This window comes from Aquarana catesbeiana, linkage group LG02 (assembly GCF_042186555.1).
Source record: "Aquarana catesbeiana isolate 2022-GZ linkage group LG02, ASM4218655v1, whole genome shotgun sequence".
NCBI lineage: Eukaryota > Metazoa > Chordata > Amphibia > Anura > Ranidae > Aquarana > Aquarana catesbeiana.
The window spans coordinates 37,098,154-37,159,101 of record NC_133325.1 but is presented as its reverse complement, the minus strand read 5'-3'; the positions used below and the strand labels follow the sequence as shown (position 1 = coordinate 37,159,101).

The window sequence follows — 60,948 nt, the reverse complement described above, 5'->3', positions numbered from 1 at the left end:
TAGCAGTGTACAGTGCTGGGGGTTTTTTGGTGTAAAAAAAAAATGAAAAGTTTTCTCCAATATGCCCTAATCTCTTAACCCTCCTCACTAAACCTTAAAACCTAACCCCTAGATCAGGGGTCTCCAAACTGTGGGCCGGGGGCCGGATGCGGCCCTTTGCTTGCCCTTCTCCAGCCCTTGGGGCACTTTTCCTTCTACTGATACAAGACACTATTCCTTCCACTGACACCAACAAGGGGACACTATTCCTCAAACTGACACTAATAATGGGGCACTATTATTCCCACTGACACCAACGATGGGGCATTATACATCCCACTGACACCAATGATGGGACACTCTTCCTCCCACTGACACCAATGATGAGGCACTATTCCTCTCACTGACACCAATGATGGGGCACTATTCCTCCTACTGACACCAATGATGGGACACTATTCCTCCCACTGACACCAATGATGGGACACTATTCCTCCCACTGACACCAATGATGGGACACTATTCCTCCCACTGATGCATAGTCTGAGGGTCTGGATGTGTAGTGATGTAGACAAAGCATGCGGGTCTGGTGAGTAGTGATATAGGCAGAGTTAGAGAGTCTGGGTGAATAGTGATGTTGCTGCTGGAGATTGAGGGTCTGGGCGAATAGTGATGTAGACTGAGTTTGAGGGTCTGGATGAGTAGTTATGGAGGCAGAGCTTGGGGGTCTGGGTGAGTAGTTATGGAGGTAGAGCTTGGGGGTCTGGATGAGTAGTTATGGAGGCAGAGCTTGAGGGTCTGGATGAGTAGTTATGGAGTTAGAGCTTGGGGGTCTGGATGAGAAGTTATGGAGGCAGAGCTTGGGGGTCTGGATGAGTAGTTATGGAGGCAGAGCTTGGGAGTCTGGATGAGTAGTTATGGAGGCAGAGCTTGGGGGTCTGGATGAGAAGTTATGGAGGCAGAGCTTTGGGGGCTGGATGAGTAGTTATGGAGGTAGAGCTTGGGGGTCTCGATGAGTAGTTATGGAGGCAGAGCTTGGGGGTCTGGATGAGTAGCTATCGAGGCAGAGCTTGGGGGTCTGGGTGAGTAGTTATGGAGGCAGAGCTTGGGGGTCTGAAAGAGTAGTTATGGAGCCACAGCTTGAGGGTCTGCATGAGTAGTGATGTAGACAGAGCTTGAATGTTTTGGTAAGTAGTGACAGAAGCAAAGTCTGAGGGTCTGGTGATTAGTGATATAGACAAAGTTTGGGGTCTGGATAAATACTGTCATACACAGAGTCTGAGTGTTTGGATAAATAGTGATGGAGGCAGAAGAGAGTCTGGAAGAGTAGCGATAGAGGCAAAGTTTGGGGGCCTGGATGAGTAGTGATGGTGGCAAAGATTGGGGGTCTGGATGATTAGTGATATTGACAGAGTTTGAGGGTCTGGGTGAACGGTGATGTTGCTGGAGATTGAGGGTCTGGATAATTAGTGATGGAGGCAGAGCTTGAAGGTCTTGAAGGTCTGGATAAGTAGCAATGGAGGAAAAGCTTGGGGGTCCAGTAGTTATGGAGGCGGCGCTTCAGAGTCTGGGTGAGTGGTGATGTAGATAAAGCTTGAGTGTCTGGATGAGTATTTGATGAAGGCAGAGTTTGAAGGTCTGGATGATTAGTGATATAGACAGAGTTTGAGGGTCTAGGTCAGGGATGTGCAATTAGCGGACCTCCAGCTGTTGCAAAACTGCAACTCTCATCATGCCTCTGCCTCGGTGTCATGCTTGTGGCTGTCAGAGTCTTGCTATGCCTCATCGGACTTGTAGTTCTGTAACAGCTGGAGGTCCGCTAATTGCATATCCCTGGTCTAGGTGAATAATGATGTAGGCAGAACTTGGGGGTCTGGATGAGTAGTAATGGAGGCAGAGCTTGAGGGTCTGGATGAGCTGCAATGAAGACAAAGCTTGGGGGTCTGGATGAGTAGTGATGTAGGCAGAGTATGAGGGTTTGAATGGGTAGTAATGTAAACAGAGCTTGAGGGTCTGGATGAGTAGTGAAGGATGCAGAGCAGCAATAGTGGCAAAGCTTGGGTCTGGATGAGTAGTAATGGAGGCAGATCTTGAGTGTCTTGGTAAGTAGTGATGTAGATGAAGCTTGGGGGACTGGATGAGTAGTTATGTAGGCAGAGCTTGAGGGTCTTGGTATGTAGTGAAGTAGATGAAGCTTGGGGGACTGGATGAGTAGTAATGGAGGCAGAACTTCAGGGTCTTGGTAAATAGTGATGTAGATGAAGCTTGGGGGACTGGATGAGTAGTTATATAGGCAGAGCATGAGGGTCAGGATTAATGGTGATGTAGACAGAGCTTGAGGGTCTTGGTATGTAGTGATGTAGATGAAGCTTGAGGGTATGTATGAATAGTGATGTAGACAGGGCTTGAGGGTCTAGAGTAGTAGTGACATAAGCAGAGTCTTAGTGTCTGGATGAGTAGAGATGGTGGAAGAGCTTAAAGGGTCTTGGTGCAGCAATCACAGTTATGAATAGTGGGACTTATGTGGGGCGTAATCCAACACTGTTCAGAAGTTGGGGGTAGAGTCAACCATAAGAGGCTCTCCTCAATCACACCTTTTTTTATAACACAGCCTTAACTCAAGCAAGATTTTTGTGGTTCTTGCGGTGTTTCACCAAGTGCGTATTTTGGGAAAAGCTTTTCCCACACTCAGAACAGACGAAGGGTCTCTCTCCTGTATGAATTCGCTGATGCCTGGTGAATGCGGACCTATACATAAAACATTTCCCACAATCTAAGCAAACAAACGGTTTCTGCTTGCCGCTAAAGTCCATGCTCACAAAAGACGCTGAATGGTAGAAGGGCGGGAACAAGGACTCAGGCTTGTGCAGCGCCTGGTGTGTAATAAAATCCTCTGCGTTGTCTAAACACTCTTGGCACTGGGAACATTGGTAGGCAGTCTGAGCACCATCTTCCAGGTTCATGATGAGATCCAGATCTTTGGTAAGTTCTGTTTTCCAGGTGATTGCAAGGGGAGGGCTTTTCGCCTCTTTCCTGAGTGGGACCGGATTGCCCTTCCGACGTTTGCTGGGAGGAATATAGGAGTACTGAGCCCTTAGTCGTTCCGTCACCGACTCTGCCACTGTTGGTTGTCTTTCAGAAGACCGCTGTTCATCCTGGACAGCCACAGATCTTGTACTCACAAGGGAGGAGTTTGGACTGGGTGGTCTGTCTGCAGAATAGCATTCAAATTTGGTGGAGGATGCGGTACAGTCAGAAGGAGACGCAGGAGATGAATTTGGGGTGTTTTCGTCACAGCTTACAGACAAAACTAAAAGAAAAAAGGATTTTTGTATTTGCTCATTTATAGTTATCTATCAAAGCAGGACAATGGCTAAAAGACCAAAACTTATAACTAAAGGCTTCTCAGGGCAACGTTGCATTGATTTGAATAGCAGAGGTACTGCGGTGTCACTCTATAAAAAAGGCAACCTTTTAATTGTTAGTTTTGGGTAGAGTAGGGAAAGGTTAGAACCTGTCAGATTTTTACAGCAAAATTAAAAGAAATAGCTAGCACTCCTTCAGAGAGTTGGTAACATTAATATTTAGGGGCGCTGGTGACAGTCACAGCCAAAGTCCTAAACATTCAACTTCCTGTCCAGCATTATTACCCATAACCAGTATAGCAGGGTACATGGCCAATGGTAGCACCAAATGAAAGAAATAGCCGGCACTCCTTAAAGTAAGTTCTAAATGGTTTATTTTTATTTTTAAACAAAACACGTTATGCTTACCCACTCTGCAAAATAGTTTTGCACAGAGCAGCCCTGATCCTCCTATTCTAGGGTCAGTCCGCCAGAGATCCTAGCTACTCCCCCCCCCCCCCACTGCCCCCATAGCAAGCCCCTTGGGGCACTCGTGCGTGCTCATTCTCAAGCTCAGCTCTGTGTGTCCATAAGACACACAGGGCATGCCTCGCCCCCGCCCCCCTGCTCCCTCCCCACTGGCTGCGATTGACAGTAGCGGGAACAATTCACTCCAAGCTAATGAGGAATAAGAAAGCCGAGAGAGCCTCTGTTCATTGCTGGATGAAGATCGTGCTCAGGTGAGTATTAGAGGGCTGGGGGGAGCATGAAAGTAAAAATCCTTCTTCCTTTACAACCACTTGCTGCCCGCCCACCATCAAATGACGGAAGGACGGTGCGGCTCTCATTCTGGGTGGACGTCATATGACGGCGCCCCAGGACGGCTGCTGTTGCGTGCCCACGAGGCGCGCAGCGTTGTGATCGTGGCCGAGCTGTATACTAGTAACACAGCACGTTCTGGGGCGTGGCTCTTTAAATATGTGATCGGCTGTGTCCAATCATAGCCGGTCACATGTAAATACAGACGTGCCATGAATCACACCGAGAGAATGTGTGGTGAGGAGTGCCAATCATTCCAGTGATGGGCGCATGGTGTTTTTCAGAGAAGGCCACCTGATGGTGACAACAGTGGACCATGCGGGATGTGTGTTAAAAAAGACCACTTGTAGAGACCACTTGTAGGCTCCATCAGAATGGCAATGCAAAAACATTAAAATGGAATTATAGCAGTAATCAAAGTACACCCCAATGTTCTTCTCCCATGGATCACACATAGCCATTTGGTCTCTTTCAGCTGGTTGCCTCCTCCAGGTTCAACAGCTGGCTGAGGTGACATTGAAACCATAAAGCAAACAGAGGGCGCACTTCCCTAGTGCATTATCCTTAAAACACATTTTATACTCACAAAGTGAGTAACGCGTTTCGAGGACTTGCCTCTTCCTCAGGCCCTTCTAAAGGAAGAGGCAAGTGCTCGAAACACGCTGTCCTGTTGGATGTCCACGTGTCCGGTCATATGAAATTATGTATTGCGGACTGAATGTTGCTGTATTTGTATGATGGGCCTTTGATGCATTTGTCACTTTGTGAGTATAATACTTTTATAAAAAAAAACTACGTTTTAAGGATAATGCACTAGGCCAGTGCTCCCTCTGTTTGCTTTATGGTTTCAATGTATCCACACTTCCCCAGCCTAGGAGTCTATCCAGACTTCCCCAGTCTAGGAGTCTATCCAGACTTCCCCAGTCTAGGAGTCTATCCAGACTTCCCCAGTCTAGGAGTCTATCCAGACTTCCCCAGTCTAGGAGTCTATCCAGACTTCCCCAGTCTAGGAGTCTATCCAGACTTCCTACAGTTACAACATTTTGTACCACTTTCCCCACCCTATTCGATTGTAAGCTCCTATGAGCAAGGCCCTTTTAACCCTCTTGAACTTTATTGTATTGTAACTGTACCGTGTCCCTTTATTATTGTAAAGCGCTGCATAAACTGTTGCCATTATATAAATCCTGTATCATAATAATAATAATAACAATAATAATAAAAAAATAATGGGGGCAGCAAGGCGAGTCTTATCCAAAAAAGCCAGGATGTGGATGTAACCAACTGTGTTCCCTGGGCCCACTTTCAAACACAGGAGATTTTGTGTTTGGTATCTACTTGGAAGCTAAGGTGACATGCCAGACCCCCAGACCTGCCCTCCAACCCGCCCTTTGGCCTGCCCTGCAGCTGTTCTATGTGCCGATCCTGCAGCCTCCTAAAAGATGTGATGCAAGTATCTCAGGAGGCAGGCAGGACCAGATATACATCACTCTGGCCTAGGCCGAAATGGTGGCGGGGCAGGGCTATAAATAAAAAAAAAAAAAAAAAAAAAAATTTTGGGGAGGGAGAGGGGGAGTGTTAAAACGAAACTAACTCCCTTTTGGGAGTTAAATTCTGCTTTAATATGTTAACTCTAATAATGAATTCTAAGTACTGGATTTAAATACACTTTAAATGTCACACTACTGGTTGTAGGTTATAGAAAAAAAAAAAAAACAATTTAAAAAATGACCACTTCTCAATCACCTGCACTGATGAGATCTAATTCAGGTTCCTCCTCCCTATGTTGCAGTGTCCCATCTTCATCTTCCACCTGTCAGAAAAGAACACGTTACGCTAATCACACAACTTACACACAGACCGTGGAATGACACGGGTACAGGTTGCATGGATCCAGTGGCGTGACATGGCTGTTTTGGGGTCTGCGGGTGGAGTGGAGCTGTTCAGGCAATTTACACATAGAAAACTTGTGTGCATGTAATGAAAACACATATCCAGTGTGCTCTAGTCCTAAAGCCCCACAGGTCATGGCTTGATAGACCAGCTGAGCAAAAGGAAATGCTTTGTTAAAGCAGAGTTCCGCCCCCCCTGCACAAAAAAAACTAAAAGTCAGCAGCTACCCGAGCCACGCCACAGCTACGTGTATCCATTCAGACACGGAGCTGCAGTTCTGCCCCGCCCCCTCTCTCTCCTGATTGGCTAACTGACTTTGACAGCAGTGGGAGTCAATGGCACTCTGTACACAAGGCGCAACTGTGAGCTCTGCGCTCCATACACAGAGCACACCTGAACCCTGCGCTCCGTACACAGAGCACACCTGAACCCTGCGCTCCGTACACAGAGCACACCTGAACCCTGCGCTCCGTACACAGAGCACACCTGAACCCTGCGCTCCGTACACAGAGCACACCTGAACCCTGCGCTCCGTACACAGAGCACACCTGAACCCTGCGCTCCGTACACAGAGCACACCTGAACCCTGCGCTCCGTACACAGAGCACACCTGAACCCTGCGCTCCGTACACAGAGCACACCTGAACCCTGCGCTCCGTACACATAGCACACCTCTACCCTGCGCTCCGTACACAGAGCACACCTGAACCCTGCGCTCCGTACACAGAGCACACCTGAACCCTGCGCTCCGTACACAGAGCACACCTGAACCCTGCGCTCCGTACACAGAGCACACCTGAACTCTGCGCTCCGTACACAGAGCACACCTGAACTCTGCGCTCCGTACACAGAGCACACCTGAACTCTGCGCTCCGTACACAGAGCACACCTGAACTCTGCGCTCCGTACACAGAGCACACCTGAACTCTGCGCTCCGTACACAGAGCACAACTGAACCCTGCGCTCCGTACACAGAGCACACCTGAACCCTGCGCTCCGTACACAGAGCACACCTGAACTCTGCGCTCCGTACACAGAGCACACCTGAACTCTGCGCTCCGTACACAGAGCACACCTGAATTCTGCGCTCCGTACACACAGCACACCTGAATTCTGCACTCCTGGTATTTATTGCCCCTTTAAGATCCTCCCATGGTGCATATTGGCCACACCCACCATCTTATGGGGTTCGTTGGGGGAGGGGGGGTGTGGTTGAGTTCCTGCACCTATTCTCTGAGAAAAAAAAGCCTCACATAAATAAGTCTTACAGATACAACCGGCCCTTTGATGACGACCATAATGCTGATGTGGCCCACAATGAAATTGAGTTTGACACCCCCGGTTTAGGGGGTCCATGTTTTTAATGTTATTTGGGTTATATTTGTGGGATGTTGAACAACTGTATGGTGTTTTGTGACTTATAATAAAGTTGTTTCAGTTTCTACATCTTTCTTTTCTGGTGTGGATATTTGTTTTGTCTCTGGTGTGTTTTACGATCATCTTTCCAAACCCCTCAACCGACATGGTCATTGAATAGTGCCCCACAATTCCCGATTCCACTCACCTCTCCAGACAGCAGCTCAATGATCTTGTTGGTGATTTGTAAAATCTTCTTGTCATTTTTATTGTGTGACAGAGAGACAGGCAGAGGATCAGGGGTTGGAGAATGCAGGGGTTCGCCTCTGGAGTCATTATCATCAGTCTTCTTCACCACAATGTAATCCTACAGAGACAGCGGAGATAAGTGGTTCAGCTGGATCATCAGATTATGTACAAATAAAAATACTTTAAAGCTGGACTCCGGGCAAACTGCTAAACCATACAGATGAAATGCATATATGGAGATTTTTTCCTTTCTTTATTTTGACAAACATGGGTATGGAACACAGTCACACTAATGTCCACACAATCATATCAATGTACCCAGTAGTATGAAATGTCTTATACATATCAATCAAAACAGCGATGGATAGATAAGAGCCGTGGTTCACAATCACCTGACTGTGGCCTTCCTCCTCTTGGGCCTCCAGCCAGCTGCAGATCCCTAAACCTACTACAGCGCCTCCCAATTCCCATAGAGCCTCCAAGCTTCTATAATTGCTCGACGTGCCTCTTAAACCCACCACAGTGCCCCTAGGCCCCCTGAGAGCCTTTAACCACCTTAACCACTTGCCGACCGTATAAACTTACATATATATACGGTGGCAAGGTGGCACTGCTGTGGGACACTTCCGGGTAGAGGGCACGCATGCGCGCTGTCGGCGGCACGCTCCCGCTTGCGATTGTATACAGCGGGAGCTGATCTGCGGGTAACGCAAACTCGATGTCCGCCGGCACCCGCCGATCAGCGTTTGCCAACTGTCAGTATTTTTACTGGCAGCAAGTAAAAAAATGGGCACTTTTCTCCTGCCAGTAAGAGGAAAAGGTTGCCAGTAAAAAATACGGCTGTGACATGTGGCTCGGAACTGCGCATGCGCAACTTGGGTCCGGAGCCGGCCGAGACCATCTAAGTGCCTGCTACAGTGTGATCGGGTGGTACTGGGGGTGGGGGGGGGTCTGGCAGAGGCATGCCGTGTGATGTCATGGTGCAAGGGAGCCGAGCAGAGGGGCCAGAGCCTCATGTGCGGGTCTGCGGGACGGGGGCAAGGCAAGCCGGGAGCGGGACTGTCAGTTCTGTTTGGACTGGAGGGGACTGAAGGGACCACCCGATATGGAGAGAGACTGTCACTGTGACTCAGGAAGGGACGTGTCTGTGCTGCTGCACACTGCTGTCAGTGTCACTGTGAGAGCCAATTTCATGTGTGTGTGTGCCGCCCATTCTAATTTCCTGGCCCCTTAGTCCTGTCCCTGAGCCTCTAACTTACTAAATTGAAAATAAAATAAGAAATATGTTTTTTGCTTTAATACCTACCTAAAATCCCATCGCTAATTGCATATTGTACTTATTTGTAGCCTAAATACTGAAATTTGCACTTAAAGGGGTTGTAAACCTTTGTGTTTTTTCCCCTAATGCATCCTATGCATTAAGGTGAAAAAAACACCTTGCAGTCACCGGCCCCCTAGCCCCCCCCCCCCCCCCCGTTTTACTTACCTGAGCCCCGAATTTCCGTCGGCACGTCACCGCCTTCCCTCTCTCCATGGGTTCCCGACTCTTGATTGAATAGATGGATAGCAGCGCAGCCATTGGCTCCCGCTGCTGTCAATCAAATCATATGACGCAGGCGCTGGAGGGCGGGGCCGAGTCCTGCATTCGGCCTCTATGGATCCCGAATGCTGGACTCGGGAGAGCGCACGCAAGCATTACATAACCCCCTCGGAAGAGAGCTTCTCCAAGGGGGTTATCTAATGCGGGGAGGAGCCGCAAGAGCCGCCGAGGGACCCCAGAAATGGATGTTCGGGGGCCACTCTGTGCAAAACGAGCTGCACAGTGGAGGTAAGTGTGACATGTTTGTTATTTAAAAAAAAATAAAAAACGATCCTTTAGTATCACTTTAAAACTGTAATTTTGTAACTTTTGGAAATGCCAGTAAAAACGTGGCTGTGCCAGTAAATTTTGGGTGTCGTGTTAGTATATTTCAATCTGGTAGGTTGGCAACACAGCCGCCGATCATCCAGCACAGAGGCAGATCGGCAGTCTCCCTATGTAAACAAGGCAGATCGCTGTTCTGACAGGGGGGGGGGGGGGGGGGGGCGTGGATCCCGTGTCTCTGCAAAGCAGGGAATAAGTTTGATTTCTTCCCCTAGTAAAAGCACCACCCACACTGTCATAAAACACTGGCTAGACACACAATTAACCCTTTGATCGCTCCTAGATGTTTAACTCCTTCCTAGGCAGTGTCATTAGTACAGTGACGGTGCATATTTTTTAGCACTGATCGCTGTATGGGTGTCGCTGGTCCCCAAAAGGTGTCAGGTAGGTGTCCGACTGTCCGCCGCAATATCGCAGTCCTGCTATAAGTCGCCGATCGCCGCCATTACTAGTAAAAAAATTAAAAGTAAAAAAAAAAAAAAAAAAATGAATAAAAATATCCCATAGGTTTGCAGGCGCTATAAGTTTTGCCAAAAATCAATCTACGGTTATTGGGATTTTCTTGTACCAAAAATATGTAGCAGAATACATATTGGGCTAAATTGATGAAGAAATTTGATTTTTATTTTATTTATTAGATGTGTTTTAAAGCAGAAAGTAGAAAATATGTATTTTTTTTTTTCAAAATTGTTGGTAACTTTTTTTTTTTTGTTTATAGCACAAAAAAAAAAAAAAAAACGCAGAGGTGATCAAATACCACCAAAAGAAAGCTCTATTTGTGGAAAAACATCGATTTTATTGGGGTACAGCGTCGCATGACCGTGCAATTGTCAGTTAAAGTAGCATAGTGCCGTATCGCAAAAAATGGCCTGGTCAGGAAGGGGGAGGGGGTTTAAATCTCCCGAAGGCCTAGTGGTTAACAGCGTGCCCCCCAACCTCCCACAGTGCCACTCAACCTGTTGCAGAGCCACCAGCCCCCCCCATATTGTCCCCAACCTCCAACAACGTCCCACAGTGTCTCCTAGCCCCCCCCCCCCCCCCCCCCCCCCGGCAGTGCACTGGGAAGCTCAGTGTGCTGCTACTTCTCTTCCCCCAGCTCTCATGCAGCTGAGAACAGAGGGAATGTGATCACTTTTAAAAAAAGGGAAAACGGGTATTTAGGTATATGTTTTTTTTTATATCTCTACACAAATGTTTTGCCTTGCATTTCAATTTTAAACGAAATGGGTTGTTTTACAAGGTGATCATTCACAATCACTTTAACCATTTGCCGACCTGCGGTGGAATGGCTCGGCTGCGCGAATCGCCGTCATGTTACGTTGCTTCTTACTGTGGCCACTAGGGGAGCATGCGCTGCTCGCCCCCCCAGAGCCTCTGCGAGTGCCCGGCAGTCGCAATGACCGCCGGGATCCCGTGTTTGCTCGTGACAGGCCGAGAACCGGGATCTGTGTGTGTAAACAAATTTGTCAAAACTGTTGCTCTTCTTTTGTTTATAGCACAAAAAATAAAAACCCCAGAGATAGTCAAATACAACCAAAAGAAAGCTCTATTTGTGGGGATGTCAATTTTGTTTGGGTACAGAGTCGCACGACCGCGCAATTGTCAGTTAAAGCGTCGCAGTGCCGAATCCCAAAAAATGGCCTGGTCATCCAGCAGCCAAATCTTCCGGGGCTGAAGTGGTTATGGAAAGAGGGGGAGGTAGGGGTAGGAGGTGGGAAAGGGCAAGTTATGTGGTGGGCAGAAAGGAGGGAGGTGGTCAGTGGAGTTCCGATGTGGTGTTCAGACCTCTTAGGGTGACAGTTGTGTTGTCTGCTGAAAGGCGTTAGTCTCAGTGTGATCGGTATTATCATGTATGCTGTATACAGAGCTGCTATCACTGCCAAAGGATTTCTATTTCTGCCCACCCAGTCCTGAGATTTACACAGCTCCGCCACACAGCACACCCCAGTCTGGTAGGAAAGGAGACCTGATTTTTCTGCAGTTACAATACTTAAAAGGAGAAGTACAGCCAAAGCTTGTTTGGATCTCCTGTGGATCACTGGAGTGCAGTTCATTCTGCACGCTAGTTACCTGTTTTCATCATACAGCAGGCTGAAGCCTGCTGTCAGCTGACGTCACAGAGCCGGTCCAAGCTCGGGAAAGATCACAACCATGTGGTTGGGATCCGCCCACATGACTGGACCGGCACCCGTCTTAGCCTCTCAGCGAGCTGCTGAGAGCCTGAGCCTGCCGCTCCATAGCCCAGCACTCCAGTGAGCACGCGGGGGGGGGGGGGGGCTAGAGCAGAGAGTGGTGACTGACAGCGAGCAGCTCTCTGCTCAGGGAGCTCTGAGAGCCGAGAGATCGGCAGTGTTCGATAGCTCGGTTCTCAGCCTTAGAGCCGGCGTGGGACAGCTGCAGAATCGGACCGATGCTGCATGCACACAAGATCCCATACTTATCTTTTAATCACTTGCCGCCCGCCGTCAAATGACGGAGGAGCGGTGCAGCTCTCGTTCTGGGAAAGACGTCATATGACGTCACCCCAGAGCGAGGGCGCGCAGCGCGGTGATTGCGCCATTTACCTTTGGACACGGCGTGACCCCAATCTCTGTAATGAGCCGATGACGCAGCTCTTTAACCATGTGATTGGCTGTGTCCAATCATATTGACAGTGTGTATGGCGAGGAGAGCCAATCAGCGGCATCTCCTCACAAGGGACACCCGGACAGGTAATCAGGGCACTGATCATCAGTGCCCTGATTACAATAAAGCCCCCCAGTGCCCATCAGTGACACCAATCAGTGCCCATCAGTGACACCAATCAGTGTTGCCTTTCAGTGCCTGCTCATCAGTGCCGCCTATCCGTGCCCACCAGTGTGGCATATTAGTGCCTCCTCATCAGTGCAACCTATCAGTGCACATCAATGAAGGAGAAAAATTTAGAGCCCTTTCACATTGAGCCGTGTTAGCGGTAAAGCGCTGCTAGTTTTAGCGACACTTTACCGTCGTTTTAGCAGCGCTATTCGGCTACTAGCAGGGCGCTTTTAACCCCCGCTAGCTGCTAAAGAAAGGGTTAAATGCGCCCGAAAAGGGCCGCTGCTGAAGCGCTTTGGCAGCGGTGCTCATTCATTTCCTTAGGACGGGGTGGTGGAGGAGAGCCCCAAAGACGCTGCTTGCAGGAGACGTTTTTCAGGCGCCATTTTTAGCTCTATAGCACCTGAAAAATGCCACCAGTGTGAAAGGGGTCTTAATGACAGAAACTAAAAACTTTTTTGTAAAAAAAAAAAAAAAAACCAGCAGTGATTAAATACCACCAAAAGAAAGCTCTATTTGTGTCAAGAAAATGATTAAAAATTTATCTGGGTACAATGTTGTACGACCGCGCAATTGTCATTCAAAGTGTGACAGCGCTGAAAGCTGAAAAAATGGCCTGGGCAGGGGGTGAAAGTGCCCGGTATTGAAGTGGTTAAGGGTCTTGTTCCTCCCCCAGCCTGGGACTGGACAGCAAAGGAGAAGCAGAGGACTGATTTAGATTTTGAAGGACAATTTTTGCTGAAATGGGGGATTTCTAAAACTTGAATTAATAATACAATAAATGAATTTGCCATGTGCATGGCCAGCTTAATGTGCTGGAATCTTAGTGCTGCAGTACCTTTCAGGCTCTCGCCAATGTTCCCGGGTGTTGTAGCGGGAGCAGAAAGCTTTAGCAAAGAGAAGAAAAGGCGCTGCTCACCAATTTCGTGCATTAATATGTAGATGAATGTGGCCTCAGCGAGCGTCGCTCCAGCCACGCCCCCCTCCTCCCCCGACATGTTTCGTCCCCGCTCACCAGGGCTTAGTCACAGAGGTGGCAGTTCCCGGGTGTTGTAGCGGGAGCAGAAAGCTTTTTCAAAGAGAAGAAAAGGCGCCGCTCACCAACTCAGTGCAGTGCATTAATATGTAGATGAATGTGGTCTAGGTGAGCTTCGCTCCAGCCACACACCCCCCCCTTCGCCCGACATGTTTCGCCCCCGCTCACCAGGGCTTGGTCACAGGAGGTGGCAGTTCCCGGATGTTGTAGTGGGAGCAGAAAGCTTTATCAAAGAGAAGAAAAGGCGCCACTCATCAACTCAGTGCATTAGTATGTAGATGAATGTGACCTCAGCCAGCTCCTCTAAAAGCCATTCCCACCTGACATGTTTCGTCCCCACTCACTGGGGCTTGCTCACAGAGGTGGCAGTTCCCCCAGGTGTTGGAGCGGGAGCAGAAAGCTGCAGTAGGACGTACCTCTGGGTAAAGCTTATGGACTGCTGTCCTTGCTGACAGGTAGACGGGAGGACAGCTCATACAAGAGGCAGTTTATGAGGATGTTGGCTTTTACTAACCTCTCCGGTCAGCAGGTAGAGGATTTCCAGGGTGAGATTTAGAATTTTCTCCGTCATCACCCCCATGTCTGGTCCCTCATGAATGACGCTGGGTGAGGACACAAGTTGGTTCCACCTTCAGAGTCCCCGTCTGGAAAGAAAGTGAGAGCTCCGCTGTGTGTAAAACATAAACATAGACATGAAATCAGCATTCCCTCTGGATATGTGGAAACAAATTTCCTCCCACACCTTCCTTGATGTGATCAAATCTTTAATTCCCAATTTTTAGACCGTAGCCCAAATCCTGACTGTTACTGGAAAAGTCAGAAGCGGGGAGTATGAGCTTCACCTATTGGAGAGCCTCATCTCAGACATGGCAGGTGGCGTTAGGTAACCTCTGAAGAGGGACCTCTGCTTCCATATACAGCAAGAGTTCCTCTCAGCTGTGGCTCCTTTTTTTCCCCTTAGGCCAAAAATAAAAGAAAAAATGTTCTGGGACTCAAAAAGTTTATTGGAAGCAAAAGGCGATAAAGAGATTCTTTCAGGACAGAGACATAAACATTGATATTGCTGACCTCTGAAAATACCCGTATGTGTCATGTTGATCCTCTTTTCCTCATGGAGGTGATTTCTGACCTTCCTGAATTACATTCTAGTTCAGTGACTGATTGCACATGTATGCCAGAGAGTGAGAAGAACAGCTGAGCTCCTAGCATTTTCAAAAGGGGTAGCAATGGCAATCTGCTCAGAGCCGTGCTGTGGGTGACAACGCTAAGAGACGTGACGTGGGTGACGACGCTCAGAGCCGTGACGTGGGTGACGACGCTCAGAGCCGTGACGTGGGTGACGACGCTCAGAGCCGTGACGTGGGTGACGACGCTCAGAGCCGTGACGTGGGTGACGACGCTCAGAGCCGTGACGTGGGTGACGACGCTCAGACCCGTGACGTGGGTGACGACGCTCAGAGCCGTGACGTGGGTGACGACGCTCAGAGCCGCGCTGTGGGTGACGACGCTCAGAGCCGCGCTGTGGGTGACGACGCTCAGAGCCGTGAGGTGGGTGACAACGCTCAGAGCCGGGCTGTGGGTGACAACGCTCAGAGCCGGGCTGTGGGTGACAACGCTCAGAGCCGGGCTGTGGGTGACAACGCTCAGAGCCGGGCTGTGGGTGACAACGCTCAGAGCCGGGCTGTGGGTGACAACGCTCAGAGCCGGGCTGTGGGTGACAACGCTCACAGCCAAGAGGTGGGTGACAACGCTCACAGCCAAGAGGTGGGTGACAACGCTCAGAGCCAAGAGGTGGGTGACAACGCTCAGAGCCAAGAGGTGGGTGACAACGCTCAGAGCCATGAGGTGGGTGACAACGCTCAGAGCCATGAGGTGGGTGACAACGCTCAGAGCCATGATGTGGGTGATGTAAGGAAAATGGCTGCACTTTGGTTCACTATATACTTTAGATAAGGGGCTTGAACTTTTGAACTTTTGATACAAGTTATATGAAATGCTTTTGCAAGAATTTTATAACGTCAAAATGACAATTTACTAGCAAGGAAAATAGGGAAGTTAGGAAAGCTCGCTAGCTCACCGCACATTTGGATTAAAGCCAATGGTACATGACTGTCTCAAAAGGTTATTCCCATATTTCAAAATTATTCATTTTCTCGGTATTCAAGCCAGGTACTTTTTTAAGCGCGTCATTGAGCTTGACATATAAAATGTAACTCGTGATAACTTGTGATACCTGTACTCTTGTGATTGGATAAACTAAGGGACCGCCCCTTGGTTTGCCCCTCCTGATAAACGATTTGTTACCCTATATAAACATGTGAAATGATAAAATTCATTTGTATTTCTGGATATCCAACTGCGTGTGGTGTCCTGATTTACCCAATCGATTGAAAGATCGTTTTGATGTCCAAGTTCAGCTCGAGCAAGGAAAAGGTTTGAGGGCGCACTTGACCAGTTAACCCTTACAGGAGACAACGCTCAGAGCCGTGAGGTGGGTGACAACGCTCAGAGCAGTGAGGTGGGTGACAACGCTCAGAGCAGTGAGGTGGGTGACAACGCTCAGAGCAGTGAGGTGGGTGACAACGCTCAGAGCAGTGACTTGGGTGACAACGCTCAGAGCAGTGACGTGGGTGACAACGCTCAGAGCAGTGACGTGGGTGACAACGCTCAGAGCAGTGACATGGGTGACAACGCTCAGAGACGTGAGGTGGGTGACAACGCTCAGAGACGTGAGGTGGGTGACAACGCTCAGAGACGTGAGGTGGGTGACAACGCTCAGAGACGTGAGGTGGGTGACAACGCTCAGAGACGTGAGGTGGGTGACAACGCTCAGAGACGTGAGGTGGGTGACAACGCTCAGAGACGTGAGGTGGGTGACAACGCTCAGAGCCGTGAGGTGGGTGACAACGCTCAGAGCCGTGAGGTGGGTGACAACGCTCAGAGCCGTGACGTGGGTGACAACGCTCAGAGCAGTGAGGTGGGTGACAACGCTCAGAGCAGTGAGGTGGGTGACAACGCTCAGAGCAGTGAGGTGGGTGACAACGCTCAGAGCAGTGAGGTGGGTGACAACGCTCAGAGCAGTGAGGTGGGTGACAACGCTCAGAGACGTGCTGTGGGTGACAACGCTCAGAGACGTGCTGTGGGTGACAACGCTCAGAGCTGTGAGGTGGGTGACAACGCTCAGAGCAGTGAGGTGGGTGACAACGCTCAGAGCAGTGACATGGGTGACAACGCTCAGAGACGTGAGGTGGGTGACAACGCTCAGAGACGTGAGGTGGGTGACAACGCTCAGAGACGTGAGGTGGGTGACAACGCTCAGAGCCGTGAGGTGGGTGACAACGCTCAGAGCCGTGAGGTGGGTGACAACGCTCAGAGCCGTGAGGTGGGTGACAACGCTCAGAGCCGTGACGTGGGTGACAACGCTCAGAGCAGTGAGGTGGGTGACAACGCTCAGAGCAGTGAGGTGGGTGACAACGCTCAGAGACGTGAGGTGGGTGACAACGCTCAGAGACGTGAGGTGGGTGACAACGCTCAGAGCAGTGAGGTGGGTGACAACGCTCAGAGACGTGAGGTGGGTGACAACGCTCAGAGCAGTGAGGTGGGTGACAACGCTCAGAGCAGTGAGGTGGGTGACAACGCTCAGAGACGTGCTGTGGGTGACAACGCTCAGAGACGTGCTGTGGGTGACAACGCTCAGAGCCGTGAGGTGGGTGACAACGCTCAGAGCAGTGAGGTGGGTGACAACGCTCAGAGCAGTGACATGGGTGACAACGCTCAGAGCAGTGAGGTGGGTGACAACGCTCAGAGACGTGAGGTGGGTGACAACGCTCAGAGCAGTGAGGTGGGTGACAACGCTCAGAGCCGTGAGGTGGGTGACAACGCTCAGAGCCGTGAGGTGGGTGACAACGCTCAGAGCCGTGAGGTGGGTGACAACGCTCAGAGCCGTGAGGTGGGTGACAACGCTCAGAGCCGTGAGGTGGGTGACAACGCTCAGAGCCGTGAGGTGGGTGACAACGCTCAGAGCAGTGACGTGGGTGACAACGCTCAGAGCAGTGAGGTGGGTGACAACGCTCAGAGCAGTGACGTGGGTGACAACGCTCAGAGCAGTGAGGTGGGTGACAACGCTCAGAGCAGTGAGGTGGGTGACAACGCTCAGAGACGTGAGGTGGGTGACAACGCTCAGAGACGTGAGGTGGGTGACAACGCTCAGAGACGTGAGGTGGGTGACAACGCTCAGAGACGTGAGGTGGGTGACAACGCTCAGAGACGTGAGGTGGGTGACAACGCTCAGAGACGTGAGGTGGGTGACAACGCTCAGAGACGTGAGGTGGGTGACAACGCTCAGAGACGTGAGGTGGGTGACAACGCTCAGAGACGTGAGGTGGGTGACAACGCTCAGAGACGTGAGGTGGGTGACAACGCTCAGAGACGTGAGGTGGGTGACAACGCTCAGAGACGTGAGGTGGGTGACAACGCTCAGAGACGTGAGGTGGGTGACAACGCTCAGAGACGTGAGGTGGGTGACAACGCTCAGAGACGTGAGGTGGGTGACAACGCTCAGAGACGTGAGGTGGGTGACAACGCTCAGAGACGTGAGGTGGGTGACAACGCTCAGAGACGTGAGGTGGGTGACAACGCTCAGAGACGTGAGGTGGGTGACAACGCTCAGAGACGTGAGGTGGGTGACAACGCTCAGAGACGTGAGGTGGGTGACAACGCTCAGAGACGTGAGGTGGGTGACAACGCTCAGAGACGTGAGGTGGGTGACAACGCTCAGAGCAGTGAGGTGGGTGACAACGCTCAGAGCAGTGAGGTGGGTGACAACGCTCAGAGACGTGCTGTGGGTGACAACGCTCAGAGCCGTGAGGTGGGTGACAACGCTCAGAGCCGTGAGGTGGGTGACAACGCTCAGAGCCGTGAGGTGGGTGACAACGCTCAGAGCCGTGAGGTGGGTGACAACGCTCAGAGACGTGAGGTGGGTGACAACGCTCAGAGACGTGAGGTGGGTGACAACGCTCAGAGCAGTGAGGTGGGTGACAACGCTCAGAGCAGTGAGGTGGGTGACAACGCTCAGAGACGTGCTGTGGGTGACAACGCTCAGAGCCGTGAGGTGGGTGACAACGCTCAGAGCCGTGAGGTGGGTGACAACGCTCAGAGCCGTGAGGTGGGTGACAACGCTCAGAGCCGTGAGGTGGGTGACAACGCTCAGAGCCGTGAGGTGGGTGACAACGCTCAGAGCCGTGAGGTGGGTGACAACGCTCAGAGACGTGAGGTGGGTGACAACGCTCAGAGACGTGAGGTGGGTGACAACGCTCAGAGCAGTGAGGTGGGTGACAACGCTCAGAGACGTGCTGTGGGTGACAACGCTCAGAGCCGTGAGGTGGGTGACAACGCTCAGAGACGTGAGGTGGGTGACAACGCTCAGAGACGTGAGGTGGGTGACAACGCTCAGAGCAGTGAGGTGGGTGACAACGCTCAGAGACGTGCTGTGGGTGACAACGCTCAGAGACGTGAGGTGGGTGACAACGCTCAGAGACGTGAGGTGGGTGACAACGCTCAGAGACGTGAGGTGGGTGACAACGCTCAGAGACGTGAGGTGGGTGACAACGCTCAGAGACGTGAGGTGGGTGACAACGCTCAGAGACGTGAGGTGGGTGACAACGCTCAGAGACGTGAGGTGGGTGACAACGCTCAGAGACGTGAGGTGGGTGACAACGCTCAGAGACGTGAGGTGGGTGACAACGCTCAGAGACGTGAGGTGGGTGACAACGCTCAGAGACGTGAGGTGGGTGACAACGCTCAGAGCCGTGAGGTGGGTGACAACGCTCAGAGCCGTGAGGTGGGTGACAACGCTCAGAGCCGTGAGGTGGGTGACAACGCTCAGAGCCGTGAGGTGGGTGACAACGCTCAGAGCCGTGAGGTGGGTGACAACGCTCAGAGACGTGAGGTGGGTGACAACGCTCAGAGACGTGAGGTGGGTGACAACGCTCAGAGACGTGAGGTGGGTGACAACGCTCAGAGACGTGAGGTGGGTGACAACGCTCAGAGACGTGAGGTGGGTGACAACGCTCAGAGACGTGAGGTGGGTGACAACGCTCAGAGACGTGAGGTGGGTGACAACGCTCAGAGACGTGAGGTGGGTGACAACGCTCAGAGACGTGAGGTGGGTGACAACGCTCAGAGACGTGAGGTGGGTGACAACGCTCAGAGACGTGAGGTGGGTGACAACGCTCAGAGACGTGAGGTGGGTGACAACGCTCAGAGACGTGAGGTGGGTGACAACGCTCAGAGACGTGAGGTGGGTGACAACGCTCAGAGCAGTGACGTGGGTGACAACGCTCAGAGCAGTGAGGTGGGTGACAACGCTCAGAGCAGTGAGGTGGGTGACAACGCTCAGAGCAGTGAGGTGGGTGACAACGCTCAGAGACGTGCTGTGGGTGACAACGCTCAGAGCCGTGAGGTGGGTGACAACGCTCAGAGCAGTGAGGTGGGTGACAACGCTCAGAGACGTGAGGTGGGTGACAACGCTCAGAGCAGTGAGGTGGGTGACAACGCTCAGAGACGTGCTGTGGGTGACAACGCTCAGAGACGTGAGGTGGGTGACAACGCTCAGAGACGTGAGGTGGGTGACAACGCTCAGAGACGTGAGGTGGGTGACAACGCTCAGAGACGTGAGGTGGGTGACAACGCTCAGAGACGTGAGGTGGGTGACAACGCTCAGAGACGTGAGGTGGGTGACAACGCTCAGAGACGTGAGGTGGGTGACAACGCTCAGAGACGTGAGGTGGGTGACAACGCTCAGAGACGTGAGGTGGGTGACAACGCTCAGAGACGTGAGGTGGGTGACAACGCTCAGAGACGTGAGGTGGGTGACAACGCTCAGAGACGTGAGGTGGGTGACAACGCTCAGAGCCGTGAGGTGGGTGACAACGCTCAGAGCAGTGACGTGGGTGACAACGCTCAGAGCAGTGAGGTGGGTGACAACGCTCAGAGACGTGAGGTGGGTGACAACGCTCAGAGCCGTGAGGTGGGTGACAACGGTCAGAGACGTGAGGTGGGTGACAACGGTCAGAGACGTGAGGTGGGTGACAACGCTCAGAGCAGTGACGTGGGTGACAACGCTCAGAGCAGTGACGTGGGTGACAACGCTCAGAGCAGTGACGTGGGTGACAACGCTCAGAGCAGTGAGGTGGGTGACAACGCTCAGAGACGTGCTGTGGGTGACAACGCTCAGAGCCGTGAGGTGGGTGACAACGCTCAGAGACGTGAGGTGGGTGACAACGCTCAGAGACGTGAGGTGGGTGACAACGCTCAGAGACGTGAGGTGGGTGACAACGCTCAGAGACGTGAGGTGGGTGACAACGCTCAGAGACGTGAGGTGGGTGACAACGCTCAGAGACGTGAGGTGGGTGACAACGCTCAGAGACGTGAGGTGGGTGACAACGCTCAGAGACGTGAGGTGGGTGACAACGCTCAGAGACGTGAGGTGGGTGACAACGCTCAGAGACGTGAGGTGGGTGACAACGCTCAGAGACGTGCTGTGGGTGACAACGCTCAGAGCCGTGAGGTGGGTGACAACGCTCAGAGCCGTGAGGTGGGTGACAACGCTCAGAGCAGTGAGGTGGGTGACAACGCTCAGAGACGTGAGGTGCGTGACAACGCTCAGAGACGTGAGGTGGGTGACAACGCTCAGAGACGTGAGGTGGGTGACAACGCTCAGAGACGTGAGGTGGGTGACAACGCTCAGAGACGTGAGGTGGGTGACAACGCTCAGAGACGTGAGGTGGGTGACAACGCTCAGAGACGTGAGGTGGGTGACAACGCTCAGAGACGTGAGGTGGGTGACAACGCTCAGAGACGTGAGGTGGGTGACAACGCTCAGAGACGTGAGGTGGGTGACAACGCTCAGAGACGTGAGGTGGGTGACAACGCTCAGAGACGTGAGGTGGGTGACAACGCTCAGAGACGTGAGGTGGGTGACAACGCTCAGAGACGTGAGGTGGGTGACAACGCTCAGAGACGTGAGGTGGGTGACAACGCTCAGAGACGTGAGGTGGGTGACAACGCTCAGAGACGTGAGGTGGGTGACAACGCTCAGAGACGTGAGGTGGGTGACAACGCTCAGAGACGTGAGGTGGGTGACAACGCTCAGAGACGTGACGTGGGTGACAACGCTCAGAGACGTGACGTGGGTGACAACGCTCAGAGACGTGAGGTGGGTGACAACGCTCAGAGACGTGAGGTGGGTGACAACGCTCAGAGACGTGAGGTGGGTGACAACGCTCAGAGACGTGAGGTGGGTGACAACGCTCAGAGACGTGAGGTGGGTGACAACGCTCAGAGACGTGAGGTGGGTGACAACGCTCAGAGACGTGAGGTGGGTGACAACGCTCAGAGACGTGAGGTGGGTGACAACGCTCAGAGACGTGAGGTGGGTGACAACGCTCAGAGACGTGAGGTGGGTGACAACGCTCAGAGACGTGAGGTGGGTGACAACGCTCAGAGACGTGAGGTGGGTGACAACGCTCAGAGACGTGAGGTGGGTGACAACGCTCAGAGCAGCGACGTGGGTGACAACGCTCAGAGACGTGAGGTGGGTGACAACGCTCAGAGCAGTGACGTGGGTGACAACGCTCAGAGACGTGAGGTGGGTGACAACGCTCAGAGACGTGAGGTGGGTGACAACGCTCAGAGACGTGAGGTGGGTGACAACGCTCAGAGACGTGAGGTGGGTGACAACGCTCAGAGACGTGAGGTGGGTGACAACGCTCAGAGACGTGAGGTGGGTGACAACGCTCAGAGCAGCGACGTGGGTGACAACGCTCAGAGCAGTGAGGTGGGTGACAACGCTCAGAGCAGTGAGGTGGGTGACAACGCTCAGAGCAGTGAGGTGGGTGACAACGCTCAGAGACGTGCTGTGGGTGACAACGCTCAGAGACGTGAGGTGGGTGACAACGCTCAGAGACGTGAGGTGGGTGACAACGCTCAGAGACGTGAGGTGGGTGACAACGCTCAGAGACGTGAGGTGGGTGACAACGCTCAGAGACGTGAGGTGGGTGACAACGCTCAGAGACGTGAGGTGGGTGACAACGCTCAGAGCAGTGAGGTGGGTGACAACGCTCAGAGACGTGCTGTGGGCGACAACGCTCAGAGCCGTGAGGTGGGTGACAACGCTCAGAGACGTGAGGTGGGTGACAACGCTCAGAGACGTGAGGTGGGTGACAACGCTCAGAGACGTGAGGTGGGTGACAACGCTCAGAGACGTGAGGTGGGTGACAACGCTCAGAGACGTGAGGTGGGTGACAACGCTCAGAGCAGTGACGTGGGTGACAACGCTCAGAGACGTGAGGTGGGTGACAACGCTCAGAGACGTGAGGTGGGTGACAACGCTCAGAGACGTGAGGTGGGTGACAACGCTCAGAGACGTGAGGTGGGTGACAACGCTCAGAGACGTGAGGTGGGTGACAACGCTCAGAGACGTGAGGTGGGTGACAACGCTCAGAGACGTGAGGTGGGTGACAACGCTCAGAGACGTGAGGTGGGTGACAACGCTCAGAGACGTGAGGTGGGTGACAACGCTCAGAGACGTGAGGTGGGTGACAACGCTCAGAGACGTGAGGTGGGTGACAACGCTCAGAGACGTGAGGTGGGTGACAACGCTCAGAGCAGTGAGGTGGGCGACAACGCTCAGAGACGTGCTGTGGGCGACAACGCTCAGAGCCGTGAGGTGGGTGACAACGCTCAGAGACGTGAGGTGGGTGACAACGCTCAGAGACGTGAGGTGGGTGACAACGCTCAGAGACGTGAGGTGGGTGACAACGCTCAGAGACGTGAGGTGGGTGACAACGCTCAGAGACGTGAGGTGGGTGACAACGCTCAGAGACGTGAGGTGGGTGACAACGCTCAGAGACGTGAGGTGGGTGACAACGCTCAGAGACGTGAGGTGGGTGACAACGCTCAGAGACGTGAGGTGGGTGACAACGCTCAGAGACGTGAGGTGGGTGACAACGCTCAGAGCCGTGAGGTGGGTGACAACGCTCAGAGCAGTGACGTGGGTGACAACGCTCAGAGCAGTGACGTGGGTGACAACGCTCAGAGCAGTGAGGTGGGTGACAACGCTCAGAGACGTGAGGTGGGTGACAACGCTCAGAGACGTGAGGTGGGTGACAACGCTCAGAGACGTGAGGTGGGTGACAACGCTCAGAGACGTGAGGTGGGTGACAACGCTCAGAGACGTGAGGTGGGTGACAACGCTCAGAGACGTGAGGTGGGTGACAACGCTCAGAGACGTGAGGTGGGTGACAACGCTCAGAGACGTGAGGTGGGTGACAACGCTCAGAGCCGTGAGGTGGGTGACAACGCTCAGAGCCGTGAGGTGGGTGACAACGCTCAGAGACGTGAGGTGGGTGACAACGCTCAGAGCCGTGAGGTGGGTGACAACGCTCAGAGCCGTGAGGTGGGTGACAACGCTCAGAGACGTGAGGTGGGTGACAACGCTCAGAGACGTGAGGTGGGTGACAACGCTCAGAGACGTGAGGTGGGTGACAACGCTCAGAGACGTGAGGTGGGTGACAACGCTCAGAGACGTGAGGTGGGTGACAATGCTCAGAGCAGTGAGGTGGGTGACAACGCTCAGAGCAGTGAGGTGGGTGACAACGCTCAGAGCAGTGACGTGGGTGACAACGCTCAGAGACGTGAGGTGGGTGACAACGCTCAGAGACGTGAGGTGGGTGACAACGCTCAGAGACGTGAGGTGGGTGACAACGCTCAGAGACGTGAGGTGGGTGACAACGCTCAGAGACGTGAGGTGGGTGACAACGCTCAGAGACGTGAGGTGGGTGACAACGCTCAGAGCAGTGACATGGGTGACAACGCTCAGAGACGTGAGGTGGGTGACAACGCTCAGAGACGTGAGGTGGGTGACAACGCTCAGAGACGTGAGGTGGGTGACAACGCTCAGAGACGTGAGGTGGGTGACAACGCTCAGAGACGTGAGGTGGGTGACAACGCTCAGAGACGTGAGGTGGGTGACAACGCTCAGAGACGTGAGGTGGGTGACAACGCTCAGAGACGTGAGGTGGGTGACAACGCTCAGAGACGTGAGGTGGGTGACAACGCTCAGAGACGTGAGGTGGGTGACAACGCTCAGAGACGTGAGGTGGGTGACAACGCTCAGAGACGTGAGGTGGGTGACAACGCTCAGAGACGTGAGGTGGGTGACAACGCTCAGAGACGTGAGGTGGGTGACAACGCTCAGAGACGTGAGGTGGGTGACAACGCTCAGAGACGTGAGGTGGGTGACAACGCTCAGAGACGTGAGGTGGGTGACAACGCTCAGAGACGTGAGGTGGGTGACAACGCTCAGAGACGTGAGGTGGGTGACAACGCTCAGAGACGTGAGGTGGGTGACAACGCTCAGAGACGTGAGGTGGGTGACAACGCTCAGAGACGTGAGGTGGGTGACAACGCTCAGAGACGTGAGGTGGGTGACAACGCTCAGAGACGTGAGGTGGGTGACAACGCTCAGAGACGTGAGGTGGGTGACAACGCTCAGAGACGTGAGGTGGGTGACAACGCTCAGAGCAGTGACGTGGGTGACAAGGCTCAGAGCAGTGAGGTGGGTGACAACGCTCAGAGACGTGAGGTGGGTGACAACGCTCAGAGACGTGAGGTGGGTGACAACGCTCAGAGACGTGAGGTGGGTGACAACGCTCAGAGACGTGAGGTGGGTGACAACGCTCAGAGACGTGAGGTGGGTGACAACGCTCAGAGACGTGAGGTGGGTGACAACGCTCAGAGACGTGAGGTGGGTGACAACGCTCAGAGACGTGAGGTGGGTGACAACGCTCAGAGCCGTGAGGTGGGTGACAACGCTCAGAGCCGTGAGGTGGGTGACAACGCTCAGAGCCGTGAGGTGGGTGACAACGCTCAGAGACGTGAGGTGGGTGACAACGTTCAGAGACGTGAGGTGGGTGACAACGCTCAGAGACGTGAGGTGGGTGACAACGCTCAGAGACGTGAGGTGGGTGACAACGCTCAGAGACGTGAGGTGGGTGACAACGCTCAGAGACGTGAGGTGGGTGACAACGCTCAGAGACGTGAGGTGGGTGACAACGCTCAGAGACGTGAGGTGGGTGACAACGCTCAGAGACGTGAGGTGGGTGACAACGCTCAGAGACGTGATGTGGGTGACAACGCTCAGAGACGTGAGGTGGGTGACAACGCTCAGAGACGTGAGGTGGGTGACAACGCTCAGAGACGTGAGGTGGGTGACAACGCTCAGAGACGTGAGGTGGGTGACAACGCTCAGAGACGTGAGGTGGGTGACAACGCTCAGAGACGTGAGGTGGGTGACAACGCTCAGAGACGTGAGGTGGGTGACAACGCTCAGAGACGTGAGGTGGGTGACAACGCTCAGAGACGTGATGTGGGTGACAACGCTCAGAGACGTGAGGTGGGTGACAACGCTCAGAGCAGTGACATGGGTGACAAGGCTCAGAGCAGTGAGGTGGGTGACAACGCTCAGAGACGTGAGGTGGGTGACAACGCTCAGAGACGTGAGGTGGGTGACAACGCTCAGAGACGTGAGGTGGGTGACAACGCTCAGAGACGTGAGGTGGGTGACAACGCTCAGAGACGTGAGGTGGGTGACAACGCTCAGAGACGTGAGGTGGGTGACAACGCTCAGAGACGTGAGGTGGGTGACAACGCTCAGAGACGTGAGGTGGGTGACAACGCTCAGAGACGTGAGGTGGGTGACAACGCTCAGAGACGTGAGGTGGGTGACAACGCTCAGAGCCGTGAGGTGGGTGACAACGCTCAGAGCCGTGAGGTGGGTGACAACGCTCAGAGACGTGAGGTGGGTGACAACGCTCAGAGACGTGAGGTGGGTGACAACGCTCAGAGACGTGAGGTGGGTGACAACGTTCAGAGACGTGAGGTGGGTGACAACGCTCAGAGACGTGAGGTGGGTGACAACGCTCAGAGACGTGAGGTGGGTGACAACGCTCAGAGACGTGAGGTGGGTGACAACGCTCAGAGACGTGAGGTGGGTGACAACGCTCAGAGACGTGAGGTGGGTGACAACGCTCAGAGACGTGAGGTGGGTGACAACGCTCAGAGACGTGAGGTGGGTGACAACGCTCAGAGACGTGATGTGGGTGACAACGCTCAGAGCCGTGAGGTGGGTGACAACGCTCAGAGACGTGATGTGGGTGACAACGCTCAGAGCCGTGATGTGGGTGACAACGCTCAGAGACGTGAGGTGGGTGACAACGCTCAGAGCAGTGACATGGGTGACAACGCTCAGAGACGTGAGGTGGGTGACAACGCTGAGAAGCCGTCAGCTGTACATCATTGCTCTGGATTGGTTTACTGAGTGACAACGGTTTGTGCAATGTATGTATTCCTCACTGAGGGAGCATAGACCAGATTTCTCTCCCCATGTGATCCAGCTCGCCAGCCAGCTTCTCTCTCCCCTTACCAGCTTTGCTCCACAGGGGAGCCGCCCGCCCGCTCCTCCGGGTGTTGAGGGGGATGTTTGGCCAGCTGCTGCTCCTCTCCTCAAACGGCTCCACTGGGGGCCGCCCGCCCGCTTCTCCCGGCGATTATGGGGGGGGAGGAGGGGCCGTCCATACATCCTTCACCACCCTCCTTCCCCTCGGCTCGGCTGCATCTAGTCAGGGAGCTGCCCGCCCACTTCTCCCGGCGATCGTGCGGGGGGGGGGACATCCGTTCATTACCTTAGCTGCCGCCCGCTTCTCCCTTTCAGCCTTGCGTGCTTGTCAGAGCTGTGGGGGCCGCCCGCTTCTCCCGGCGCTCAGGCCAAGGGGAGGGGGAGAAGATAAGGGATAAGTACAGCGCTGCTACAGAGATGCTAAAAAAATTAATTATATATAATACAGTAAGCAGCTAACACACCTCTAAGACAAAGAAGTAAAGAATTCAACAGATATATATATAGTGTAGCGCTATGTGTATGGGTAGATCAAGGTGAGATGTTAAAATCGGGCCAACTGACAATGGCCAGAAAACAAGCAAAAAATTAATTTAGAAGGTGAGTTGAAAAAAATTTGATTGCACAAATACAAATTTATGTACGGAGCATAATAGAAAACGCCTGTGGTAAAGTGAAAACAACAAACACAATATAAATCAACATTAAATAAAGTCCATGTAAATAAATTGTGTCCTTAATGGAAATCAAAAAAAGCCACCACCAACAGTCTCTGAGGGTAGGTTGATGAGAGCAGCAACAGGATGTTACTGGTGGATGAAACGGAGGAACACCAAATCCAATGTGACATCTATGTATGTGTCAGAACCACCACCATAACATCTGAAGAGGCTTACCGGACGTAGAGGACTTGGAAAGACATACGTCTTGCAAGTCACAAAAAGCTTAATTAGCCACCGGGGCTAGCAGGGTGAAAACATCAGTATCCAAAGCTTCAATAGGTGAGGAGGAAAGATCTGCACACAGTCACAGCACCAGAGACAGAGTGGCTGCAAGTTCACTTCGGGATACTGAATAAAAAAAAAAAACACCGCTTGGGCAGTACGTTCCCCAGAGTTGCAGACGTCACTTCTGGTTTATCACCAGCACAGAGAGGGGGAGAAGCCATCCATCATCCATCCATCATCCATCCATCATCCATCCATCCATCATCCATCCATCCATCATCCATGGCTCCCTCTGGTCAGCATGCTGCCTGCCCGCCTGCTTCTCCCAGCTCCCATGCGGGGTGGGCGTCTATCCATCCATCCATCTCCATAGCTGGGCGCAATCCCACATAGTCGGGGGGGCCACCGCCCGGTCCTTCCTATCCCTCTGTTCCTAACAGCGCCGTGAGGGCCGCACGCCCGCTTCTCCCGGCACTCACGCGTGGGGGGGGGGGGGGGGGGGGGGCGCGTCCATCCGTCCTTTCATCCTTCCTCTAACCACCCACCTTCCCCACAGCTAGGGATGAGCTCCGGCGTGTTCGCATGGCGCACGTGCCGAGCCCGCCAGGAAGTCGGCACGGCGCAGCGCTAATCACAAGCAGTGAGACATTTCCCGATGTGTGGCTGCAGAGATCGGGAAATGTCTCCCTGCCTGTGATTAGCGCTGCGCCGTGCCGACTTCCTGGCGGGCTCGGCACGTGCGCCATGCGAACACGTCGGAGCTCATCCTTACCCACAGCCCCATCTGTCCAGGGTGCTGCCCGCCCACTTCTCTAACACAGGTATCTGCACCCACTTCCGGGAATAGACTCCCATGGGACTCACGCCCCCTCCCGCACTCCCCGCTATCTCCTGGGACCTGTGTCTTTCCCAGGAGACAGCGGGGACCCTTGAGAAAGCGCAGCGCGACTCGCACATTCGCAGTAGGGAATCGGGGAGTGCAGGCGCAACGCTTCACTTCCTGATTCCCTCACTGAGAATGGCGGCGGCAGCACCCGAGGATCGAGGGACGATTCGGTCTCGGGTGCCGACATCGCTGGACCCCGGGACAGGTGAGTCACCTTGTTTTAAAAGGCAGCAGATGCAGTATTTACAGCTGCTGACATCTAAAAAATTTTTTTTTTTGCGGGACTCCCGTTTTAAGCGTTCAGCATTTCTGTCTTAAGCGCTGAACACTATGACGGAAATGCTGAACGATTAGGACAGAAATGCTGAACGCTTAAGACAGAAATGCTGAACGCTTAAGGCAGAAAAGCTGAACGCTTGAGGCAGAAAAGCTGAACGCTTGAGGCCGAAATGCTGAACGCTACAGGCCGAAATGCTGAACGCTACAGGCCGAAATGCTGAACGCTACAGGCCGAAATGCTGAACGCTACAGGCCGAAATGCTGAACGCTACAGGCCGAAATGCTGAACGCTTAACGCTTGAGGCCGAAATGCTGAACGCTTGAGGCCGAAATGCTGAACGCTTGAGGCCGAAATGCTGAACGCTTAAGGCAGAAAAGCTGAACGCTTGAGGCCGAAATGCTGAACGCTACAGGCCGAAATGCTGAACGCTACAGGCCGAAATGCTGAACGCTACAGGCCGAAATGCTGAACGCTACAGGCCGAAATGCTGAACGCTACAGGCCGAAATGCTGAACGCTTAACGCTTGAGGCCGAAATGCTGAACGCTTGAGGCCGAAATGCTGAACGCTTGAGGCCGAAATGCTGAACGCTTGAGGCCGAAATGCTGAACGCTTGAGGCCGAAATGCTGATCGCTTGAGGCCGAAATGCTGAACGCTTGAGGCCGAAATGCTGATCGCTTGAGGCCGAAATGCTGATCGCTTGAGGCCGAAATGCTGATCGCTTGAGGCCGAAATGCTGATCGCTTGAGGCCGAAATGCTGAACGCTTGAGGCCGAAATGCTGAACGCTTGAGGCCGAAATGCTGAACGCTACGACTGAAATGCTGAACGCTTGAGGCCGAAATGCTGAACGCTTGAGGCCGAAATGCTGAACGCTTGAGGCCGAAATGCTGAACGCTTGAGGCCGAAATGCTGAACGCTTGAGGCCGAAATGCTGAACGCTTGAGGCCGAAATGCTGATCGCTTGAGGCCGAAATGCTGAACGCTTAACGCTTGAGGCCGAAATGCTGAACGCTTAAGGCCGAAATGCTGAACGCTTGAGGCCGAAATGCTGAACGCTTGAGGCCGAAATGCTGAACGCTTGAGGCCGAAATGCTGAACGCTTGAGGCCGAAATGCTGAACGCTTGAGGCCGAAATGCTGAACGCTTGAGGCCGAAATGCTGATCGCTTGAGGCCGAAATGCTGAACGCTTGAGGCCGAAATGCTGATCGCTTGAGGCCGAAATGCTGAACGCTTAACGCTTGAGGCCGAAATGCTGAACGCTTGAGGCCGAAATGCTGAACGCTTGAGGCCGAAATGCTGAACGCTTGAGGCCGAAATGCTGAACGCTTGAGGCCGAAATGCTGAACGCTTGAGGCCGAAATGCTGAACGCTACAGGCCGAAATGCTGAACGCTTGAGGCCGAAATGCTGAACGCTTAACGCTTGAGGCCGAAATGCTGAACGCTTGAGGCCGAAATGCTGAACGCTTGAGGCCGAAATGCTGAACGCTTGAGGCCGAAATGCTGAACGCTTGAGGCCGAAATGCTGAACGCTTGAGGCCGAAATGCTGAACGCTTAACGCTTGAGGCCGAAATGCTGATCGCTTGAGGCCGAAATGCTGATCGCTTGAGGCCGAAATGCTGAACGCTTGAGGCCGAAATGCTGAACGCTTGAGGCCGAAATGCTGAACGCTTAACGCTTGAGGCCGAAATGCTGATCGCTTGAGGCCGAAATGCTGATCGCTTGAGGCCGACATGCTGATCGCTTGAGGCCGACATGCTGATCGCTTGAGGCCGAAATGCTGATCGCTTGAGGCCGAAATGTTGATCGCTTGAGGCCGAAATGCTGAACGCTTGAGGCCGAAATGCTGAACGCTTGAGGCCGAAATGCTGAACGCTTGAGGCCGAAATGCTGAACGCTTGAGGCCGAAATGCTGAACGCTTGAGGCCGAAATGCTGAACGCTTAAGGCCGAAATGCTGAACGCTTAAGGCCGAAATGCTGAACGCTTAAGGCCGAAATGCTGAACGCTTGAGGCCGAAATGCTGAACGCTTAACGCTTGAGGCCGAAATGCTGAACGCTTGAGGCCGAAATGCTGAACGCTTAACGCTTGAGGCCGAAATGCTGATCGCTTGAGGCCGAAATGCTGAACGCTTGAGGCCGAAATGCTGATCGCTTGAGGCCGAAATGCTGATCGCTTGAGGCCGAAATGCTGATCGCTTGAGGCCGAAATGCTGAACGCTTGAGGCCGAAATGCTGATCGCTTGAGGCCGAAATGCTGAACGCTTAACGCTTGAGGCCGAAATGCTGAACGCTTGAGGCCGAAATGCTGAACGCTTGAGGCCGAAATGCTGAACGCTTGAGGCCGAAATGCTGAACGCTTGAGGCCGAAATGCTGAACGCTTGAGGCCGAAATGCTAAACGCTTGAGGCCGAAATGCTGAACGCTTAACGCTTGAGGCCGAAATGCTGAACGCTTGAGGCCGAAATGCTGAACGCTTAAGGCCGAAATGCTGAACGCTTGAGGCCGAAATGCTGAACGCTTGAGGCCGAAATGCTGAACGCTTAACGCTTGAGGCCGAAATGCTGATCGCTTGAGGCCGAAATGCTGAACGCTTGAGGCCGAAATGCTGAACGCTTGAGGCCGAAATGCTGAACGCTTGAGGCCGAAATGCTGAACGCTTGAGGCCGAAATGCTGAACGCTTGAGGCCGAAATGCTGATCGCTTGAGGCCGAAATGCTGAACGCTTAACGCTTGAGGCCGAAATGCTGATCGCTTGAGGCCGAAATGCTGAACGCTTAAGGCCGAAATGCTGAACGCTTGAGGCCGAAATGCTGAACGCTTGAGGCCGAAATGCTGAACGCTTGAGGCCGAAATGCTGAACGCTTGAGGCCGAAATGCTGAACGCTTGAGGCCGAAATGCTGATCGCTTGAGGCCGAAATGCTGATCGCTTGAGGCCGAAATGCTGATCGCTTGAGGCCGAAATGCTGAACGCTTGAGGCCGAAATGCTGAACGCTTGAGGCCGAAATGCTGAACGCTTGAGGCCGAAATGCTGAACGCTTGAGGCCGAAATGCTGAACGCTTGAGGCCGAAATGCTGATCGCTTGAGGCCGAAATGCTGATCGCTTGAGGCCGAAATGCTGATCGCTTGAGGCCGAAATGCTGATCGCTTGAGGCCGAAATGCTGATCGCTTGAGGCCGAAATGCTGAACGCTTAACGCTTGAGGCCGAAATGCTGAACGCTTGAGGCCGAAATGCTGAACGCTTGAGGCCGAAATGCTGAACGCTTGAGGCCGAAATGCTGAACGCTACAGGCCGAAATGCTGAACGCTTGAGGCCGAAATGCTGAACGCTTAACGCTTGAGGCCGAAATGCTGAACGCTTGAGGCCGAAATGCTGAACGCTTGAGGCCGAAATGCTGAACGCTTGAGGCCGAAATGCTGAACGCTTAACGCTTGAGGCCGAAATGCTGATCGCTTAAGGCCGAAATGCTGAACGCTTGAGGCCGAAATGCTGAACGCTTGAGGCCGAAATGCTGAACGCTTGAGGCCGAAATGCTGAACGCTTAACGCTTGAGGCCGAAATGCTGAACGCTTGAGGCCGAAATGCTGATCGCTTGAGGCCGACATGCTGATCGCTTGAGGCCGACATGCTGATCGCTTGAGGCCGACATGCTGATCGCTTGAGGCCGAAATGCTGATCGCTTGAGGCCGAAATGTTGATCGCTTGAGGCCGAAATGCTGAACGCTTAACGCTTGAGGCCGAAATGCTGAACGCTTAACGCTTGAGGCCGAAATACTGAACGCTTGAGGCCGAAATGCTGAACGCTTAACGCTTGAGGCCGAAATGCTGATCGCTTGAGGCCGAAATGCTGAACGCTTGAGGCCGAAATGCTGAACGCTTGAGGCCGAAATGCTGAACGCTTAACGCTTGAGGCCGAAATGCTGATCGCTTGAGGCTGAAATGCTGATCGCTTGAGGCCGAAATGCTGATCGCTTGAGGCCGAAATGCTGAACGCTTGAGGCCGAAATGCTGAACGCTTGAGGCCGAAATGCTGAACGCTTGAGGCCGAAATGCTGATCGCTTGAGGCCGAAATGCTGAACGCTTGAGGCCGAAATGCTGAACGCTTGAGGCCGAAATGCTGAACGCTTGAGGCCGAAATGCTGAACGCTTGAGGCCGAAATGCTGAACGCTTGAGGCCGAAATGCTGAACGCTACGCCTGAAATGCTGAACGCTTAAGACAGAAATGTTGAACGCTACGACTGAAATGCTGAATAGAGTATGGTGACTGCGCTTAGGATGGTGTAATGGTATGCAGCCCCCCTAAGGAAACTCCCCAAGGTGTTTCAGAATTGAGTATATATATATAAATGGGGTAGTGGCGCTCCCTAGAGTTTGGTTGGGCAGGTGAGTGATATAGAATACCAGTAATAATTGGTACCAAACAGTGAAGTGACAACACTCCCTCTAAAGTATATACAGCATACGTGAGTGTGCAAATTAATAAAAGTAGAGAATACTGAGAGTGAAAAATTATTACAGCCTCCTCGCCTTAAGTGATAGTGTTGGTAGATATACCTATCCTGATTAAACATACATTACATGTGAGTGAAACCATAAATAGTGCTTATTTGGTATACCTATCGTATACGTGTGCACACTTCAATAGTATGTAGTACTGTGCCTGTGAACAAAATACAAGTGTTGATAACCTCAAATTAACAAAGGTACCAGTAAGCCTATAAGTGACCATGCGGTTGAGCATCTAGATATATATTAGGCCTCTACCAAATTATAAATCCATAACCATATTCAGTGAACAAAACCATTTAGACCTTAGTTATTTGTAAGTCTTAATCACTAATTTAGAGTGTCTATAAAGAATCCACAATTGATAAACAGTCCGTAGTTATGAAGAAGTCTTCAACGCGGTGAAAAATAAACCATACAAAACAAAAACAAAAATCGTGACTTGAGTGCATTCAACGTCCTTGGTGACTTAGTGCTCCCCCTCAAGGGTCCCCACTCACCGGATCCGTTCACCCCAAAGGGGTAATTCTCATATAGATGTAACCTCTACGATCTCCCTGCCGACGTAGTGGATGGATTTCCCAGGGTGGTCATCAGCATACACAGGATGATGAAGCTTAGTCACTCGCATAAAAAGAAGGAATGGTGGACTCCCATAGTGTAGTAATTAAAATAAAATTTATTCCAACATAAAATTCTTTCAGTAAAAATACTGCAGTCCAGCTCAGCTGGCTATAGTAATACAGCAGCAAAAAGTATCTAGGCCGGTGGAACGCAGGTGGAGCGCAGACGCTCGGTTTACTTCCACCTTGCGCTACGGGCTACCCGGCTGGAATTTTTTACTCATGAGAGCATTTGTGCTAATCACATTTAGTTAGCATACCAATGCCCATGGTGTGTGTATATATTTAGATACTTTTTGCTGCTGTATTACTATAGCCAGTTGAGCTGGACTGTAGTATTTTTACTGAAAGAATTTTTATGTTGGATTAAATTTTATTTTAATTACTACACTATGGGAGTCCACCATTCCTTCTTTTTATGCGAGTGACTAAGCTTCATCATCCTGTGTATGCTGATGACCACCCTGGGAAATCCATCCACTACGCCGGCAGGGAGATCGTAGAGGTTACATCTATATGCGAATTACCCCTTTGGGGTGAATGGATCCGGTGAGTGGGGACCCTTGAGGGGGAGCACTAAGTCACCAAGGACGTTGAATGCACTCAAGTCACGATTTTTGTTTTTGTTTTGTATGGTTTATTTTTCACCGCGTTGAAGACTTCTTCATAACTACGGACTGTTTATCAATTGTGGATTCTTTATAGACACTCTAAATTAGTGATTAAAACTTACAAATAACTAAGGTCTAAATGATTTTGTTCACTGAATATGGTTATGGATTTATAATTTGGTAGAGGCCTAATATATATCTAGGTGCTCAACCGCATGGTCACTTATAGGCTTACTGGTACCTTTGTTAATTTGAGGTTATCAACACTTGTATTTTGGTCACAGGCACAGTACTACATACTGTTGAAGTGTGCACACGTATACGATAGGTATACCAAATAAGCACTATTTATGGTCTCACTTACATGTAATGTATGTTTATCAGGGTAGGTATATCTACCAACACTATCACTTCTTAAGGCAAGGCGGCTGTAATCATTTTTCATTCTCAGTATTCTCTACTTTTATTAATTTGCACACTCACGTATGCTGTATATATTTTAGAGGGAGTGTTGTCACTTCACTGTTGTTTGGTACCAATTATTACTGGTATTCTATATCACTCACCTGCCCAACCAAACTCTAGGGAGCGCCACTACCCCATTTATTTATTTATATATATATATATATATATATATATATATAAATACACGACTGAAATGCTGAACGCTACGACTAAAATGCTGAACGCTACGACTGAAATGCTGAACGCTTAAGGCCGAAATGCTAAACGCTTAAGACCGAAATGCTGAACGCTACGACCGAAATGCTGAACGCTACGACCGAAATGCTGAACGCTACGACCGAAATGCTGAACGCTACGGACAGAAATGCTGAACGCTACGGACAGAAATGCTGAACGCTACGGACAGAAATGCTGAACGCTACGGACAGAAATGCTGAACGCTACGGACAGAAATGCTGAACGCTACGGACAGAAATGCTGAACGCTTAAGGCCGAAATGCTGAACGCTTAAGGCCGAAATGCTGAACGCATAAGGCCAAAATGCTGAACGCTTAAGACCGAAATGCTGAACGCTTAAGACCGAAATGCTGAACGCTACGACTGAGATGCTGAACGCTTAATGCCCCGTACACACGGTCGGATTTTCCGATGGAAAATGTCCGATCGGAGCGTGTTGTCGGAAATTCCGACCGTGTGTGGGCTCCATCGGACATTTTCCATCGGATTTTCCGACACACAAAGTTGGAGAGCAGGAGATAAAATTTTCTGACAACAAAATCCGTTGTCGGAAATTCCAATCGTGTGTACACAAATCCGACGGACAAAGTGCCACGCATGCTCAAAATAAATAAAGAGATGAAAGCTATTGGCCACTGACCCGTTTATAGTCCCGACGTACGTGTTTTACGTCACCGCGTTCAGAACGATCGGATTTTCCGACAACTTTGTGTGACCGTGTGTATGCAAGACAAGTTTGAGCCAACATCCGTTGGAAAAAATCCATGGATTTTGTTGTCGGAATGTCCGAACAAAGTCCGACCGTGTGTATGGGGCAAAAGACCGAAATGCTGAACGCTTAAGACCGAAATGCTGAACGCTTAAGACCGAAATGCTGAACGCTTAAGACCGAAATGCTGAACGCTTAAGGCCGAAATGCTGAACGCTTAAGGCCGAAATGCTGAACGCTACGACTGAAATGCTGAACGCTTAGGACAGTAATGCTGAACGCTTAAGACAGAAATGCTGAACGCTTAAGACTGAAATGCTGAACGCTTAAGGCCGAAATGCTGAACGCTTAAGGCCGAAATGCTGAACGCTTAAGACCAAAATGCTGAACGCTACGACTGAAATGCTGAACGCTTAGGACAGTAATGCTGAACGCTTAGGACAGTAATGCTGAACGCTTAAGACATAAATGCTGAACGCTTAAGACCGAAATGCTGAACGCTTAAGACCGAAATGCTGAACGCTTAAGACCGAAATGCTGAACGCTTAAGACCGAAATGCTGAATGCTTAAGACCGAAATGCTGAACGCTACGACTGAAATGCTGAACGCTACGACTGAAATGCTGAACGCTACGACTGAAATGCTGAACGCTACGACTGAAATGCTGAACGCTGCGACTGAAATGCTGAACGCTTAAGGCCGAAATGCTGAATGCTACGACTGAAATGCTGAACGCTACGACTGAAATGCTGAACGCTTAAGGCCGAAATGCTGAACGCTTAAGGCCGAAATGCTGAACGCTTAAGACCGAAATGCTGAACGCTACGACTGAAATGCTGAACGCTACGACTGAAATGCTGAACGCTACGACTGAAATGCTGAACGCTACGACTGAAATGCTGAACTCTACGACTGAAATGCTGAACGCTACGACTGAAATGCTGAACGCTTAAGACCGAAATGCTGAACGCTACGACTGAAATGCTGAACGCTACGACTGAAATGCTGAACGCTACGACTGAAATGCTGAACGCTTAAGGCCGAAATGCTGAACGCTTAAGGCCGAAATGCTGAACGCTTAAGTCCGAAATGCTGAACGCTACGACTAAAATGCTGAACGCTGTGACTGAAATGCTGAACGCTACGACTGAAATGCTGAACGCTACGACCGAAATGCTGAACGCTTAAGGCCGAAATGCTGAACGCTTAAGCCGAAATGCTGAACGCTTAAGACCGAAATGCTGAACACTACGACTGAAATGCTGAACGCTACGACTGAAATGCTGAACGCTACGACTGAAATGCTGAACGCTTAAGGCCGAAATGCTGAACGCTTAAGGCCGAAATGCTGAACGCTTAAGTCCGAAATGCTGAACGCTTAAGTCCGAAATGCTGAACGCTTAAGTCCGAAATGCTGAACGCTTAAGTCCGAAATGCTGAACGCTTAAGTCCGAAATGCTGAACGCTTAAGTCCGAAATGCTGAACGCTAGGACTGAAATGCTGAACGCTAGGACTGAAATGCTGAACGCTAGGACTGAAATGCTGAATGCTACGACTGAAATGCTGAATAGAGTATGGTGACTGCGCTTAGGACGGTGTAAAGGTATGCAGCCCCCCTAAGGAAACTCCCCAAGGTGTTTCAGAATTGAGTATATATATATATAAATGGGGTAGTGGCGCTCCCTAGAGTTTGGTTGGGCAGGTGAGTGATATAGATTACCAGTAATAATTGGTACCAAACAACAGTGAAGTGACAACACTCCCTCTAAAGTATATACAGCATACGTGAGTGTGCAAATTAATAAAAGTAGAGAATACTGAGAATGAAAAATTATTACAGCCTCCTCGCCTTAAGTGATAGTGTTGGTAGATATACCTACCCTGATTAAACATACATTACATGTGAGTGAGACCATAAATAGTGCCTTATTTGGTATACCTATCGTATACGTGTGCACACTTCAATAGTATGTAGTACTGTGCCTGTGAACAAAATACAAGTGTTGATAACCTCAAATTAACAAAGGTACCAGTAAGCCTATAAGTGACCATGCGGTTGAGCACCTAGATATATATTAGGCCTCTACCAAATTATAAATCCATAACCATATTCAGTGAACAAAATCATTTAGACCTTAGTTATTTGTAAGTCTTAATCACTAATTTAGAGTGTCTATAAAGAATCCACAATTGATAAACAGTCCGTAGTTATGAAGAAGTCTTCAACGCGGTGAAAAATAAACCATACAAAACAAAAACAAAAATCGTGACTTGAGTGCATTCAACATCCTTGGTGACTTAGTGCTCCCCCTCAAGGGTCCCCACTCACCGGATCCATTCACTCCAAAGGGGTAATTCGCATATAGATGTAACCTCTACGATCTCCCTGCCGGCGTAGTGGATGGATTTCCCAGGGTGGTCCTCAGCATACACAGGATGATGAAGCTTAGTCACTCGCATAAAAAGAAGGAATGGTGGACTCCCATAGTGTAGTAATTAAAATAAAATTTAATCCAACATAAAATTCTTTCAGTAAAAATATTACAGTCCAGCTCAGCTGGCTATAGTAATACAGCAGCATGACTGTTTCACGCCATGGGACTTTTTCACTGGGGTGGAGTTTGGCCTTCCTTCCTCGGTTCAGGTTTCAGACTCGGTTGCCAGGTCACAGGCTGAAGCTCGACCCGATCGTATCAGGTGGGACCAGTATTCTGTGTATGGCATGGTTTCTCCGTGTTGTCAATGCTTATTGCCATAGTGCATGGGCCTCATCCATCTACTCCGTCACATCCTTCAGGTATTTAGCATTTTGAACTCCTGCCAGTTGTCCTTTGGCACTCACCCTCGCACTTCCCCACACCAGTATGCCTAGGCCAGGGCTTGGGAGGGGTTTCACTGAGCACTTCACTGGTGTCCATTTGAAGTTTCGATCTTCGCGGCTATCATTTTGCAGGGGCTCCTCGGGCAGCCATTGCTCCCCTTCCCCCACGCATCCTCATTCACAAGCAGTTCATTCTCATGTCTGGGTCGTCTCGGGCTTCAGGCTTTGTCCAGTCGTTCACAGGACGTTTAGTTGGGTTCTGGGTAGCTTCGCAGGTTCTGTAGGGGATTCTGTCTCAACACCAAGTCAGGAGTCGGGGGGGGGGGGGTTTCTCCGGTCATAGCAGACACTTTTCGGATACATACTGTTGCCATCCGGGCGCGCGCTACTCCACTTGATGGATTGTTACCTTCCCTTCTTCACCTAAATTTGTGTCTTTTTGCCCTCTTTTCAGGTATACTGACCAGTCAGGCCAAGGCACACCTCAGACCTTGGTGCTTAGGAGTATCACTTTCTCACTCGAAGACTCTGACTACAAGTGTAAAGGCTAGCCGGAGGCTAGCCTGTATTTGTGGGAGGAGTCTGAGAGGGCTATTTAAGCCTCCTCCTCTGTCAGGCCAGGGCTCGTCTGCGTTTCTGGGTTCCCACCCACCCGTTTCCCCCAATCTTCATACATACTCATATTACTTTTTCTTACATTCAGGATATGCCCTCTTTTCAGGCATACTGACCAGTCAGGCCAAGGCACACCTCAGGCCTTGGTGCTTAGGAGTATCACTTTCTCACTCAAAGACTCTGACTACAAATATATATATATATATATATATATATATATATATATATATATATATATATATATACACATAAACATGACAGGGGGACATGTTTACTGTCTTGGCGGGTCTACAATCCCATATACACAATCCTTCACCCACTGTTGATCCAGAGGAAGGCGAAAAACCCCAGCAAAGCATGATTCAATTTGCTACAGCAGGGGTTAAAATTTCTTCCTGATCCCCCGAGAGGCAATCGGATATTCCCTGCATCAACTTTACCAATAAATGTTAGCATGGCCGGCCCAAGACATTGTGCTGCCTGGGACCAAGAATATAATGCTGCCCCTCCCTCCCAAAAAAAAACCACGCTCACCAAAAGGCCCCCACATCCATTATTTTATATCATGATAACTAAAGGGAACCGGTCATGGCGATCTACATGTATAGCAGCAGGGCTTTTTTTCAACAGAGAATAGGTGCAGGAACTCAACCATGCCCGCCATACATATACCTGCCAAATGGCATCAAATAGTAGCTCTTCTCTCTGCATACAACCTCCTCCCTCCACTGCCCTCATCTTCTCCCCCCTCCTTAAAAAGCTCCACCATCTGTCATATGTTTTACCTTTGTTGCAATATTAAGCTGAAACACCTATCTGGCTGTAGTACCTCCCAGCATACTATACTATACTACAGTCACTTGCAAGGGAGATCATGCAGTAGGAGCATCAACAACTGGTTACCAGGGAAAAAAATTGAGACCACAGAGGGTGCAGCCTGCCGCGCACCCTCTCCTGCCTATGACTGCACTGAACCCTGGGCACCCGTTCTGTATCTCCCTTGTCCCTGTCTGGCACTCAGTGGGCTCTGCACAGAAGATCTGACCTGTGGAAGCTACTGGGAGATAAGCTATCACTTGTAAACATAGAAACTGGACTTCAGTGTTACCAAGTGATAATGGTGAGCAGGGAGCAGAAGACCTGAGCCAGAGGTGGTGGAACTGAGTTCCCCCTAGTTCCTGCTGAAAAAAAGCCCTGTAATAGGAGTGTAAAGAGGACCTGTTATGGCTCTATACATGTATAGGAGTATAAAGAGGACCTATCATGGCTCTATACATGTATATATAAGTAGAAAGAGGACCTGACATGACTCTATACATGTAAAGGAATATAAAGAGGACCTGTCATGGCTCTATACATGTATAAAGGAGTATAAAGAAGACCTGTTATGGCTCTATACATGTATATAGGAGTATAAAGAGGACATATCTTGGCTCTATACATGTAAAGGAATATAAAGAGGACCTGTCATGGCTCTATACATATATAAAGAAGTATAAAAAGGACCGGTCATGGCACTATACATGTGTATATATAAGTATTTAGAGGATCTGTCATGGCTCTATACATGTATATAGGGGTAGAAAAGAGAACCTGTCATGGCTCTATACATGTAAAAAAATAAAAAGAGGACCTATCATGGCTCTATACGTGTATATAGGGGTAGAAAAGAGGACCTGTCATGGCTCTACACATGTATGTAGGGGTATAAAGAGGACCTGTCATGGCTCTACACATGTTTATAGGAGTATAAAGAGGACCTGTCATGGCTCTATACATGCATGTAGGAGTATAAAGAGGACCTGTCATGGCTCTATACATGTATAGCAGAATAAAGAGGACCTATCATGGCTCTATACATGTATAAAGGAGTATAAAGAGGACCGGTCATGGCACTATACGTGTGTATATATAAGTATTTAGAGGACCTGTCATGGCTCTATACATGTATAGGAGAATAAAGAGGACCTGTCATGGCTCTGTACATGTATAGGAGAATAAAGAGGACCTGTCATGGCTCTATACATGTATAAAGAAGTATAAAAAGGACCGGTCATGGCACTATACATGTGTATATATAAGTATTTAGAGGACCTGTCATGGCTCTATACATGTATATAGGGTAGAAAAGAGAACCTGTCATGGCTCTATACATGTAAAGGAATAAAAAGAGGACCTGTCATGGCTCTATACATGTATATAGGGGTAGAAAAGAGGACCTGTCATGGCTCTACACATGTATGTAGGGGTATAAAGAGGACCTGTCATGGCTCTACACATGTTTATAGGAGTATAAAGAGGACCTGTCATGGCTCTATACATGTATAGGAGAATAAAGAGGACCTGTCATGGCTCTATACATGTATAAAGAGGACCGGTCATGGCACTATACATGTGTATATATAATTTTTTAGAGGACCTGTCATGGCTCTATACATGTATATAGGGGTAGAAAGAGAACCTGTCATGGCTCTATACATGTAAAGGAATATAAAGAGGACCTGTCATGGCTCTACACATGTATGTAGGGGTATAAAGAGGACCTGTCATGGCTCTACACATGTTTATAGGAGTGTAAAGAGGACCTGTCATGGCTCTATACATGTATATAGAAGTATAAAGAGGACCTGTCATGACTCTATACATGTATATAGGAGTATAAAAGGACCTGTGCATGGCCGGCAACCGTGATGTCCACCGGCCACCCACAATCGCTCCACAGAGAGCCAGAACGGGGATCTGTCAATGTAAACAGACAAATCCCATGTAGTGCAGACGCGGCTCACAGCAGGGGTACGGTGCGCCCTGTTCTCTGTTTCAGGGATGAATCAGGCACAAATTTTTTGGACCTGAAACAGAGCCAAAGACGCACAGGACCCTTCTGCAATCTGCTCCACAGCCATCAGGGAGATGTGTGAACCGGCTCCATTGAGAGCCAGGCACACTCTTCTGTCATGTGAATTGGATGCGGGGAAACCCACATCCAATTCGCACTAGTGTGAACCCGGCCTTAATCTCTTCTCAAGAGACAATAAATTCAGTTCCTCTAATCTTTCCTCATAGCTGAGCTCCTCCGTGCCTCTATCAGTTTGGTTGCCCTTCTCTGCACTTTCTCCAGCTTCTAATTCCTAGTTCTTAGCGGACAGGAGTGGCACCCGGTGTGATCTTATATATATGTAAAGCGCTGCGTAAATTGACGGCGCTATATAAGTACCTGAAATAAATAAATAAATAAATAAATAAAATCTTCTGCTGCTGTAGCCCATCTGCTTAAAGGTTCAATGTGTGGTGCGTTCAGAGATGGTATTCTTCATACCTTGGATGTAACGAGTGGTTATTTGAGTTACTGTTGCCTTTCTATCATTTAGAACCAGTCTTCCCATTCTCCTCTGACCTCAACAAGACATTTACCCCCCCCCAACTGCCACTCACTGTATATTTTCTCTTTTTCCGACCCTTCTCTGTAAACCCGAGAGATGATTGTGTGTTAAAATCCCAGTAGATACGCAGTTCTTTAAATACTCAGACCAGCCGTCTGGCACCAACAACCATGCCACATTCAAAGTCACTTAAATCCCCTTTCTTCCCCAATCTGATGCTCGGTTTGAACTTCAGTAAGTCATCTTCGCTACGTCTAGATGCCTAAATGCATTGAGTTGCTGCCATATGATTGGCTGATAAAAATAAAGTGGCCGGTGAGTGTATAATAGTATGAGACCCGACAGCGCCTGTCTGCCCAGCCAGGACTATCACCTACCACAGCTTCCTGACATCGAGCGACTCAAAGACTCCCAGTTGGCCATTGATACATTGGAGATCACTAAACAGGTCCACAAATTTCTTCAACTCCACCACCAACAGCTCCGCTATAAAGAGGAGAAGTGGAGGAAGATGATGGGACTTCATGGCGCAGGGCTTGTTATCCTGATCACGTCATATAATGTCCGGTCAGGATAACAGAACTACTTTGTCATATTGCTATATGGCAGGCGGGAAGTGGTTAAAAAATAAATAAAAAATTGTGCATTTTTTTTTTTATTTTTTTTTACCAGTGCTACAGAAAATGAATAGATTCAAATGAAAAAAAAAAGTTTTGATACAAATGTTATGTATACAATATGGAGGCCAGGATACATCTCAAGAGATAAGACCGGAGTTCCCCTTTACCCTCATTGGAGGAGAGGGGTGCAGGCCTTCATGTGAATGGAGCGCGGTTTGATCATTTTACTCCGAGTAGATTTGGCCCGCCGCCCTCCATCCTCCATAGCACAATGGTTAGAGCTGCAAGCTGCGGTGTGTGAAGCTGAAAGTTCCAATCTCAGTGATGCCGTCGATAGTACAACGCTTTACTGAAAACTTTATCGGCATGTTTACAAGTTCCAATCTGGTTAGATGTTGAATTTTAAATGCAGCGAACTTCTGTCAGATTAGTAAACCTGTGAGATCAGCAGGATTGCCGCTGCTTTTAAAATTCAACCAGACGGAAGTACTGTATTTCACTATATAAACTCACTTTACTGTTAAAAATAAGTGTAACAAGATGTCCGCTTTCCCCCTTCTCCGTGTATCCTCACTGTGGAGGAGCACGGGGTGTAGCAAGATGGTGGCGACGGAATGTCACTTCCGTTACACATTCTGACGGGTCGCCTAATCTGACGAAACACCGGCGTTGTCAGCTCTCATGCTCCTGTATATCAAGCAGAGCTCTCTGCTGCTCTCTGGTGTTGTTTTTCAGTCATTGCAACTCACACACGGACTGAGCACACTACGACGAGGATCCAAGAGGGGTGGAGTTTGTTCATATCTCGGCATAATGTAATCACAGCTCTTCGCCTCTGTCCAAGGGATACCCAACCCGAGCACATCCACGTTAATGTTCCATTTTTTTTCCGTCACTCACCGATGAGAAGAAGGGACCCATGCCAACAAAGTTTTTGGTAAAGTTTTGTACTATCGGCGGCATAACTTAGATTGGAACTTGCAACTTCACCAGGGGCGTAGATAAGGGGGGGGGTCAGGGGTGTTCAAACCCCCCCAGAGCATCCTGGCACAATGCACAGACAGTGTCCCTGCTGTTTAGCCTCAGCATCAGCACAGCAGAAGCAATCAGAGTTTCGGAGTGCAGCAGCCAGCCCCCCTTCTATTGTGCCCCACCCCCTCAGTTTAATAAGGGGTCCCCCTGAAAAGCATGAAATGACTGCGAGGTCTCAGATGCCGGCAGTTGACAGTACACGGTTGAGGGAATTCCTAGACTCCTCCTCGAGGTATCATATGACACAGCTGAAGGTAGACTGGGGATCAGGGCCGGTACACGGGGTGGGCGGAAGGGGCGGATGCCCTGGGCGGAGAAATTTATTGTAGGAAGGGGGCGCAGCAGTGGTGTACTAACTGGGTGCCACACATTGGGGTGGTGTCAGGCGGCCCCCCCCCATCCTCCCCTGTATGAAACAGTGAGAGCGGGACAGGCTTGGTAGTGCAGCGGCGATGTGACATGCTGACAGCGCAGGGAGAGCTCAGGTTAAATTCTAATAGCCCATCGAGTACAACTCCCCCCCTCCACAGAAATGGAAGAGGCTGCATCGGCTCTGCCCCCTCCTTCCCCTCTGTTTCTGTGTCCTGTCCATGCTCCGTGCAGCCCATGTGCTGCCTCTGAAAGGAATGTGGGGGCGTGAACATTTAAACAAGTAGCCGCCATGGAACTAGTGTGAGCAACCTGGGAACATCCAAGTGAGTTATCAGCACTATCACTGTGTCCAGGCTCTGCTCTCTCTCTCCCAAATCTTTCACCCCCCCTCTTTCCTCTGTTGTCCTCTAGCAGAGTCTTTCATTAACTCTATGCTAATAGTTGGCCCCATCATGTTCCTTTAGCCAGTGTTTTCACTAGTGTCATCATAGACATTGCATGTGATTCGCACCGCATTGCTGTACAAATTGTATGGCTGAAATCGCATTTGCACCAAAACGGTGCAGGACCCTTTTTTTGGTCTGCACTGGAATCGGATTGCATGGGTGTTTACACCCATGCAATCCGATTCCTACACCATTGCACAGTTCTCACTGCGATCTGCAAACCGATCTGTGGGGTGTCATTAATTTTACATTGACACCCGTAGCAGTTTGCAAAGGGCAGCGTGAACGGCCGACAAGCAACATGCAATGCAGGAATCAGCACTGGAATCGCGCTGATTCCTGCATCACATATATGTGAACCAGGACTCGAGTGCGGTCACACTGATGCGCTGTGGTTCAGTTGCAGTGCGGGTGTATACACAGTTTTCCTGCATTTACCTCAATTTTCACTACAGTCCCACAGACTTCTATTAGGTTACACATTTTTGAAACATTTTCTGAAAGCGCACCAAATGTCCCCTATACTGAATCTTGGTGTGCTTTCAGAAAACACAGTAAAATTACACAAGCTAATAGAAGTCTGTGGGACTGCAGCTACAAATGGGGATAAAATGCAGAAAAACTGCGTATACGCCAGCACTGCGACAAACTCCAGGACGCCAGTGTGAACCCAAAGGCTTCAGGGTGCTGTGTAATGTAAAGTAGTCCAGAGGTGCAGGGGGTTTTGTAATGTAAAGGGGTCTAGGAGGTGCAGGGTGCTGTGTAATGTAAAGGGGTCCAGAGGTGCAGGGTGCTGTGTATTGTAAAGGGGTCCAGAGGTGCAGGGTGCTGTGTAATGTAAAGGGGTCCAGAGGTCCAGGGTGCTATGTAATGTAAAGGAGTCCAGAGGTGCAGGGTGCTGTGTAATGTAAAGGGGTCCAGAGGTGCAGGGTGCTGTGTAATGTAAAGGGGTCCAGAGGTGCAGGGTGCTGTGTAATGTAAAGGGATCCAGAGGTGCAGGGTGCTGTGTAATGTAAAGGGGTCCAGAGGTGCAGGGTGCTGTGTAATGTAAAGGGGTCCAGAGGTGCAGGGTGCTGTGTAATGTAAAGGAGTCCAGAGGTGCAGGGTGCTGTATAATGTAAAGGGGTCCAGAGGTGCAGGGTGCTGTGTAATGTAAAGGGGTCCAGAGGTGCAGGGTGCTGTGTAATGTAAAGGAGTCCAGAGGTGCAGGGTGCTGTGTAATGTAAAGGGGTCCAGAGGTGCAGGGTGCTGTGTAATGTAAAGGGGTCCAGAGGTGCAGGGTGCTGTGTAATGTAAAGGAGTCCAGAGGTGCAGGGTGCTGTGTAATGTAAAGGGGTCCAGAGGTGCAGGGTGCTGTGTAATGTAAAGGAGTCCAGAGGGTCAGGGTGCTGTTTAATGTAAAGGGGTCCAGAGGTGCGGTGAACTTACAACTTAACCATTTGCCGACCCGCCACAGTACATATACTACGACAGGGCCGCAGCTACAGTGTTGTATTGTTTTAAGTGTTTTCTGGTTTTGAAAGGACACTGACTCTTTCTTTATACCCGGGGGGGGGGGGGGGGGCGCAGTTTGCCATCTTCGCCCTGGGCACCAGATGGCCTTGTCCCAGCACTGCTGAGGATGAAGTTTTCCTACTTCTGTGTCGTGCTGAATCTGAGGTCTGGTAAGTGGGAGGCATCAATTTTCTGTTTTAGGAAGGAGGAAGTGATAATTCCAGCCTGGGGGAGTTTCTTTCGATGGGGGGTTAAGGAAAGGGGGGTGGGTTTGCTTTTGGAGAAGGGGGGGAGTTTCTTGTAGAGAAGTTTACAGGGGGTGGTTAATGGCAGGGATTTGATTCTCGGAGAGAGTTTGATTTGATGAAGGGAGATATTCTTCATAATTAGGAATCTTTGCTGGTGGAGAGGGTGTTGACTGAGGAAGATATTTTTGCTTTGGGGGGGGTAAGTTTAGAGACAGGGGGGGTTTAATTTTTGGGGGGTTATTTGAGGGATGGGAGATATTTTACAGTGGGAATCCTTGCTTGGGGAGGGTTCTTAGGAGGGAGAGGGGGATTTTTTTTCCCTTTAAAAGAGATGTTTTTTTAAAAATATACTTACCTAGGTGGATGGAGCATCGATCCAATGTTGCATCTGTCCCCAGCTGCTTCTAATGCCGTGTACACACGAACGGACTTTTCGACCGGACTGGTCCAACGGACAGAGTCCGGCGGACAATCCGATCGTGTGTGAGCTCCATCGGACCTTCAGCGGACTTTTCCAGTCGAAAATCTGACGGACTTTAGATTTGAAACATGCTTCAAATCTTTCCAACGGACTCCAGTCCGGTCGAAAATCCGCACGTCTGTATGCTAGTCCGACGGACGAAAACCCACGCTAGGGCAGCTATTGGCTATTGGCTATGAACTTCCTTATTTTGGTCCAGTCATACGTCATCACGCACAAATCCATCGGACTTTGGTGTGATCGTGTGTAGGCAAGTCTGTTCGTTCAAAAGTCCATTGGAAGTCCATCAAAAGTCCGTCGGAAGTCCGTCGGACCAGTCCGGTCAAAAAGTCCGCCCGTGTGTACGCGTCATAAGACAAACCACAGAGCGATCAAAGACAGCTGATCACTCAGTTCTCAACCTTCAGTGAGCTAAGAGTGGTGACCGTCCCTGGCTCTGCCCCCCCTCCCCCAAGCTCATTGGAATGCCAGGCTGTGGAGGGGGCAGGAGCGGCTGGTTAGCTGCTGGTCCAGGCATCTGGGTGAATCATGACTTCAAAGTTAGGATCTTTCAACAGCCTGGACCTGCTGAGCGATGTCAGCTGACAGCGGGCTATAGCTGGCTGTCGGCTAAAAATGGGTTACAAAAGTGCAGAACGAACTGCACTCCCCTCCAGAAGAAGTACATCCAAGCAGTATGCCGTCCCTTCAGAGTGTATGCACCGGTGACATCACCGGCTGCTTTCCATGTGAATATCTTCTAAACACCACAAGTTTAGGAGATATTCAATATACCTACAGATAAGTGTTATTATAGGCTTACTTGTAGGTACAAGTTCAAAAGCTGGGTTTACTACAGTTTAAGACTGAATAAAAGCCAACCATATTGACCAGGTGCAAAGGGCGTCATCCTGTGGTAGGCAGTGCACAATATTTTTTTTTTTCATCCCTTAAAACATTTCATAAAATTTCTTAGGACACATTTTTTCAAGGTTTAAATATATCACTGAATTTACTGCCCACTACAATATGTTGCCCCTTGCACCTGCTCAACTTGCACAGTAAGGTTAGCTAAAATCCAGTGTTGGGTCTCATTCATACATCCTTCATGACCATGGTGCAGCAAGTATCCTGCAAATACCTGCACCCGGGATCTCAGATGTTCTAATCTCTGCTCAGCCTGTACACCTGAGTGATGGGCTGAAAAGAGCCAAGGCTGTCTGCTGCTGTAAACATCTATCCACCTGTATCTGCACATCCAGTGGTGACCTGCAGGTAGGGATACATTTTTGCCCTTGGATAAAATCTCTCTGCATCCAGGGTCAGAAATTTGTCCCTAACAGCAGGTAACCACTGTGACCCCACGGTTTGTTAGCGTGTCGCTCGTGCTCAATCGATGTGCGGAGTAATGTAGATGATACCGAACGTACGAGGGATGGAGCTCATCCCAGCTCCTGTAGTCACTGAAGGGAAGAGAGAAAAAAATCCCTGGTGCCGCACATCCACGGAGTCCTATAGTAATGTAGTAGTGATGGGAGAGACCTCAGCCCGGGTTCCCACCAGGCCACACTCCAACGTGTTTTGTTTTGTCCCCCGGAGCTTAAACATGGGGGACCGCTGGATGTACAGATACATGTTAACTGTAGTTGTTCTTTTCAGCCCATCACTCAGGTGAACAGGCTGAGCAGCTGACAAAAATTGGAAGATCTGGGATCCTGGCGGTAGCTATTCATGGTATATTTGCCATTCCATGGCCATTTAGAACATATGAATGAGATCTAAAGTCTGGCTCACACGATAAGTTTTTTTTTAGTTCAACCCAGCAGGTTGAACAGAAAAAAACACTAGGGAGCTTAGGAGGAGCTCGCTGTACTAATGAGAACACTACCCACCACAACTGTGTGCATTGCCTTCTATTCAGTTGAATGGGGATCATTTTTGCTGCGTTGCATTGCAAAGCCTCATGGCCCCAACTCTGCTGTCACATGTACCTCCCCCAACATTAAAGTGCAAATGATGCCTTTAAGTTTGAAAGACCTGAACCCCCCCCTCAGGAAAAAAATAGCTCTACAGCCCTGAACTTCACACACCGTAGCTTGCAGCTCTAACCATTGTGTTATGGAGGATGAAGGCGACGGGCCAAATCTATCCAGACCAAAATGATCAAACCGCACTCCATTCATAACAAGGCCTGCACCCCTCTCCTCCAATGAAGGTAAAGGGAAACTCCGGCCTCTTCTCCTGAGATGTGTCCTGGCATAGGTTGGAAACCTATGCTTTCCCATTGACACACTACTTTGTTTTGAATATCATGTGGATTCTATCTTGATAAACATTCATTGTAATGATTTACTGCACCATGAGAGTGTCCTTTCTCTTTGAGCTGTACACATTGATGAGTGCATGAGGCCGCTGTTTCCGAGAGGATATCTACAGTAGCTGAACCCGACATTTGATTGCTGGGTGATCCTCTACGCTGTTTGACTCTCTGTAATAATGGTCAATCATATTTGGTAAGAGGGTGTGGGGTTGATTTACTAAAGGCAAATCCACTCTGCACTACAAGTGCACTGAAAGTGCAGCCGCTGTAAATCTGAGAGGAAGATCTGAAGTCAGGGGAAGCTCTGCTGATTTTATCATCCAATCATGTACAAGCAAAATGCTGTTTTTTTTATTTAACTTGCATGTCCCCCTCAGATCTAAGGCACTTGTAGTGCAAAGTGGATTTGCCTTTAGTAAATAAACCCCCCTGTGTGTCACTGGGAACGGTGGGAGATCTTTGCTTTTGATCACACTCATTTTTTATTGCCTTTTTCACCTGGATTTAACATGGACTTTACATCCACCTGGATTTGATGTACATGTAATAAGCGCTACACTTTTTTTTAATGTATTTGTGTTTGCAGCTATTTTGTTCTTGGACTATTTTAGCGTGGGTCATTTTAATATATTTTCTCACTCTATTCTATATCAAGCAGATCTCTCTACTGCCCTCTGATGTCATTGTTCAGTCATTGCAACTCGCACACGGACTGATCAGCAATGTTGAGTACACTACAACGAGGATCCAAGAGGGGCGGAGTTTGTTCATATCTCAGTGTAATGTAATCACAGCTCTTCAGCTCTGTCCAAGGGATACTCAACCCGAGCACATCCATGTTAATGTTCCATGTTTGTTTGGTGCTCACCGATATGAAGAAGGGACCCATGCCGATAAAGTTTTCAGTAAAGTGTTGTACTATCGACGGCATCACTGAGATTGGAACTTTCAACTTCACACACCGTAGCTTGCAGCTCTACCCATTGTACTATGGAGTAGACATGTGCACACTGAAATATTTTGTTTCGGAATTTCGTTTTCGTCCGAAAAATAAATTTATTTAGTTACTCCCGAAATACGTTTTTGTTTATTTCGTTTCGTTAAAAAATGCATTCGTCCGAAAATCTGAAATAATTAAGGTGGAATCTGTCATTTAAGGCTTATGGTGTCTGTTGAATGTTCTAAGAAGATTCGACGGAGCAACTAAACTGTACGACGCCGCAATCGTACATTTCCGGTTGAATGTTCCGCCTACAAGCTATAGTAGAATTCTAATGTTGTATGACACTAGTAATAATTATATTTAATAACCCTTCCCGCCGACCGTACGCAGATATGCGTACTCGGCTTTCCGGGGTTATACAGGGATGATGCCCGCAGCTGCAGGCATCATCCCAGTACCGTTGTTTCGAGCGGGCGATGGGCTATCCGTATATAACAACCCATGCGGCTAAAAGCCGCTCGGCTGTTATACCGGAGGAGCGTGAGGGGACATCCCCCCCCTCCCGCCGCTTCCCGCCGCTCTTACCGGGCCTCCCGTGCGATCGGGAGGCCCGGTGTCCAATCAAGTGCCTCCGGCGGCTGTGGGCGGGCTGGAACGAAGCTGTCGGCGGCTTCGTTCCAGCCTTCTGAATGTAAACACGGAAGCGACGTCATGACGTCACTTCCCGCTTACTTGGCTGCCAATGGCACCGAATTTAAAAAAATACACAGTATTCAGAATTGCCTTTTTCGGCGATCTGAATACTTTGAAGTGTAAAGGAGGGATGGGGGGTCTTTTAGACCCCCCATCCCTCCATAAAGAGTACCTGTCACCACCTATTACTGTCACAAGGGATGTTTACATTCCTTGTGACAGCAATAAAAGTAAAAAAAAAAAAAACATTTTTTTTAAACACAATTTAAAAGGATAAAAATAAATAAAAAAAATAAAAAAATAAAAAAAATCTTTTTAAAGCGCCCCGTCCCTGTGAGCTTGCGCAGCGAAGAAAACGCACACGGAAGTCGCGCACGCATATGTAAACGGTGTTCAAATCACACATGTGAGGTATCGCCGCGATCGTCAGAGCAAGAGCAATAGTTCTAGCCCTAGACCTCCTCTGTAACTCTAACCTGGTAACTGTAAAAAAAAATTAAAGCGTCGCCTATGTAAATTCATAGCTACCATAGTTTTTCGCCATTCCACGAGTGCGTGCAATTATAAAGCGTGACATGTTTGGTATCTATTTACTCGGCGTAACATCATCTTTCACATTATACAAAAAAATTGGGGTAACTTTACTGTTTGGATTTTTTAAAATTCATGGAAGTATCCCTTTTCCAAAAATTTGCGTTTAAAACACCGCTGCACAAATACCGTGTGATATAAAATATTGCAACAATCTCCATTTTATTCTCTAGATTCTCTGCTAAAAAATATATATATAATATTTGGGGGTTCTAAGTAATTTTCTAGCAAAAAATATGGATTTTAACTTGTAAACACTAAATTTCAAAAATAGGCTTAGTCATGAAAGGGTTAAATATTATTACTAGTCAACCAACATTAGAATTCTTCTATAACCTATGAGCGGAGCATCTGACCATAAATGTCCGCTTCATCGAATCTTCATGTCGAATCTTTTCTCTCTATGTCGAATAATCTTGGACTAATAGAGTTAGGTTAGGCACATTCAACCTTTTTTGCTACTTTCTCTATAATGTCGAATCTTTTCTCTCTATGTCGAATAATCTTGGACTAATAGAGCTAAAGTTAGGCACATTCGACCACAGGTTCGATGCACACGTTATTGTCAGCGTCATGTCGAATCTCCTATCTATATCGAACTGTTGTCGCAACGAAAACAAAAATAAAGCATTTGTTTATGTTGGATCTTTCGGTTGTCGGACTCTGCACGTTCGTTTTCGTTTGTTAAAATGATAACGAAAATACCGGAAATTCGGATGAAAATGCATTCGGGCAAAAACGAATACACATGACTACTATGGAGGGCGGCGGGCCAAATCTGCTCGGAGTAAAACGATCAAACCGCACTCCATTCACATGAAGGCCTGCACCCCTCTCCTCCAGTGAAGGTAAAGGGGAACTCCGGTCTTTTCTCCTGAGATGTATCCTGGCCTACATATTGTATAGATAACATTTGTATGAAAACTTTTTTCTTTTTTTTTTACATTTGAACCCATTCATTTTATGCAGTACTGGTGTAAAAAGAAAAAAAAGTACAATTTGTTCTTTTTATAAATGTCTTTATTTTATTTGAATATTCCATCTACATACAGAATTTATCTTTAGAAGGAAGCGTGTCTGGGCTCTTTCAATCTTGCTTTCCATGCTCCGGTGTTGGGATGATGGATTCTCATGTCTTGAATAGAGATTTGGATCTTTCTCTCTCTCTCGGTGGGAAATTATTCTTGCTGTCCCAGTAAGTAAAAGTATCCGGAGGATTCTGCAGCAGGATGGCTGATGTTCTTTTGGTTCTCCCGGCATACGGAGCTGATCAGCCGCAGGCACTGAATGTGGAAGCGATGGGTTAGGTTTTAATGGCTCTCATGCCAGAGTTGAGATCACCCAACTTTAAAAGACAAGTGGAGATTTCTTCTTGAATGACACATCTGTACTTCCTTCTCTTTAGCAGGTTTCCCAGCCGGTTTAAATAATCTGCAATTTGCCATTTTAGAAGGTGTTTGCTGTCTCCTTGCACGCAACGTTTGAGAGACTGATATCGGTCATGCAGAAGACCCATCATCTTCCTCCGCTCTCCTCTTTATAGTGGAGCTGCACATGGTAGAGGTGGATAAATTTGCTGACTTGGCTGGTGATTTCCAATGCAGCAATGGCCAACTCCGAGTCGTTCAGATGCTCCATGTCCGGAAACTGTGGCAGGTGATAGTGCGAGCTTGGTGGACACATCCTGTAAGATCTCATGCTATTATATATCAGGCAGAGCTCTCTGCTGCCCTCTGGTGTCATTGTGCAGTCATTACGGCTCAAACACGTATTGAACAGCAGCAACGAACATGCAATGGCGAAGACCCAAGAGATTCGGAGTTTGTTCATATTTCGGCGTAATATAGTTGGAGCTCTTTATATCAAGCCAAATGATACCCAGTCTGAGCACATCAATGTTAATAAGGGCTTTTTATACAAACAGCCAGGGGGTGGTAACATTGAGCTGTTAAGTCAACAGTTTACCGCCCCAAGGCCAACCAACCTAATTCTTACCTTATGGCCTAACAGGGCAGTACGCATGCCGTGGTTGTGATGCTTTGCTTCATAGCCATGGCAATTTTAACTTGGGCTGTAGAGTTCCTGTGTGCCCGACAACGGTGTGCCCGATGACTTTTTCTGCTATGCCTTTGTTTCTCCGATGCTTGTCTGCCCGATGCCATTGTCTACAGTGCTTTTCTGCCCAATGCCATTGTCTGCGGTGCTTTTCTGCCCGATGTCGTAGTTTCCGATGCTTTTCTGCCCGATGTCGTCGTTTTCTCCGATGGCTTTTTCTCCTATGCTCGCGTGATTCTTATGCTTGTCTCCCTGATATCGTTGTCTGCGGTGCTTTTCTGCCCGATGCTGATGTCTCCGATTCTTTTCTGCTCGATGCCGTTGACTCCGATGGCTTTTTCTCCTATGCTCGTGTGTCTGCGATGCTTTTCTGCCCGATGCCATCATTTCCAATTATTTCTGCCCGATGTCGTTGTCTTCAGTGCTTTTCTGCCCAATGCCGTCATTTCCAATGCTTTTCTGCCCGATGCCGTCGTCTCTGATGCTTTTCTGCTCGATGCCGTTGACTCTGATGGCTTTTTCTCCTATGCTTGCGTGACTCTGATGCTTGTCTCCCCGATGCCGTTGTCTGCGGTGCTTTTCTGCTCGATGCCGTTGACTCCGATGGCTTTTTCTCCTATGCTCGTGTGTCTCTGATGCTTTTCTGCCCGATGCAGGTGTCTGCAGCGCTTTTCTGCCCGATGCAGCGTCTTTTCCGATGCTTTTCTGCCCGATGCCGTTGTCTGCAGTGCTTTTCTGCCCGATGCCATCATTTCCAATTATTTTTGCCCGATGTCGTTGTCTTCAGTGCTTTTCTGCCCGATGCCGTCATTTCCAATGCTTTTCTGCCTGATGTCATTGTCTGCAGTGCTTTTCTTCCCGATGCCGTCGTCTCCGATGCTTTTCTGCTCGATGCCGTTGACTCCGATAGCTTTTTCTCCTATGCTCGCGTGACTCTGATGCTTGTCTTCCCGATGCCATTGTCTGCGGTGCTTTTCTGCCCGATGCTGATGTCTCCGATTCTTTTCTGCCCGATGCTGTTGGCTGCAGTGCTTTTCTGCCTGATGCTGTCATCTCCGTTGGCTTTTTCTCCTATGCTCGTGTTTCTCTGATGCTTGTCTGCCCAGTGCCAGTGTCTCCGCTGCCATTGTCTGCCCGATGCCATTGTCTGCGGTGCTTTTCTGCCCGATGCTGATGTCTCCGATGGCTTTTTCTCCTATGCTCGTGTGTCTCCAATGCTTTTCTGCCCGATGCCGTCATTTATAATGCTTTTCTGCTCGATGTCGTTGTCTGCGGTGCTTTTCTGCCCGATGCCGTTGCTTCCAATGCTTTTCTGCCCGATGACGTTGTCTGCAGTGCTTTTCTGCCCGATGCCATCGTTTCCGATGCTTTTCTGCTCGATGCCGTTGACTCCAATGGCTTTTTTCTCCTATGCCCGTGTGTCTCCGATGATTTTCTGCCTGATGTCGTCGTCTCCGATGGCTTTTCCTGCTATGCTCGTGTGTCTCTGATGCTTTTCTGCCCGATGCTGATGTCTCCGATGCTTTTCTGCCCGATGCCGTTGTCTGCAGTGCTTTTCTGCCTGATGCCATTGTTTCCGATGCTTTTCTGCCCGATGCTGTTGTCTGCAGTGCTTTTCTGCCCGATCCCGTCGTTTCCGATGCCTTTCTGCCCAATGCAATTGTCTGCATTGCTTTTCTGCCCGATCCCATAGTTTCTGATGCTTTTCTGCCCGATGCCGTTGTCTGCAGTGCTTTTCTGCTCGATGCTGTTGTCTCCGATGGCTTTTTCTCCTATGCTCGTGTTTCTCTGATGCTTGTCTGCCCAATGCCAGTGTCTCTGCTGCCATTGTCTGCGGTGCTTTTCTGCCCAATGCCGTTGACTCTGATGGCTTTTTCTCCTATGCTCGTGTGTCTCCGATGCTTTTCTGCCTGATGCTGTTGTCTGCAGTGCTTTTCTGCCCGATGCCGTCGTTTCCGATGCTTTCCTGCCCAGTGCCGTTGTCTGCGGTGCTTTTCTGCCCGATGCCATCGTTTCCAATGCTTTTCTGCCCGATGTCGTTGTCTGCAGTGCTTTTCTGCCCGATGCCATAGTTTGCGATGCTTTTCTGCCCGGTGCCGTTGTCTGCAGTGCTTTTCTGCCCGATGCCGTTGTTTCCGATGCTTTTCTGCTCGATGTCATTGTCTGCGGTGCTTTTCTGCCCGATGCCGTCGTTTCTGATGCTTTTATGCCCAGTGCCATTGTCTGCAGTGCTTTTCTGCCCGATGCCGTCGTTTCCGATGCTTTTCTGCTCGACGCCGTTGACTCCGATGGCTTTTTCTCCTATGCCCGTGTGTCTCCGATGCTTTTCTGCCCCATGTCGTCGTCTCCGATGGCTTTTCCTGCTATGCTCATGTATCTCTGATGTTTTTCTGCCCGATGCCAGTGTCTCCGCTGCCGTTGTCTGCCTGATGTCATTGTCTCCGATGCTTTTCTGCCCGATGCCATCATCTCCCATGGCTTTTCCTGCTATGCTCGTGTGTCTCTGATGCTTGTCTGCCCGATGCCAGTGTCTCCGCTGCCATTGTCTGTCCAATGTCGTTGTCTGCGGTGCTTTTCTGCCCAAAGTCGTTGTCTCCAATGGCTTTTTCTTCTATGCTTGTGTGTCTCTGATGCTTTTCTGCCCGATTGCCGCTGTCTGCAGTGCTTTTCTGCCTGATGCCATTGTTTTCGATGCTTTTCTGCCCAATGCCATTGTCTGCAGTGCTTTTCTGCCCGATCCCATAGTTTCCGATGCTTTTCTGCCCAATGCCGTTGTCTGTGGTGCTTTTCTGCCCAATGCCGTTGTCTCTGATGCTTTTCTGCTCGATGCCGTTGTCTCCGATGGCTTTTTCTCCTATGCCCGTGTGTCCCTGATGCTTTTCTGCCCGATGTTGATGTCTCCAATGCTTTTCTGCCCGATGTCGTTGTCTGCAGTGCTTTTCTGCTCGATGCCGTCGTCTCTGATGGCTTTTTCTCCTATGTTCGTGTGTCTCTGATGCTTTTCTGCCCAATGCCGTTGTCTGCAGTGCTTTTCTGCCCAATGCCGTTGTTTCCAATGCTTTTCTGCCCAATGCCGTTGTTTCCGATGCTTTTCTGCCCGATGTCGTTGTCTGCAGTGCTTTTCTGCCCTGTGCCGTCGTTTCCGATGCTTTTCTGCCCAATGCCATCGTTTCCGATGCTTTTCTGCCCGATGTCATTGTCTGCAGTGCTTTTCTGCCCGATGCCATCGTTTCCAATGCTTTTCTGCCCAATGCCGTCATTTCCGATGCTTTTCTGCCTGATGTCGTTGTCTGCAGTGCTTTTCTGCCCGATGCCCTAGTTTCCGATGCTTTTCTGCTCGATGCTGTTGACTCCGATGGCTTTTTCTCCTATGCTCACGTGACTCTGATGCTTGTCTCCCCGATGCCGTTGGCTGCGGTGCTTTTGTGCCCTATGCCGTTGTCTGCAGTGCTTTTCTGCCCGATGCCGTTGTCTTCGATGGCTTTTTCTCCTATGCTCGTGTTTCTCTGATGCTTGTCTGCCCAATGCCAGTGTCTCCGCTGCCGTTGTCAGCCCGATGCCTTTGTCTGCGGTGCTTTTCTGCCCAAAGCTGATGTCTCCGATGCTTTTCTGCCCGATGCCGTTGTCTGCAGTGCTTTTCTGCTCGATGCCGTTGACTTTTTCTCCTATGCTCGTGTGTTTCCAATGATTTTCTGCCCGATGCCGTCGTCTCCGATGGCTTTTTCTCCTATGCTCGTGTTTCTCTGATGCTTGTCTGCCCGATGCCAGTGTCTCCGCTGCCGTTGTCTGCGGTGCTTTTCTGCCCGAAGCCGTTGTCTCTGATGCTTTTCTGCTCTATGCCATTGTCTCAGATGGTTTTTTCTCCTATGCTCGTGTGTCTCCGATGCTTTTCTGCCCGATGCCGTTGTCTGCAGTGCTTTTTTGCTCAATGCCGTTGACTCCAATGGCTTTTTCTCCTATGCTTGTGTGTCTCCAATGATTTTCTGCCCGATGCCGTCGTCTCCGATGGCTTTTCCTGCTATGCTCGTGTGTCTCTGATGCTTTTCTGCCCGAGGTCGTTGTCTGCGGTGCTTTTCTGCCCAATGCTGTTGTTTCCAATGCTTTTCTGCCCATTGCCGTCGTTTCTGATGCTTTTCTGCCCGATGCCGTTGTCTGCAGTGCTTTTCTTCCAGATGCCGTTGTCTGCAGTGCTTTTCTGCCCGATGCCGTCATTTCCGATGCTTGTCTGCCCGATGCCATTGTCTGCAGTGATTTTCTGCCCGATGCCTTTGTCTCCGATGCCTTTTCTTGCTATGCTCATGTGTCTCTGATGGTTGTCTGCCCAATGCCAGTGTCTCCGCTGCCATTGTCTGCCCGATGCCGTTGTCTGCGGTGCTTTTCTGCCCGATGCCGTTGTCTCTGATGCTTTTCTGCCCGATGTCGTTGTCTGCAGTGCTTTTCTGCTCGATGCCGTTGTCTCCAATGGCTTTTTCTCCTATGCTCGTGTGTCTCCGATGCTTTTCTGCCCGATCCTGTCGTTTCCAATTCTTTTCTGCCCGATGCCGTTGTCTGCAGTGTTTTCCTGCCCGATGCCGCCATCTCTGATTTTTTTTGTCTCCTATGCCCGTATGTCTCTGATGCTTTTCTGCCCGATGCTGATGTCTCCAATGCTTTTCTTCCCGATGTCGTTGTCTGCGGTGCTTTTCTGCCCGATGCCCGTGTCTTCTATTTTCGTCTGCTCCAATATCTGTGTCTTTTATGTCTTTTTCTCGGACACAACTCCCTCCTCAAGCCCGAGGCTCCTCACTGTTAATGTTCCATTTCCTTTTAGCACTCACAAAGGGATCCAACGCTTTGTATTATAAAAGGCATCACTGAGCTTTGAACTTGTGACTTCACAGATTTTACTTTTACTTTAGTTAATTAGTTGTTTTTATTTATTTATATGTAAAAATCTTCATTCTGTTTTACACCAGAAATATCATTTTAGTGTGACGATGAACTTTAGATTAGAGCTTTCCATCTGTAGAAACTGCATATTTTTCTCTAGTTGATCAAGGGTCACATTGGAGAAAGGGACATTTTTCTGTTTATTACTTTTTGCTTTTAAAATTTATAGTATATGAAATAAATGTGAATGTGGAAGCAATGGGTTAGGTTTTAATGGCTCTCATGCGAGAGTTGAGGTCACCCAATAAGTGCTACACTTTGTGCTACACATCTAATAAGTGCTACACTTTTCAATTTTTTTATGTATTTGTGTTTGCAGCCAGCAATATTGTGTTAGCAGCTATTTTGTTCTTGGAATATTATTTTAGCGTGGGTCATTTATTATATTTTCTCATGCTATTCTATATCAAGCAGAGCTCTCTACTGCCCTCTGATGTCATTGTGCAGTCATTGCAACTCGCACACAGACTGATCAGCAATGTTGAGCACACTATGACGAGGATCCAAGAGGGGCGGAGTTTGTTCATATCTCAGCGTAATGTAATAACAGCTCTTCACCTCCGGCCAAAGGATACCCAACCCGAGCATATCCACGTTCATGTTACATGATTGTTTGGTGCTCACCGATATGAAGAAGGCACCCATGCCGATAAAGTTTTCAGTAAAGCGTTGTACTATCGACGGCATCACTGAGATTGGAATTTTCAACTTCACACACCGTAGCTTGCAGCTCTAACCATTGTGCTATGGAGGATGGAGGGCGGCGGGCCAAATCTACTCGGAGTAAAACGATCAAACCGCACTCCATTCACATGAAGGCCTGCACCCCTCTCCTCCAATAAGGGTAAAGGGGAACTCCGTTCTTTTCTCCTGAGATGTATCCTGGCCTAAATAATGTATAGATAACGTTTGTATGAAAACTTTTTTTCTCTTTTTACATTTGAACCCATTCATTTTATGCAGCACTGGTGTAAATAGAAAAAAAAGTACAATTTGTTATTTTTTATAAATGTGTTTATTTTATTTCAAAATGCCATCTACATACAGAGTTTATCTTTAGCAGGGAGCGTGTCTGGGCTCTTTCAATCTTGCTTTCCATGCTCCGGTGTTGGGATGATGGATTCTCATGTCTTGAATAGAGATTTGGATCTTTCTCTCTTTCTCGGTGGAAAATTATTCTTGCTGGCCCGGTAAGTAAAAGTATCCGGAGGGTTCTTCAGCAGGACAGGTGATGTTCTTTCGGTGCTCCCGGCATACAGAGCTGATTAGCCGCAGGCACTGAAGACGGAAGCGATGTGGTTAAGGTTTATTGGCTCTCATGCGAGAGTTGAGATAATTCAACATAATTAGAAACGTTTTAATTTCATTTTCAATGAAACATCTATCCTCCCCTTTCTCCATCAGGTTCCCCAGCTCTTTCATGTAATCGTCAACTTGCTGGATCACGGGGTGCTCGTCGTCTTCTTGCACACAACGTGAGAGAGACTGACATCGGTCATACAGAAGTCCCATCATCTTCCTCCACTTCTCCTCTTTGTAGCGGAGCTGTTGGTGGTGGAGTTGAAGAAATGTGTAGACTTGTTTGGTGATTTCCAATGCAGCAACGGCCAACTCGGAGTCTTTGAGTCGCTCAATGTCAGGAAGCTGTGGTAGGTGATAGTCCTGACTGGGCAGACAGGCGCTGCCAGGTCTCATTCCATTGTATATTTGGAGGAGCTCTCTGCTGACCTCTGTTGTCATTGTGCAGTCATTGCAACTCGCACACGGATTGAACAGCAGCAACGAACATGCAACGGCGACGAG

At 49.8% G+C, this 60,948-nt stretch overlaps 1 protein-coding gene and 1 long non-coding RNA gene across 3 annotated transcripts; one reads left to right on the top strand and one right to left on the bottom strand.

The window, feature by feature from the left end:
- Window positions 1–773: 773 nt before the first annotated feature.
- LOC141126797 (gastrula zinc finger protein XlCGF66.1-like) lies at window positions 774–27,228 on the bottom strand. 2 transcript variants are annotated; one of them, XM_073612785.1, is made up of 5 exons: window positions 26,880–27,228; window positions 13,911–14,040; window positions 7,600–7,758; window positions 5,889–5,955; window positions 774–3,289 (listed from the first exon to the last, which is right to left on the bottom strand). In XM_073612785.1, the coding sequence occupies exons 2-5, from the start codon at window positions 13,974–13,976 to the stop codon at window positions 2,598–2,600; spliced, it is 984 nt and encodes a 327-aa protein (XP_073468886.1). In that variant the 5' UTR covers window positions 13,977–14,040; window positions 26,880–27,228; the 3' UTR covers window positions 774–2,597. The 2 variants fall into 2 exon arrangements, with proteins under 2 accessions (XP_073468886.1, XP_073468885.1); XM_073612784.1 differs by having other exon boundaries at window positions 13,911–14,063; window positions 26,880–27,227.
- Window positions 27,229–44,922: 17,694 nt separating this feature from the next.
- Window positions 44,923–51,010, top strand: LOC141129728 (uncharacterized). Its single transcript, XR_012241852.1, has 2 exons — window positions 44,923–45,289; window positions 50,593–51,010. It is a non-coding gene; the product is annotated as an uncharacterized lncRNA (long non-coding RNA).
- Window positions 51,011–60,948: the final 9,938 nt, after the last annotated feature.

Bases quoted from the DNA above. Each gene is read 5' to 3' on its own strand.
- LOC141126797 (XM_073612785.1), bottom strand. From the start codon at position 13,976: ATGGGGGTGATGACGGAGAAAATTCTAAATCTCACCCTGGAAATCCTC. The intron at 7,759-13,910 runs GTTAGTAAAAGC...CTGTCTCTGTAG, and splicing joins TCTACCTGCTGACCGGAGAG to GATTACATTGTGGTGAAGAA. The intron at 3,290-5,888 runs GTGATTGAGAAG...TTTTTCTTTTAG, and splicing joins ATTAGATCTCATCAGTGCAG to TTTTGTCTGTAAGCTGTGAC.